Consider the following 72,089-nt stretch of genomic DNA (forward strand, 5'->3'; position numbering starts at 1 on the left):
AATTTGCAGGGACACACACACACACAGTGGGAATTTGCAGGGACACACACACACACACACACACACAGTGGGAATTTGCAGGAACACCCTCCCGGTGGGAACTTGCAGGGACACAGGAGCGCGAGCTCAGGGTGCCCAGGGCGCCGCGCGGCTAGCAGGCTGCAAAGGTCACATGCCCGTCCGCTGCCCCATTGTGGGTGCGTTGGCTCGGAAAGGGCAGCGATCATCTCTCTCGCAACGGGATCGTGGCACCCGCAGACAGCCCTGCTCCCCCCTTTGGAAAAGCAAAGCTTTGGGAGGAATTCGCAGTGTTTTCCTTGCCGATGAGCACCTGCTCATTGCGGTACAACTCCGCTGATTTATGAACTCCCCTGAGGGGCTAGTAAGCACCCTCCCATACCCATGTGATGGAAGCTCCTGGGAGACGTCTATTTCCTGACCCATTTCTCCCAGTCCTTAGCCCGTTCCTGGGCTTTTCTTTCATCGGCTGTAACACTAGAAGCCTGGAGTCTCTGTCTCTTTCCAGGATCTAAGTCCATCCCCCTCTGTCTCTGGCATGCACGCACATATGCCCTATAACTCACTGCTTCGGTTTTTTATGCACTACAATTGCTCTTAATGCATCTCCTCTTGGTTGATCTGGCCTAGGATCCAAAAAAGAGCCTCAGAGGCCCACGGGACTGTCCGGGTAAGATTACAACGAGCCCTTTTAGCCTGGTGCAGCATCCTCACTCGGGGGAAGCCAGCCAGCCCTGCCTGGCAGAAGCGCTGGGATATTTTTAGGGGGACTGCATGGGATTTCCCCATTGACCCATTTCTCCCGGGAAGACGGTGGCGAGAGTAACAGGATCTGCTTTTGGTTTTTTATGGAAACTTTTTAATTGTGTGTTTATTGCAGCAAATCCCTCCAGAGGAAAGCTCTCAAAGGCAGGCTCATAAGCCTCATCAGCTTTGCACTGCCTTTGAAGGAGAGCGGTCGGATGATCTGCATGGTGTGAGGAGCCATGAGACCAGACGACATTAACCCTAGGACGGGACTAGTGGTGGCTTTGGTCAGCGTCTTCCTTGTTTTTGGCTTCATGTTTACCGTATCTGGGATGAAAGGGGAGACCCTGGGAGACATCCCCCTCCTGGCAATAGGACCTGCTATTTGCTTGCCGGGCATCGCTGCCATTGCACTAACGAGGAAAACAGATGGCTGCACCAAATGGCCTGACAACAAGCGACCCTGCAGCAAGAAGGCGAAAGACAAGGAAGTGGTGGAGCTGCTGAGAACGCCCTCGGATCTGGAATCGGGCAAAAGCAGCTGCGATGAGCTAGCCAAGAAGGCATACCTAAAGGACAGGAAAGTGCCGAAGGGAGAGGACTCTGTGTCCATCTGCACCACCACCACAACCACCACCACCACGGGAGAATGCAAGAGCCTGATCAAAAGGGTGGACCAGGAAGAGATGCTGAGATACCTGGAGATCTGCTCCACGGAGATGCCAGGGAACGTGCTAGTGGGAGAGGGTCCCACTTACAGTGCCTTGGAAAAGAAGAGTTCTCCTCCCTGGGACAGTGTTGCCTGCCCTGACACAGAGGACAACATTTTTGTGGCTCCAAAAGACAGTATAATTGTCTGTTCCTACAATGAGAATAGCCCTTACGACAGATATTGTTGTTATATAAACCCTACTAGAGTCAGCTCGGACCATGAGACTATAGTTTGAATGATGCACATTTTATATATCTCTATGTATTTTTACAGACTCTACGTCTTTCAGCTCTTAATAGGGAAAAGTAGCTGATTGCACTGCATGGAACACTCCTCATACTATTACAAATGTAACCTGGTATGTGACTGATGCTCAAACCTTTTGTGCCTGAAATACTTTCTGTAAGTAAATAAGCATGTTTAAGGCTAAGAACTCCTTCTTCTTTGTGAAAATCAATTTTGATTTTTTTAAAAAATGTCAGTGCTGAATATTTTGTCTAGACACCCTCTCTCCCAAGACCCCAGCTCTTGGACAAGTTGGCAAGATGAAGGCATTGACTGTCTGCTAAAATCAAGGCAAGAATCAAAAGTCTGGAGCTCCCTGTGTAAAATAACATGCAATATGGATGAGTGGATCTTAGGAATAGTGTCACTTCCTTTATTTCTGAAGGAATTGACAGAAGCCAACATGCAGTTGAATTAGTTGGCTGTCTGATGTTAAGCTTTTAGAAAAGCTTTTCAGTTCAATCAGTCTTCAGGCAGGCAAAAACTGACTTCAGTTTTCCGCTCTTATTAGATTTTACATGACCTTGTTTTAGGAAATCAAAGAGCAACATTGTAGGCTATTACCCTGCAAGCCTCCTGAGTCGAGGAAGGGGACTAGGATAGAGAGAATTTTTGAAGGCAAATCTACCAGCAGTCATATCAAAGGTACAAGTGTTTGGCTATTTTGCTTCATTCTTATTTGTTAATGAATCCACCAAAGTCTTTCTAATATGTGTGGCACTTACAGCTGTACTTTATAACAAGATATTGATAAAATCATTGCAGAGACTTAGCAGCAGGGGTAACTGGATTTGGGAGATTATATATATATATATACATATAATCACTTGGAGATTTAGGGCCTGATCCAACTCCCACTGAAGTCAACAGACTCCTATTGGCTGTAACAGAAGCTGGATCAGGCTCTTTGCAGGGGAGGGATAGCTCAGTGGTTTGAGCATTGGCCTGCTAAACCCAGGTTGTGAGTTCAGTCTTTGAGGGGGCCATTTGGGATCTGGGGCAAAAATTGGGGATTGGTCCTGCTTTGAGCAGGGGGTTGGACTAGATGACCTCCTGAGGTCCCTTCCAACCCTGATATTCTATGAAGTGTCATCCTCACATACCTTTTCAAAAACTCCAGATGTTTATCTATGGATCTTGAATAATGATATTTTATTCAATATTATGAAAGCCATTTTTAAGGTGGGGGAGACTAGAGAAATATGGTTGGCATGATTTTTCCACAACCATGCGGTATGTTTTGTTAACTAGTTCACTGATCACAGATGCATAATACTGGAACCATGACCTGACTGATGTGAAAGCATAGTGGTTAACCCTTCAGAACCTGCAGACTGCACACACATATATAATACAAATTACATAAACGTACTACAGATTACACATATTCTAACGTGTATATTACCATATGAGATAGTATAGATATAATATATATATATATATATATACATGTAATCTATACAGCCAATATAAGGGTTAAACTTTTAGAAAAAAATGTTTGCTGAAGCATAAAATAATTTGTTAGCATTTCACAGGCAAAGCCTTGATTTCCATAACAAAATGCTCAACAACCGCTCTAAAAAGTCTAGCCCTGTTGGAAGTCTTAATAACAGTTCTTGCTTTAGTTATTTTTAATAAACCATAATTTGCACCAGACAGACTTATTGACCTACCAGTGTAAAAAGAAGCCATCCCTGGCTAACAGGACCCTGGGAATATTCTGCAGAAACTGCTCTGGAATTTTCCACTGAGAGATTGAAAGCTGAACAACTCCTCATTATGTCTGTGCAATTATTTGGAAAATGAAAGGAAACCTCAGGCATCCTGAGGGTCCATCCATTTGGAAACTGCTCTCAAATTGTTACAGACAACCAGCTCAAAGGAGATTGCCAAAGGGAGGTTTCGGAAGATTTCCCAGCATGGGCATTCTCTGCTTCTCTCTGGTGCACTAAACGTAACATTGTTTATTTTATTTACACATTTATGTACTGATTTTTCACAGATTGCCCATTGCTGTGGCATCTGGGTGCTATTCAAACAAATAAAACAAATGCAGGTTAGTCTCAGTCAAGTAAAGCCAGTTAATATTAATACACCATAGGTCTTGCTGCTGTGGTGTGTAGTTCAGGAACTCGTATTTGCAAAACTCGAGCTTTTGTCAGAGTAAATGAGTCCCACAGAGAGAGACCCTCAACTGAATATGTTCAACTTCCAGCCCTGGACAAAGACACTCCAGGGATTGTCTCCAAGAATAGCTCAAGAGATCTTAATCACCATAACAGAATATAGGGCCTGATCTTGCAAGGTGCTGAGCATCTCCTGGATGGTGCTGAAAGCCAGATCCTGCTCCCATTAAAGTCAATAGCTAAAATCCAACTGACTCGCATGGTGCAGAATATGGCATTCTGAGTGCCTTCAGCCCCCATCAGTGGTAGTTGAGGATGTTCAATATTGTGCAAGAGGTGCTTAGCACCACTTGAGATCAGGCCCACCAGCAGAAAGGCAACCTCTCAGATAACTGAGTCCTGAATTGTAGAGACTACAATGTAAACAACCCTTTGCATTGTGTTTGGTAGCAAATAAGTAGCCCATGCAGAACACCGATTAGGACAGTTCTGCAAATATGTATGAAGAAGAGGTTGAATGTTTTTTTTGCTTAGGTTTAAATGCTGTCTGCCAAACCACACATTTGAAACATATTAGAAAGGTCTCTCATAAGGCTAGGCAATAAATTCTAATGGCAAATGGCATGACAAAGATATAATATGCAATCAAGCAACTTTGAGTCATGAACTATATTCCATTCAGACTGTTAGACCTCAGGGTTTTGCTTTTTCATTAATGAAAGCAGATTTTTATGGCAATGAAAGTTACTCACAATTTTAAAAAATTGAATGTTAAAAATAGTGAAGATTATGGATGGAATCCTGGCTCCATTGAAGTCAATGGGTCCAGGATTTTACATGTTAAGTTTAAAGAGTATTTATAGGTCATTTAACATAAGCACAAATAGGAATTTGAAACCAAAGGAATATGGACAAACCTTCTCTGAAATCTCTCTACTTGAGAATCTTTCCTTTTCCCATGTTCAGTATTACTTTTAATTAACGGAATAGAGTGAAATCAGGGATAAATTGGCCATTTAAAAAAAAATGTCTCTAGGGTCTGATCCAAAACCCAAAACACTGACTGTGACCCTTTCCACTGACTTTGGTAAGCTTTGGTTCAAGCCCTTAGTGTCCATGAAAAGTGCCAAACTGATAATCCTGGAGATTAAAGCCCTCTGTTTACACACAAGACAAGCAGAGCATAGGCAAATTGTCTTTGTAGAGATCAGGTGATAAAGCACTCAAGACAGATTTTTAAGATTTATAAAATCTAATTTTTATTGTAGCATTTATTGTAACTTCTGCACTGATGGGTATTATTTTTTTCTGAAGTAATGTAAAAGTGATGCACAAATCAACTGTGTTCATTATATAGTCTGAAGTGTTGCTTTATTTAATTTTATTTTGTTTGTTTGCAGCATTTTTATCCACACAGATTACATTACAAAAAAAAAAACAAAACATGCAGTTTCTTTAACAGAAAACCAGGAAACCTTTTCAGCAGCCATAATTCTCTATTAATTTTCTAGTCTCTGCTCAAGTGTAATTGCATTTTCACCTCATCATTGTCTAGAAAGCAAACAAAGGAAACAAAAACACAATGTGTGGCCTGATCCTAGCAAGTGCTGAGCGCCCTTCGCTCTGAGTTGACTTCAGTGGTGACAGTGCTGAGTCCTGCTCAGGACTGGATCCATACAACTGATCTGAGTTTTATAGAAATATGATGTTGTCCCAATGGCACTTTTCCCTTTCCCTTGGTGATTTTTGTTTTTGTTTGTTAATGTAATTTCTTCTCCTTCCCTCATCCCACGCCTTTGTTTTGAGCAGTCTAATTTGGCTTATTACATTAAGGACCAGTTTCTGACACTTACTCATGTTGAGTGACACCTTAGTTTGTGAACAGCCCCAGTGATTTCTAGCTGACTACTCATAGAATAAGGGACTACTCAATGTCGGGGTGGCAGAATCTGTCCCTACATCATCAGCCTAATTGAGACGGTGATATAAATCATCACTCTGGTTGAGATGGTCACTCCTTGGAGCATGGGCTTTGTATTTTCCATGTGTGTGAAGCATCATATAATCATAGAAGATTAGGGATGGAAGAGACCTCAGGAGTCTAAGTCCAACCCCCTGCTCAAAGCAGGACCAATCCCCAACTAAATTATCCCAGCCAGGTCTTTGTCAAGCCTGACCTTAAAAACCTCTAAGGAAGGAGATTCCACCACCTCCCTAGGTAACCCATTCCAGTGCTTCACCACCCTCCTAGTGAAACAGCTTTTCCTAATATCCAACCTAAACCTCCCCCGCTGCAATTTGAGACCATTACTCCTTGTTCTGTCATTATTCACAGCGATGCTCCTATGGACATTTTAATCACAAATTATAACTAACAATCAAAATAAATAGATAAATTATGATCAGTAATTAAGTCACTTTAGGTCTCGTTTTCAAAATGGTCATAACCATGCCTCATTAGGGGCCGGATTTTATGAGGTACTGAGCACCATTTGTTAGGGTTGAGCACCTTCAGTAATCATTGAAGTCGCCTCCACGCCATGTTACTAAGCTTGAGCCACATCGTGTTGATAGAAACCATTGGCCTGAAATGATCCAGCTTTGTCCTCCCAGCTGTAAAGGGGTTTTCAAGTTGCTAATATCAGTGCTTTAAAAGAAGGGTTTTCTATCAAATGTAATAGGACTTTTTTTTAGAAAGTATTGTCTCAACTCCCCGCGTGGGGTTTTTGTCACATGCCTCATATTTCTAATCTGATTCTAATCTGCAGACACTGTACATGGAGTTCCCATGGGGACAGATATATGTTGTGTTGATGTTTGTTACTTGTCTTTCCCATGGGATTATGACACCAGGATGCTCTTGCATTCTGCATCCATTTTCAACGAGTGCAAAAATCCAGTCCAGGATTTATTTATGATATTCAGAGGCAATGTTTTTTCTAGTGATGCCTGAGGTTACCCTGAGTCTGTCAGCCCCGCAGAATGCAGAGGAGACAGAACTACATTTCCTTTACCAGCCAAGTGGATTCTAGCTCCCTTTGTTTTTAAATGCACAGAAGGTAACACAGTGAGGAGCAAGCTCTGAAGGTTATGGGTATTGGCCTGATTCTGCTGTCAGATGCACTCACAGACCTTATGCTTGCATAGAGTCCCATTGACTTCAGGGATGTTCCGTACAAGTGTAAGGATCTACACTGATGCATCTGTTTGTAAGACCAGGGTCATATGATGCAACACAGTGACATTCATTAGAGATGGGCTCAGATAACACTACCCCACCCCTTAGATCTGAACTCCCCCAAGATTTGGGGAAGTTTAAATACACATCCAGAATTCATCGCAACACTCCTGGTGCTTTAAAACCCCACCTGTCATTTAGGAAAGGAGAATCTCCTTGTAGGAATTCAAATGTTATTCAACAGCATATGCCTTGTTAGGCAGAATATCTCCTGCAAGACCTGTGGAATTTAAAGGCTGCAGGACTGTACTATTATAACCAGCGGTGAAATACTGGCCTCACTGAAGCCAATGGCAAGACTCCTGTTTTCTTCAATGGGGCCAAGATTTCACTCAAGATTTTCTAAAGTGCTTAGCGCCCAGCAATTCCTCGGAAAACCAATCCCCACATTGCCCCATTGAGAACACTGGGAGCTGCTGAAGGTTTTGGAAAACCTGGCCACTTGATTTAGGGGCCTGAATGGGAACTGAGCTCTTTGAAAATCTGGCCTTTAATGTACTGTCCAGGTGGGCCAAAACCTGGAGCAAGCATAAATAGAGGCAACATCCATCCACTAAGTGAAAGAAAGGGATACACGGCTTCATCATTTTTTCTATTTTCATTGTGTCGGTTTCATTGTGTTCCACTCCAGTCAGTGTATTTTTGTGTATACTTTCTATCTCTTTGCCAGATTCAGCAGCATCCGTATGCCTTTCTGGGCCGGGGCAAGGCCTTTCTTTTTGCCCTTAGGTAGAATTGGCTGGGGCAGGCCCCATTTTTCATCTATTCCCAGGGTGACAGGAAGGGTTAATACATCACAGATTGAATGTAAAATATGCATCTGATCCGCAGAAAGTGTGCCTCTTCCTTACTCCCATTTAAGTAAACTGAAATTGGGGGTGCTCAGCACCTCTAGGATCAGTCTCTAAGCCAACAACTGGTGCATCATGAAGCACCCGATGCAAAAACACACAAGAAACCAAATTCTTTTTAAAATTCAGGGGTGTAGACATTTTGTTTTTCAGAACTCATAAATACAGCAAATGGATTCCTATGCTTTAATTCAGTGTCAAAACTTAATCTGTAAAAAAAATCCCACCCCTTGATACACTTATGGAACAGCCTGCACTGATATGCCTTCTTCTAGAGCCTTGTGGCTTTACAAAGCATTTTGCTGCTCAGGGCTTTCAAGCCAACCAAACTCACACAGCTGTTTTGAATTGATTTATAACTCCGAGGAGAAAAAGTGCATTTGATTATTTGTTTTAAACCTAGGGATCAAAGCTCATGCCAGGGGTGTCAGTTCGGGCCAGTTGCTCAGGGAGAAGAAAGGGAAAACATAGGAGGCAAGCGTACTGGGATAGCTGGAAGGAAGGGAGCAGCTATTTACAAAACAACCAATGTAGGGCTGCCGGTCCTTAGCTCTGCCAGATGTAAAGGATGCCCTGCCCCCCGAAAGGCATGCTGAGAAAAGGTTCTGAGGCAAGGACTGATAGTGACCAGGAAGTTACTGGGGAGGGTGCGAGTGAGTGATCTGCATAGCACCTCAGGTCTGACCTTCTGGCAGTCCATGTAGGGAAAGCCCACTGACTCCTGTCTCAGGAGCTATCCACACAGAAATGGGGGTCCGTCCTGCATGATTGAAGCCAATGGGAGTATTACCATGGAATAGTATGAGAGCAGGATCGGACTTGTACTGCATAATCAGGTTCAGTCTGGCTCTGTAAAGTTTCCCAGAATGGTTGGAAGGCTCTTGACATTGGGTCCCTTCCTCCTGAGCAGCTGCTTCAGCCTCCTTAGTTTGAGAGCTGCAGATCTGCTGGGGAGGCGCTCTAGGCTAGGTCTACCTACATATCCCAGGGGCTAATCTTTGATTTCATAGTACCTCTAGAAAATATAAACACAACCTTAAATGTTAGGTAGTTGCTACCAAGTCTTCAGTGGAAGCTAGGTGCTCCATTTCAAGAAAAAAAGAAAGTTTTCCCAGTGTTAGGTTTGACTGAATAAACTCTGGGAACTACTAAACCTGGAAAATTGACTTACCAATAAAGTTACAACATTGGTGATTATTTTATAGTTTGATTGTTCCATCCAGTCTTTGGCAGTCAGACAGTTTAGTTAAATATTACATAATTTTGTAATTCTTTTTCAGCTTTGTATCATCCTATTGATTTCCGATGCCTGTGTGCATCATTACCTGTACATAGCCTGTATTGAAATGAAATTGTAATAAACAGTAACCAGAATATCAACACTTCATAAAAACAGAGTGGTATTCTTGTTGTCCACATATGCTGTTTTCCTATGACTGCAAACACTGAGGGCCCAATCCTGTGAAGGGCTGAGAGCCCCCAGTAACAATGGAGCACCTTCACCTCCCACTTGGGAGAGAGTGTGGAGGGTGCTGAGCACCTTGCAGGGGGTACTCCACCCCTCTCAGGATCAGGCCCTAACACTGGAAAGACTCACTATCCACTACTACTTTCAAATTTAAAGACGGAATAGATATTTTAAAAAAGAGGAGGAAAATATCACCAATCAACATAAGTGTAACATCTATTGTATCCCCTTTCTACACAAAAACTTCTGCACCAGCTGATTGTTCACAGATCTGTGTCATAGGAGAGCACTTAGCTCTTCAGAGCTTTACAGAGTCTCATATCCTGGTGATTGCTTGGTAATTTGAGTTCTGATTGGTCACACTGGTCCCAGGGCCTTTGAGAGAAATTTGGGGCTCTGGTACATGACATTCACTAAGGCCCCACCCCTCCCATTTCACCTCAGTTACAGATGTTTAGAGGGCCTCCCTGAGCTTGGGGCCTGGTACAATTGTCCTCCCTCTCATCAGCCCTACCTGCACTACTGCAGCCAGTGGGACATTAGCCATTGAGTTGAGTGGGAACTGGATCAAGTCCTATGGCTATACTATCTGGTGGTGTGAATCATCTTGCACAGGAGATGTTATCTCTTTGGTGAAAGCTGTAATTGAATTACCCTGAGTTTTTCTTGCAGTAACTTTACTCATGTGTTCAGCCCCATTTAACTCAATGGAAATAGAGCTAGGTTTGTGTGGTTTGCAATGAAAAAGCAACTTTTTAAGAAATACAAAAACTTTTATTTTTGTTTACATTTTTTTTTGTGGAAAATTTTCATTGTTACAACCAATCCTAAATAGAACTACTTCATGTGTGCATGAATCTACCCAAGTTTTTACGTGTTTGCAGGATCGGGGCCCTATGAGTTTATAGTATGATTTTCCGCAATTTTGTAAAATGCTGAATGTAACATTTTCAACCAGATCATCCCAAAGCAGAATAGATCCCACAAGGCATCATGCTGCTGCCTAATTCATTTTTAATTGGCTTGAGTGCTCAGCAGCTCCATTAGTTGCTCAGCACCCTGCAGGACTGGGTCCTATGTAACTTCCAATAAAAATGTGGTCTCATATAACATTGAATGTCACAACAGGGTCATGAGCAGCCAGGCCTAGTAGTTGGAGGCAGAGTCCACAGTCATGAGACAGGAGTCAAGAGTCAGGAGCTCGGAAGATCAAAAGCAAGAGACAAACTGGAGATCAGAACCACAAGTTGGGAACCAGAGACAGGACAGCTCAGGATATCAGGGGGTCAGAGGCAGGCGACAAACTGGAGGTCAGGAATCACAAGTCAAGCCGGGTCTGGATGCCAGGAAATCGAGCAGCAAGATCAGGAAGTGTGGGGTGAGGCGAGCCCACTTGTTCAGACAGCTGCCTGTTCCTGCTGCTGGTTTAAGCAGTGCCAGTCAACTACTCTGGGACTCCACCAATTGGGCCTCAGGGGCAGAGCCTTACACTGGGTGAGGCTTCATGGGTCCCAGATAAGTCATTGTTAGCAGGCTACCGGGGGGAGGGTTGGAGTGTGGAGTGTTGTTTGGGTTGGAGTGTTGGGAGGGTTGGAGTGTTGTTTCCATGAACTCTGTGAATGTGCATTTGAGACCTGTCAGTCATGATAATAAAACAGATCTTTTGAGGGTGGTGAGGGGAGCTAGGTGGCAATGCAGTTTTGGCCAGATCCATTAAACATTGTTATCAAGGTATGTCTGTAAACCCCGTGTACCTGCCAAATCATCTGAGAACACTGCAACTTGTATTTCGCATAGTACTGTACATTCATTTCACAATAGACAAATACCCACTTCACCAGACCCATTTGCATAAATGACACTAATCAAGATAGGTTTCAGAGTAGCAGCCGTGTTAGTCTGTATTCGCAAAACTAGCTCACGAAAGCTTATGCTCAAATAAATTGGTTAGTCTCTAAGGTGCCACAAGTACTCCTTTTCTTTTTGCTAATCAAGATGCCATCAGCACAATTGATACTAATCAAAGCCTTTCTAGACGTCTCACCAGACATTCAACGAGCTATGGAAAACTATCACTGCAGAGATGGTCCATCCAAGATAGCGGTGAGAGCCATTGACAAAGCAACAGAGGGATGCTTACAGTGGTGTTGTCCATGATCTTCTTCTTCTGCAAGTAAACAGCCCAATCCAAAGCCCTCTGAAGTCACCAGGACTCTTTCCATTAACTTCATTAGGCTTTGGACCAAACCCAAAGATATGCCCTCAATAGCCACGGCCGTCAGTTCAAGAATTTTCCTAAGCACTGTCACACAAACATTTTACAAAACTAAAATGCTCATACCACTGACTTATATTTAGAATAACCTGGACTCAGAAAATGTTCATTATAATGTCCTTTAATCCTAGCAGTCTACATTAGCATAACATAGATGAGCAAGAATTGCAACTTTTCTACAAATGACTATGCAATAGATAGAGTGAATGATAACAAATTCACATTTCCTAAAAGGCCTGTGATCTGTCCCTTTCTGTCATTTCTAAAACCAATTTTTAATATGTTTGAAAAATGACTGTTAATTCAGTGACTGTGTAATGCCAGATATATAATGCGTGATGCAATGGTGTAGATCAAAGTGTTTCAGGAACATACATGGTATTCAATTTGGTATGGCTGTTAGCTCCTCTTTTTTTATATTCAGTATGCGGAAAAGAAGAATGAGGGGGGATTTGATAGCTGCTTTCAACTACCTGAAAGGGGGTTCCAAAGAGGATGGATCTAGACTGTTCTCAGTGGTAGCAGATGACAGAACGAGGAGTAATGGTCTGAAGTTGCAGTGGGGGAGGTTTAGGTTGGATATTAGGAAAAACTTTTTCACTAGGAGGGTGGTGAAACACTGGAATGGGTTACCTAGGGAGGTGGTGGAATCTCCTTCCCTAGAAGTTTTTAAGGTCAGGCTTGACAAAGCCCTGGCTGGGATGATTTAATTGGGGATCGGTCCTGCTTTGAGCAGGGGGTTGGACTAGATGACCTCCTGAGGTCCCTTCCAACCCTGATATTCTATGATTCTATGATCACTGGGGGTTTGGCTGACCAGCAGAGGAACTCAATGTGCTAAAGGATGTTACAATGCTGTGGTTGACTTGGAGTTTGAGTTTATTGGTGGTTATATTATAACATTTGGAACATATGCAAATTTAACATTTAAAGTTTAGATAAATGGAAAAATACACTTTAAAAAATGGAATTTAGTCAGACTGTAGATTGTAATCTCATCCAGTAAAGCCAGTTGCTATTCCTATTGCATGTGCTTTCCAATTAAATAAGGGATTTCAGTATCAGCAATACCTTTTAACTTTAATCTCAGTGATCACACAGTACATATTTAATATAAAAATATGCTCATTACATGGGGGCATGAGCCAGTAAATTACCCAGTTAATCTAAATGGATGTACACTGGTTTAAGTCCACTTTCTGTAGGGTTTTGCACTGGTGTATCTAGACTGATTTGGAATAAATTTAGTTACACCAGTGAAACTTTTCTAAGGCCTAATAGCCCTGACCGAGAGAAAATCTGCTGCCATTTTAAATAAATCTGCCATCTGGAAAAAAGAAAAACTGCAGCGTCCCAAACAGCATACAGCACGCAGAGTTCGGCGTACTTTGCATTCAGAGAAAATAACCTCTGATGGAGCTTGAGTGAGAAGCCACTCACATAAACTCATCGCCACCAGCAAACATGGAGATTTATAGAGTTTCCTCTTCGGGCTTCTCTACACTTACAGTGCAGCAGCAACGCAGATGTGCCGTGGTAGCGCTTAGTGAAGACACGACCTATGACAATGGGAAAGCTTCTCCCATTGGCTTAGAGAGGTGGTAGCTATGTCAACGGGAGAAACTCTCCTGTCAACACAGCACTGTCTACACGAGGGGTTAGGTCGGTATAACTGTGTTGCTCGGGGTGTGGATTTTGACCCAAGTGTGTCAGACCAGCATTCCAGAGAGGGCCTACAGCAGCCTAAGACATGAACTGTTTAAACAGTCTTTCTCCTATTCAATAATCCCCAGCTCTTTTCATCCCTAGATCCCAAAGCACTTTACAAAGGAGGTTAGTATCATCCATGCTTTACAGATGGGGAAACCGAGGCACAGACAGGTGAACTGACTTACCCAAAGTCACTCCAATGGCTAATGACAAGAAGCCAGACCCCCTGAGTTCTTTTAGTCCAATGCTTTATCCACTAGGCCAGATTGTTCCCTCCTACTCTACCTGGCCTTCAGTTCTAGCAAAGTCCACATTTCAATCCCTCCTTTCAAAACGTTAAACAAATTAATCCCATGAGGTTTATCACCACCCTGGGCACTAAATAGCACAGCCTCCCCTTTCGCCTTCTCACCACGAGAGGCGTTAATATGCTGACATCTCCAGCCTGCTGCTTGTGCCAAGTCTGATAATGGGGGCTGTTTGCAGGGCTTTCCCCCCCAAAACCTAAGTGACAGCTGTACAGGTCTGATCCCGGTCTCTGGATAGCTGGTGACACAGAAGAATCCATTTAATTCCTTGGGTATCCACACATTTGTCGTCGCCAGTGATTTGTTTTACTTCTTTATTTTTGTTCCTGTCAGACTAAGGGAGAGAGCTACGATTAATGACTGTCTTTGCATCCAGATAGGCTGTGGGGGAGCAGCATCTATTTCTTGCTTTGCCTCTAGGCGTGGCATGGCAATGGAAGCTTTCAAAGATCTCAGGCCCTTCTGGATCACATGAGAAGTTTGGCAGGTAGATCTAAAAGACTGAAAACAAGGAGAAACTGGAACAACGAAACATCTACCCATGCCCTTTAAGCTGGGCTTGAGAGAGGATCATTGGGCAAGACTCCTGGAATCAAACTAAAAGTAGTTCCATCAGGGTCTTGAGAGGCTGTGGTAGTGATGGGCGCTCTCTTCTGGATGGCAGTATTCTGCTTTCCTTCTAGCCAGTATGTTACCATGTCTCCTTTCCCCTAAGGAGGAAAATAAGTCAAGATGTAATAATAATACCACCTTGCTCTTATATAGTGCTTTTCATTAGTAGATCTCAACATGCTTTATAAAGGAGGTCAGTATCATCACCTCATTCTACGGAAAGGGAAACTGAGGCACGGAGAGACAAAATGACTTGCCAAGATCCCCCAGCAGCCTATGGCAGAGCTAGAAATAGAACTCAGGTCCCCTGAGTCCCAGACAAGTGCTCTAGCCACTCCTACTGCGTCTATTAACGATGGAAAAAACACTTCATCTCTGATAAAGTTTCACTAATTTTAATTATGGGTCTGTCAACACTACAAATACAAATACAAATGAATCAGGCGATGCCATTATCACAATTTTTTCTCCTGACCCACTTACAAGACAACAACAATCTATAGTGTGGATTGGATCTAATTGTGTTTTTACCATATTCCATTACTGAGGTTTTTCAAAGCCTTAGCTAAAGTGCTAAGGTCAGGCCAGAGCTTTAATCTGGTTGTGAGACATGGTTACAACATAGTGAGGTCCTACCCACAGTACAAACTGTAATTGTGTTGTCATTGGGTCAGTGGGAAATTGTGCGGTAACTGGGTCCCCGGATTCAGTTGTACATGTGGTGTAGATAGGCATGCGACTGTTTCAGAGAGTGGCCATGGAAATAAATTGTTTTCACAAAGCAAAACTGTGTGACGCTTCGGCATTGACCTGCATGCTTCACATGGCAGGACAATGAGCCAGACAGATAGGGACCCAAAATGAAAAAATGGGTTCTAGATTTCACACCCTTCAAAGTCCAGGGCCAAGTTTTCTATCAGCCCCTTACAGAGCGAAAGATGCTGCCTGCAACATTCAGTGTGAGGTCTGGCTTCAGATTCCTCCCAAATGTTGTGATTATTCAAGGTCCATTTTCACCACAAAGAAAAAATCCCACCGAGAATGAAATTACTTCCCAAAATGTGGGCCATTAGGATTGACAGATTCCAAACACAAAGTTTGTGTTCATTTATTGTTTATCGCTATTTTAAAGTCTCGTGTTTGATTTTAAGCAGTCAAGCAGGGTGGCTTGCCAAGCCGTGAATCTGAGTGTGGATCCCATGTTTGGGCCCTCGTTCCCGGAGTTGGCTGGGCCTGGGAGCAGCTTATATCACCCTTGAGCAAACTCCTCCAAGTGATCCTCCCATGGAACTCCATCCAGGCCCCTTCAGCTGGAGGCACCGCTCAGACTCAGTAAAGCCCTTCTCTGAGAGAGGAGGGTATGAAGGGTTAAAACAACGGCGTTCAGGAAGACAGTTCACACTTTCCCCCTCTGAAAAGCTGAGCACAAATGCTGCCTATTTACCTTGACTTGCAAATTCCCACGACACACTAATATGTACTCTCCAATATGCTCCAACAGCTGGTATGTATTTGAACTGCATTGTATTTTAAGAGCTGGATGGGGGAGAAATTGCCATATTATTGTAACCATTTATCCACTGAAGACATAGCCAGCAATGAATAGCGACTAAACTTCCATCTGCCCCCCAGGCTGCGTCATTATTATTGAATTGACACCTACCTCTTTTCATTTCTTGGCTGTCACTACCATGTTATTTTAAATGCTCACAGATGAACCAAAAGGTCCTTGGTCTCTTTGTAGGCCATCTCAGGACACATATGTGACTGTCAACAAACACTTCACATCACATCCTGTATCCGATATTACTTTTCGGCTCTTTATAGCTGCCTGGCTGGAGTTGCTTGACAACTGACCCTTTTATCTCACATGGAAGAAATCCAGATGGAGTTTTAGCCAGTGGCCACTGAACAGCCACTGCCTTCTCCGTGTACTCACTTTTGAACAAAGACTAAAGCTAAGAGAAATTTCCACCCACCCACTGCCTCCAAGCCTATAAATAAATAAAGAGAGAGGGAAGGTGCCATTTCCTGTAACTGTATAAATACTTCTACTGAATTATTCTGGCAACATGATCTTTTCTTTAACCAAGGAAGGATTTATACTCATGCAAAATGCTTATTGTCTCATCCATTGCAGGAGACTGGGAGCCAGGACTCATGGGCTCTATTCCCATTTCTGCTACTAATTCTCTGTGGGACAAGATACTTAATTTACTTTTTTGTAAAAATGGGGATGATTCGTGAGCTGGGGGGGGATTTTTCCACTGAATGATTTTTTGACAGAAAAAGCAGTTTCCTTAACATCAACATTTTCCACAGCATTTTGATTCAGAAATCTCAGAACATTTAATTTAGATTGAAAAATGCTGAAATAAAATGTTTCCATAATTTCCAGATGAAAAATTTTCTGAACTATTTGTCCCACAAAAAGTTTTGATATTTTGACATTTCATCCTGATTTGGGACAGAAACAAATGTTATGTCCACACAGGATGGAAACTCTGGATTTCACTGAAGTTAATACTTTTAACCTATCACTGTGGGGTCCTCCGGGTTAGTTACCTACAGTATGTAAAGCTATTTGAAATCCTCAGATGAATATTTCAAAAGAAGCATGGAAAGAGGAGAGAATTAAGGTTATAAGAGAAGCTTTTTCATAGCACACTGTGTTAGAAGTGTTGATAAGACATCCAGAAGGAGAGGTGAAAGATAGGCAGAGATACATGACTGAAGAGAAGATGAAATGTGAGGGATGGAGGAAAAGATTTGGGAATCATCAGCATAAAAGTTTTAGCTGAGGCTATGGTATCAAATGAGTTCACTTCAGGAGAGTGCAAAGGGAGAAGAGGAAGGGAGCAGACTGGGAGGTTGACAGAAGGCTAATGAGGTTGCACACATAACTGAGAGCATGAGTTGAGGACGATGGGGGTGAACAGATGTCACTGAGGGCATAATTTGTTCTGCAGAGTCTTCAGACTAGTGATGGTGAGTGAGAAGGAAAGAACCCAGCCTGACTCTCAGACCCACAAGTTGAGTTTGCAATGCCAGCAGTTAGGATGGGGGAGGAAATACACTTTCAATTTGAAAATTGGTCAAATTTGATATGGAATCAGTAAGGCACAATGGACATATTAAACCCCATCATGACAATTTTGAGAGTCACTTTTCAGAGCGGAACAGCCCTTTAAAACATATTGAAAAATTGCCCTGTTTTAATACATTTGAAAAGCATTGTAGCCCCATCCAACAAACTATGTAACCTTCTTTCTCTTATGGATTAGAGGAACAAATATATGTCTAAAAAAAAAAGCCCAGTTTTGGCTCATTCAGCTTTTTCTGGCCCCTGGAGCTCAGATCAAATCAGATTTCAGATCCTGAGCTTTTAATTATCAGCTCGGCTAAAGATAAAGCTTGCTAACCAAACTCGGGACCCCGTCAGTCCCTGGGAGGAGCTGAAGAAGAACTCTTCCTGAAGATTTTCTCATGAAGATTTCTCCCTAATCATTCTGCTGGACGATAGGGTTTGCTTCCCCATGCAACACACTGCCCCCACCTCCACTGACTGGGGGTGCAGCTCCAATGGAGCCAGGCTGTCAAACTTTCTGCAGTCACTAGCAGTCTCCTAGACTCCACATTTAAAGGGAAGTTACACTGAGGAGGGTGGGCCATGGAACATATTATAGTTCTTCTATAGCTCCGCTGAGTGCAGGGAAGGAGGAACAATGAACATTCCCTGCTAATCCTGTGCTGCTCCGGGGCCTGATTGCAGCCTGCCCCATCTCCTAAGGAACTCTGGACCCTTGGAGACCCCTCTCTTGGGCCTGGAGGAAGAGGGGAGGCTGTCACAAGGTAGTGGAGCCCCCTTTTTCACAGGAGGGGAAAGCCATGCATGTACATTCCCCTCTTTGTGTGTGGATCTTGGCTGCACAATTGAGCCCTCAAGTCAAAAGCCTCCTGAGGTTGGGAGTTGCACCCACTTAAGCCAGGGTTGGACTCAGAACTCAGCCCTCCACAACTCATTAAAATGTGCTAAGTATTGCCCCAGCATTTGGCTGTTCTTTACCCTCACTGGTGGACTCCATCCTGGAAGCTGTGTTGACAGTGTCTCCAAACAAGCAGTACCGGGGCATTTTGGTTCCAACGACTCCAGCTACGACTGGCCCTATTGAAGAAAAGAAAGCCAACTATTCTGGGAGATGTTTTTAACTCACACTCAGAATGGCCCTTAGGCTTATGTAATCTCCGCGGTTGCACAGGGCCCAGCACCACACACAGCTCTGGTCCAGTGTCCCCAGTTCCCAATTTGCGGTCCAGTCTGGTTGCATTGCACCATAACAAGGTATAAATGCCAATACTGTCCTAACCATCCCCTGTATTTGACAAGTTGTGCTTCAGCTCCACTACTGACTTCCAGGTCTATGTAGGTGAATCACCAGAAGCCCAAGAGCCTCATAAGCAGGGGAGGGCTGGGATGGAGGGATCACAGGCAGGCAGGAGTTGCTATGGGTACATAGAAAGGTGTGGGGAGGAGGGCCTGGTCATAGGTGAGCAGAGAGCTAGATGGGTCTTTGATGGAGTGTCTGCCCTACACTGGCACGTAAGGGGTTAAAAGAGGCCGAGGGAGGCTGCGTGAGGAAGTGGCCAATAGGAGGGAGGCTGTGAGGAGCAGCCAATCCAGGCCCAGCAGGCCTATATAAGAAGGGCCAGGGAGCAGAGCAGGGCGCGTAACTATCTGGAGCTCAAGGAGGGAAGATTGTGTTCCTAGTTAGAGGAAGGAGTGCTAGTACCTGGATGGAGCAGTGCCTGAAGGCCCTGAGGGCAGAGCAGGTACTGGGGGCCAGGGGAAGAGGCCCAGGAAAGCATAGCAGTCATAAGGGGAGTTGAGGAGATGCAGCATGTGGTTGCCATTGACAGGGTCCCTGGGCTGGGACCCGGAGTAGTGGGTGGGCCTGAGTCCCCACTACTCGCCACTGGGGAAGTGGCTGGACTACTGACAGAGATACTTCCGCCCGGAAAGGGGAAACATGGATGGTGACGTGGCCAGAGAGCCGAGTCATGAAGAGGACTCTGCGGTACTTGGATTGAGGGGGATCTGCAAGCTGAGACAACAATGGGAGAGACATCATAAGGAGAGGGCATACTGGCTGGCGGAGCTAGTCCCTGTGAGGAGGTGCCACTGTGGTAAGTGGACCCATGACAGGGTCTCCACAGGATCTGTTCACACTAGGCCCCACAAAAAATACTTTAGGCTGGCCCTGCACACACTAAGCAGCTGGAAAAGCAAGAGCAGGAACCAAGCTCATATATTGCTGACAATAGCCAAGGAGCTTTCTATTCCTAGGTATCTCCATTGAATCTTAGCTTTGGGTCTGTGATGTCAGCCCATTCTGCTTTAAAATGAGAAGAGTTTGCTCTGCTGTTGAGATAACAAGGGCTAATGGTCTTGTTGGGGCCGCATGCCTCAGTGCTGAGCATCACAACATGTGTGCTGGTCTAATCCAGACTCCGTATTGCCAACCAGGCATGTGGATGAGTGGGAAAATCAGATGGTGACCCAGATCAGGGAGCAGAGAAAGCGTAAGTGTGGGGGCTGAGTCAAGGATGTGAGAAAATGCTCTTTTGGGATCACGAACAACTAACTGGGACTAGCAATGGCAACAGAATTACCATCCCCAGCCTGTATTAGCATCAGCTTTTTCTCTCCTTCTGTGAGGCACAAGTGTGGATCTGCTCCACCCAGTCTGGTTGGTGGGGCACTCTTTGCAAAAGCATTCATGTCAGAGGGATGGTGAGGGCCCTTTAAAACTCAGCAGTTGCCACTCAGCAGTAACTGCCTTGTCACAGGATCTTGGATTCTAAGGATAAGGTGATACTGCAGCTACCTGGGGCTATGAACGTTAAATGGGATGCTCAGCCCATGGCTGAAAATTCAGCTCACTCTTTACATAGACAAGATGCTATTACAAACATTTGCCAGATGGCAGCCTACCCACATACCTGAGTGGATTCCTGCTCGTATCTTTAGCTGGGTGTTGGGTTTGTGCGGAATCCTAAATGTCTTGCACACGGCCACCAGGTCTAGAGCCATACTTGCTATTTCACTAGCATGACGAATACCATTCTCTTTGGGTACCCCCGACACTACCATGTCTCAAAACAAAAATACAGCCTCATCAGCCTTCAACACGAGTCATTTTAAGCAGGCATTTGCTAGAAGGATGCTGGCCTTAGCTAAAAAATGCTATTTCCCTTTCACACACTGGGCTAGTTCTACTGGGCTAGTTCTGAGTTTAGCGCAAAGACCTCCAGAAACAAATCCAGGACAGGAAACACAGTACAATATTTTGAGTGGTTAATTTCTAGAGCTGTGCAAAACTTTGCACTTCCCTCTTACCCTTCCCCACATTCAAGGACTCTGGAGAAGGGGCACAGGGTCTCATGAAGGGTATCAGCTCTTCTAGCTTAAGGTGGGTGTCACCAGGAAATGGCAAGGAACCACAAATCCCTCAGGAGTCTTCCCCCATTCCTTCTGAAACTGGCTCCTACACTGAGCAGCAAGGGCAGAGATAGTCTATAGACTAGCTCTCTGGCTAGGGAATCCATTTGAGTACTCTAGAAACCAAATGATAGCTAAGATGCTTGGGATCCCTAATGTGTGCAACAGCTGCTGCAGCAAGAGGCGTTTCATCACTACCATTAACATTGAGGGGTTCAGAATCCATTGCCCCCAAAATCCTGGAGGATTTGGTGCAAGAGTAGTTTTAGTGGCAGCCACCCCTTGCAAACCTACAAAATGGGGGAAAGAACCCAGAGAGAGAGCCTCCAGCCCCATACAGAGTCGGAAGGAGGATAAGGCTACCACTCCCTGCTTGAGAAGACAGCAATGATAACATTTAGGAGAGGGAGTCTTGGGCAGAAGGTGTGGGGATGGGATGGGTTGCTGGCATTGGTTCATCTGAGAGTCACACATTTCTGTAAAGCGCAAGCCATCAAGTGAACCAGCCACAATTGGTCTGTTGCCAACATCTAAGACTGGACCCTGCAGGGCACAGAAATCAAACACAGAAGGATTTGTTCATCTCCACCCACTTCTCTCCTTTCATTGAGTTTAATGGAATACTATGAACATGTAGGGGGGGAAATGAACCGTCTTCATTAGGGCAGTGTTAGGACTCTCCCCTCTCAGAATGTAATTATTCTGGTCCTTAATGCGGTAATGAGCTATTCAGATCCCCTGGACTGGTTATTCTTATGCTTTGAGTCCTTCTTCTCCTAAGCCTCTTATGAAATCCCCACTTGCCCACAGCACAGGGAACTTACAGGCATCTCCTATCGTCTCCACCTTGTAGACATCATAGTTGTCTATGATTTCATCAAAGGTAGTGTAGAGTTTGTTTAAGAAGTCCACTACTTGGTAAGGTGTGCTGGTGCTGGATAGCTGAGTGAAGCCAACAATGTCACTGGTAAGGCACAACAAGAGAACAAACACTGTCCAGTCAGGTGTTTGGCTAAACACCATCCAGTCAGGTGTTCTGGTTAAACATGAACACAATGACACATCTTCCCATGCAGTACTATTTTCTCAGCTGGAGGTATTGACCCCACCACAACCACAACCCATCCCTGAATTTGTTTTTTCAGTTTGTTTTGAAGTCTCTCTTTCTGGCTGGGGATCTTCCTCTTTAAAACATTTGCTTAGGCTGAGAAGAGATCCCTTCAGTACCAAAGACCGGATAAAACTAAGTCAGCTTCACTTTCCAACGGAGCAGACAATTTTTCATCTACAACCAGACTTTGTGGATAAAAGGTCCTTGGTTTTAGACTATGCACACAAGAAAAAGTGGATGTAATATCCTACCTCTGTCATGGATTGAGCAGCTGGCTCTTTAAATTGTTGGACAGCGACTCACCTCTGTACCTTTTACCATGCTGTTCAATGGCGAAAGCCAAATAAAGTCTGTAAAAACATGTTTGATGTATGTATTGTTTTTCCACCTTAGGGACCAATCCTGATGTCTTTACTTGGGCACTAAATATTTCTTTTAACTGCTAGAGGTGATGTATTACCGAGTGTTAGACTTCCAGCCATGTGATAGTCTCACTTTCCACTTCATTCATTTTAACATAAAAAAGGGCAATTTTGTGACCTTTCATAGAAATTCACAAATTTGCCCTGAGGAAAATTTTGCCATTTTTCCACCAATGATCACAGCTTTGACAGAAATTATGTGCCTGGAACAAAGGTTTTATCCACTGCATTTTAACAGCACTCCTTTCCACAGGTGGAAATTCGCAAACGTCCATTATGGTCTCACTCAAATAAAAAGTTTAATGTTTGTGTTTCATGGACATTATTTGCCTCCTCTCTAAAAGTGACTTGACCACAATTGTTTTGTGCAGGTAAGTTATAGTCCTAAATCCACCCATTCCCACTTACCTGAAAAAGATGGTGGCAATTACGTAACTTTGGGCTTGTGACGGTTTTCCTTGCCTCAGATCATCTGCTACTTGCTTGGGTAACATACCTATTTTAGAGCACAAAGCGAGATTGTCAACTATTATTGTAGGGTGAGAAATGCATGAAAAGGATAAAATTAGCTTAATCTGATTTTCCCCACTCAGATATAGAAAGCAAAAGAAATGTTTATGAATGTAAAATGCTTTGACATTGGAAAAAACGTAGGGATAAAATCTGCCCTCACTTACAGCCTGGTAAATCCAGAGTAACTCTGTGGAAATCAATGAAGTTATAGCAGTTTGACACCAGTGTAACTTATGTCAGAACTTGCCCATATGTGCTGCTTGTTATGAATTCTAATTATTATTACAACTAGTGTTACTATTAGAGATAGGCTTGAATTGGAATCACACATCCTATCTGAATCCTAGTGTAGCTGGCCCATGGATCGATACAGGGCTAGAAGAAAGCTTGGGAGCTAAACATTCCAAAGTCAGGGGAAGTCTAGATGTAACCAGGCCCATCTCTGATTCTGTCTGTCTTTACCTCTCTTTTGTTTTCCTCTGTCTTTTCTTTCCTGCCTTCTGTCTCCTCTCCTCCTCTGTGTTTCATCTCTGGTCTTTTCTCTCTCCCTCATTTCTCTCTCCTTTTCCCTTTCTCTCCTTCCTGATTTCTCTCCCTTGTTGTCTCTGTCTTTCCTCTCATTCCCATCCTCTTGTGGAAATCTATAGTGCACAATCTACAAAAGAACCCAACTCCTCTATGAGCTCCCCAGGATCCTCCAGCATGCCTAGAACTGCACAAGATGACATTCTCAGCAACAGAAGAGGGTCTCAAAACGTTGAGGAAGCTGGAATATTAACTAGTCAATGTAAAAGTATTTATTTTCTTGGTCGGGGGGACTATGAAGAAATGATAAATATCTATTGAATCTTGCATGGAGGAACTATATTAAAGGATGACCTATAAAAAGGTAGTTTCTTCCATCGCTTGCCCCTAGGAAAGCTAAATTGCAATTACTACTGCTCAGAATATCCTATATTTTCTGTAATATGATTGACTTACTATATAATAAATGATCAGTCTTCTGCTTTTCATGCATTAAGTCCTGGGTTCGTTCTGCAACTACTACTTCCAGGTGTTTGCTGTATTTCTCCATCTAAGCGGGACAAACAGATTCCATAATATAATCCATTCACTAAGGTGTTCATGTTTATAAACAGCAGGGAGTTCAGCATTTTGCTGGTTCTGGTTTGGTAACATTTAGATGGGCACAGGTGAAAAGTTGGTCTAGATTATTTTTTTCTAGACCAAATTCTGTCCTTAGGTACATTCATGGCTCCCACAGGAAATCAGTAAGATCTCATGCTTCTGAAGGCAGAATTTGCCCCATTGCTTTCGAATTCTACATAATCATTGGGAGCCAAGTCCTGGATATCAGTGCACAGTACCAGTTGTGGAGATGTGCATTGAGACCCTCTCCAGGGACCACATAAGAATCCAAGTCTCAAGCCTCCACCAACAGATCACAGAGCTGCATTAGGCCATGCTGTGGCTTGTGCACCCCTACTCTGAGTGGCAATAGATGATGGAACCACAAGCCCCATTCCCACCACCAAAGCCTTGCACAATAGCACTCAAGATGCCTCTGGAGAGCTGTGCTCTTGATATATAGTAAACTCGGCTTCAACTGCAGCTGCACCTGGGAAGCCGTGCACCCGAGGAGGGAGGACAGGATTTCCACCACCTGCATTTTTAAGAAACAATTGTTATCACATTATTTTTTTTAATTCAGCCCTAAACAAAATTGAGAACTGAACTGAAGGAAAGGGGCTAGATTGGAACCTGGGACTCAAAGTTAACTGTAGCTTCCACAAAAACAACAAGGAGTCTGGCTAATTCTACTAGAGGTCAATGAGTGTTTGTTATTCGTCTTGGCAAACAATGGGCATGACATCAAAGGACAAGACCATTCCAAGTGATTAGAAGGGAGAGCTGGCAGCAGGTGGGTATGTTAAGTCCTGCCTGGCTTGTTTTCTGGTTTGATTAAGAATCTATTAAGCTTACCAGAGTCATCATCATGTCGACTGGACTAACTTTGTTCGGATTCATCTTGTACAATAACTTCTTGACTTGCTCAAATGTAGGCCTTTGGGTTGGGTTGGTTTTCCTGCACCTCCTGATTAGCTGAAACAGGGAAAGGGAGAAAGAAAGCAAATGGCCCTTAATAGTTGAAGGTACAGATAGGTTTTCCTTCGGGTTGTATATCTTGGACCATTTGTGAACTTGGGGCCAGATTATCAACTGGTGTAAAATGACATAGCTACGTTGAAGTCTCTGGAGCTACACTGATTTACACTGACTGATAATCTGTAATTCAATAGCGTTAGTAAATGAATGTGCTACTGGGAGAAACACTGGAATGTTCAAAAGCGATGCTTGGTTTCCTCTGTCAAATACTTTTGAAACTTTGGGCCCAATTCTTATTTACACTAGGCCACTTTACGCTGCCGGAGTGGTGGAAATTGGCTTTAGGGCTTATCTATTCACAGAAGTTGTACTGGTTTAACTTAACTTGGTTTAAAAACTGATTTTGTTAAATCAATGTAAAACTCAGTGTAGACAATCTTATTTCCGTTTAAGGGTAGCTTGGTTTTATTTAAGTTGGGAAGCTAAGCTATGACACTCTTAAAGTGAACTAAGAGTGCCTGCACAAAAACTTGAACCAGTTTAACTAAATTGGTTTAAAGACACATTTTTTAGTAAACCGGCGCAATTGTGCGTGCAGACCAGCACTTAGTGTCAACGAGACTCAGACCTTTAATCTCATTTAAAAAACAGACATTGCCCCAGACACATACTAGAATTTACTAACTGACTTTCAAATGCTAACAATAAAGCTTCACTGATATTAAATATGTAGATGGACTTGACACTTGATAACAAAATTAAAAGCCATACAATTCCAGTGACTGAATATTGAAAGATTACTGCCCTGAAACTTTTGGGGGACAAACTGAAATTTTCCATTTGGCAGAATAATGGCTCCTTCATAGGGCTGGTCACACTGAAAGCTTACATCAGCATAGCTCCATTTCTCAAGGGTGTGAAAAATACACACCTTTGAGAGATGTAACTATGCCGACCTAGTGTAGACAGGGCTCTGGTGTAGACAGGGCTAGGTTGATAAAAGAATTATTCCACTGAGCTAGCTACCACCTATTGGGGAGCTGGATTAACTACAGTGATGGGAAAACTCCTCCCGTTACGGGCGTGAGTGTGTACACTGAAGTACTGCAGCTGTGCCATGATAGCGTTGTAAGTGTAGACATACCTGTAGTGGCTATTAAAGCTAAAGAGCATTTTATGGTGCCATGCTTAAAAAGTACACTCTTAACTCTGCATTTCCTGGGCTTCTAAGTTAAAAATAATGTTTACATTCCTCAAAGGAATATTGCACTGAAACCACTGTCATGTGCCTGCAATCTGAAGTTCACCTCAATGAAGATTTTTGTGGGAGAGACTATATAACCTTATTTACCTCCACATAGTCTGTAGGGCATGGACAGGAATTCTCAGACTTTCCTGAAATTAATTCTGTCAGAGGCAGGCACGATGAATATTCCGCTGAATGAGAATCATCCTTGAGAAAACAATGTTGGGAGAACAGGAATGGGGACAGCAGTGAAAAGAAATCCATAATAACGATGTAAAGCACTGAATACACCAATCAAGGAAAGAGAGAATAGCTGGTAGTTTTCTCATCCATCATGTTGAAAATACACCCCTATTGTCATGTTTGGGACATATTCTTGCCTATCACTTCCTGTACAGACGCCTTCCTTTTATCTCTCCATTGGAAATGTTCCAGATTAGGGCTTTTATGTCTGAGTACAGAAGAGGCCTACATATCTCACTGTGCCACAGACAGCTGTCTCCAAGCTCTCACTCAGCTGACAAGATCTGAGCTCAGCCTATATCGAAGGGGAGCAACTCTTGAAATTATTGAAAACATCAGACACAGCAAGAGCCCCCTGTGAAGCTGAAGGACCACATTGGGCCACTGGCATGAACAGTTAACAGTAGAAGAACCATAATCATAAGTGCAGGTCACTAGAGTTATTTTTAAGCCAAATTGTTTTATGGAGCCAGAGTTGTTACACGGGTTTTTTTCAGGTCACCTTATGTTGATTTTGATGCACATAGAATCATAGACCTCAGGAGGTCATCTAGTCCAACCCCCTGCTCAAAGCAGGGCCCATACCCACCCCCAACTCGTCATCCCAATTCCCCCTCCCCCATTTCCCCCAGATCTCTAAATGGCCCCTTCAACGATTGAACTCACAACTCTAGGTTTAGCAGGCCAATGCTCAAACCACTGAGCTATCCCTCCCCATCATTTATGCAAACAGTTTTGCATAGATCATTTACCCTGAATCCATGTATAGACAACACCTTCCCCATAGATGGAGGTTCAACAGCGACCCCATCACTGTCCCCCCAGCTTTGGATCCTATCAAGGTGCTTTGTGGGTCTGGGGCTGTATTGTGGGAGGACTGGAAACTGAGCAGGCCACAGGATGGGTGGGCAGGCCAATGGTAAGGCTGGGAGTGACATACCTCATCCCCACTCCAGCCCCACAGAGCGTACCCAGAAAAAAAGAATAGAACAGAAGCTGTATTGTCTTTTCCACTGCATTTCTCTCGGGGATCCCAGGGGTTGGTGGGGCCAGGAGGAATCTTACATTGGTAGCGTGGCTCTACTGGAACTGGATTTAAACCAATGTAATCAAAATAAAGATCCAGCCCTGACTAAGCACTGAAGATTTTGATCCATGATGGGAATATATACCCTTGTGAACACAGTACTGTGAGCCCAATCCGGCTCCCACTGAAGTCAACTGGAGTTTTGAGAATAACTTCAATGGCAGCAGAATCAAAATTATGAGGAACTTCACAAATAGCTCTTCAACTCTTACCTGCACAGGGTCACTTCTTGTTGCGATCTCTAATAAAATGATGGAATAACTGCAATATTACAGACAAATAATTGGAGTGAATATATTGCAAACGGAGCCTTTTGAAGAACAGGATGACATTTTTGCACATCTCCCTCACTCCCTGCTTTTTTTTTCTTTTTTTCCCCCCAGTCACTAATCCATCCTTATTGGGACACATTCTCAGGAAAATCAATGGACCTTTTGGATGCCTAAGGACTGCAGGATTGGGCCCAGGGTGTTTTGGCCAGCAATACACACGGTCACATGCTGGGGTGGCTAAGCACCTTCTCATAGTGCCAAACACCAGGTCTATTACAGCATAGATGCCAAGCACTAGTGAACCCGGGCTAGATGGACAGCGCTCGCAGTCTCTTTTGGAGGAACTCTCCTGCTGGATTGCTTGGGAACTCTGGTGCTACGTTCCTCTATCTGATTTCACCGGTTGCCATGTATTTGCCAAGGAAGGGTTGTCTGCCCTGTAGCACAGACAGACTTTGCAGGCACTTCGGGTTGGCAGGTTGAGCTGTAACAGGGATCTCAGTAACCTTTTAAGTTCAGTGCAGTGTTCAGTTGCCGAAGGCATGAACAATGTACCCCCCGGCACTCCGTTTTAAGGAAAGGTCTTGGCAAGATGTGGCTCCAAGAGGCAAGCTCAGTCACAAATTTACAGCTACGTAGCCTAAACCTGTGCACTTTGCCCGCTGCAAGCTGAAAGCATATCAAACTAAGGCAGCATTACTGGGAAACGTGATGCTGTTTGGATGGGAGGCAGTGACGAAACAAAAGGCATGAGACATGGCTGAGAAACAGCGGCTTGCGTGGAGCACCATAACTCAAGGAGCACTGGCGCTCAAGCACTCAATCGCTCTGTAGTCAGGCCCAGCACAGAAATAGAACAGCACAGCTGGGTTCAATCTTCAGACAGCTAAGCCATTTGGGGCCAGATTTGTAAAGGTATTTAGGCACTTAAAAATGCAGTGAGGCAGCAGGTGGGATTTTCAAAAGCACCTAACTCCCACTGAAGTTAAAAATCTGGCTTGAAATGGCTAATGGTCATTAGCAGCGTCCTGGCAGGTCTCAGCGTAATACATGTATGATTCTGCAGAAGACAGTAATACACATGAATCCAAGACATAAACTAACAAACCTCTCTGCAGAATATTTCCTTTTTGGTGGGTGTTTAGTGATAACAGGGGGAAGAATTTATTGAAATCATTTGATGTTAGCGTGCTTCCCCACACTGGCCCTGCAAAAGATAAGTTAGGCCAGGTGGACCAAATCAGCTAATTAGGCTGCAGACAGGGGATCTTGAGTTGGAGGCAGCTAATTAGAGAGACGCTCATCTGTGAGGGACAGGTGGGGCTTCTACAAAAGACAGGAAATTGAGAGCAGAGGAGACAGAAGGGTGAAGTCTATAGTTACTCCCTGGGAGAAATGGTTGGGGGGCTTCAGAGACAAGTTGCCTACAATTACTTGCTGGGAGGAGGGAGTGAAGAGACTGGCAAATCTCAAAGAGTGGGGAAGGCCCTAGCAAACCCCTAGCAGGTGTGGGATTGGCTCAGGGAAAGGCAGCAAGGGAACAGACCTCGGCTGCTGTGTAGAGGGTGTCTGAGTTGGAACCTGGAGTAGAGGGTGGGCCCAGGTTCTCCTGCTCGCTGCTGTGGGAGTGGCACTGTGCGGCAGTGAAGCAGAGGACTGGTCTGGGGAGCAAGCACCTTAATGCATGTCCCCCCCACACACACAGCCCCCTGGAATGGGAAACCACAATAGCGACCTGGCTGGAGGGCTGAGTCACGAAAAGGATGCTATTGTTCCTGTAGTGAGAGAGGGGCTGCATAGGAGAAACTGACTGGGTGTAAGTGCTGGAAGGGGTGTTGGCCTGACTGAACTAATCCCCAAAATCGCCAAGAGGCAGCGTCATCCAGCAGTGAGTAGCACAATCCTGTCGCCGTTAACAATGAATTCATAAAAATGTCCCCAAACAGCCATCAGAAGGTATTGCAAGGTATTTACATGCCAGATATGCTAAACATTCGTATGCCCCTTCATGCTTCAGCCACCATTCCAGAGGACATGCTTCCATGCTGATGACGCTTGTTAAAAAAATGTGTTAATTAAATTTGTGACTGAACTCCTTGGGGCAGAATTGTATGTCCCCTGCTCTGTTTTACCCGCATTCTGCCATGTATTTCGTGTTATAGCAGACTCAGATGGAAACCCAGCACATGTTGTTCATTTTAAGAACACTTTCACTGCAGCTTTCACAAAACGCAAAGAGTGAGATTTCTAAAGATAACTACAGCACTCGACCCAAGGTTTAAGAATCTGAAGTGCCTTCCAAAATCTGAGAGGGACGAGGTGTGGAGCATGCTTTCAGATATCTTAAAAGAGCAACATTCTGATGTGGAAACTACAGAAGTCAAACCACCAAAGAAGAAAATCAACCTCCTGTTGGTGGCATCTGACTCAGATAATGAACACGCGTCAGTCTGCACTGCTTTGGATCATTATCAGCATGGACGCATGTCCCCTGGAATGGTGGTTGAAGCATGAATGGACATATGAATCTTTAGTGCATCTGGTGCATAAATATCTTGTGATGCTGGCTACAACAGTGCCATGTGAACACCTGTTCTCACTTTCAGGTGACATTGTAAACAAGAAGCAGGCAGCATTATCTCCTGCAAATGTAAACAGACTTGTTTGTCTGAGCAATTGGCTGAACAAGAAGTAGGACTGAGTGGACTTGTAGGCTCTAAAATTGTACATTGTTTTGTTTTTTGAATGCAGTTATGAAACAAAAAATCTACATTTGTAAATTGTATTTTCATGATAAAGGGATTGCACTACAGTACTTGTATGAGGTGAATTGAAAAAATACTATTTTGGGGGGTTTTGCAGTGCAAATACTTGTAATCAAAAATAAATATAAAGTGAGCACTGTACACTTCAGCACTGTAATTGAAATCAATATATTTGAAAATGTAGAAAATATAAAAACATTTAAACGGTATTCTATTTAACAGTGCGATTAATCGCACTATAAATGTTTTTAATTGTGCAATATTGTGGATAGCTTTCTTCCACTGAGGGAGTGCATTTGGCTGTTTTGTCTCTTAAAAATTCCTTGTTGCTCAAATGCTCTGGCTGGGTCAGAAGAGATGGAAATACAAAAGCAGACCTCTGCACACCACAGCCTTTATTCCTTCACTACCCCTAATTATTTATTATTCCAGTAGCCCCTAGAAGGCCCAACGAAGATCAGGGCCCCATTGTGCTAAGCACTGTACAAAGACTAGGTAAGAGACCATCTCTGCCACAGAGCTCTCACAGTCCAAAAAGACTAAATAGTACTGTCATTTACTCATGGGATACAGAGGGAATAAATGACTTGCCCAAGGCTACACAGGAATTCTGTGATAGAACAAGGGAGTAAACCTAGGTTTCCAGATTCCTAATCCAGTGCCTGAACCACAGAACCGTTCTTCTCCTTGCAACCCTCCTAGTAAACCCCTGTACATGTTTGAATAGGAGGAGGGGTAGACTAGAACCTGGCATGATAGCATCCTCTGGGCAGATGAGCAATTGTGAAGTATTGCCCTCTGGGTTCTCTCAGAAAGAAAGGCACAGAGTTTACTCAAGAGCATTCTTTTCCTCGAAGTAGCTGTTTTTTCTCTCCATATAAAATATAGCCATCCAGTGTATTCAGCAAAACCACTCTGTTCTCATTGCATATGGAAATATACTATGGATGAGTTTTGCTGACCCATTGGAAAACTGCTCCATTTTAAGTCTTAGAATATTGCCATTAGCTAAGTAGTAATTTTTTTTCAACAGGGAAAACACAAGGGAGGAAGTGATTTAAAAAAAAAAAAAAACACCATAGACCCAGGGCTAGTTTTTTATATCCATTTACCTGGATTCAAATCCAGAATAGCTCCATAAAAACAAATGGAGTTACTCTGGATTTACACCAGCATTACGGAGCTGAGATTTTGGCTCCCAATCTTGGAAGGGTAGATCCTGGCATCTAAATTATTCTCTAAATAAGAATCAATTTTTAATCATAATCCACCAAATTCACCCTGCTATAGCTTTGGAATTTAGCTAAACTATTTATTTGGTCACCTGAGAGAGAAAGAGACTGGAAGTTTATCGTCACCTGTACACATCTGCCATGGAAGTGGGGACATAGTCTGACAATGAATGGGCCTCAGGAGCCAAGTAGATCTGCATCAAACGCTGCTGATATGTGCTAGCACCCTCACAAGAATCCTCTTTTCGGTAGGACTGTAATCCATAGTCTTGATGGAAGAAAGAAGGAAACAGGTACTCAGTAAGGGTTATGTTCACTCCTGAAACTCTTCCATTATTAAGTAGCAATATTAATGGTTTAAAGGCGTTTGCTCTGTATGGGGAGATGAGACTTGGTTTAAAAAATAGCACTATGTTGCTCTGATTTGTACCCAAGTATAGTTGTGTATACTGGAATGGTAGCTTGAATATTGGGAGAGAGTGTCTGGTGAAGTATGACTGCTTCTTGGTACCCCTGTGGTGGTGGTTCTGGCCCAGCGTATCCAGCCACAGTAGGCTCATGGCAGTGCAAGACAGAGCCAGCATACTTGCTTCTTTTCTGCACCTCCCTGCTGCTAGTGTGGGGGTGTGCCCAAAGAAAGGGGGGTGTGGTTGGGACACCCCGCAGCTGTGATGATCTCCAGCTGTGGTTTCAGTGTCTTGGAGTACATAGATGCCAGGGTAAGTCAGAGCAGCTCTCAGGCTCCTCCAATTTACACTGGGGCCTGGACCTACACACAGAGGCCACAATATTGTGGGAGTGTAAAGGGGAAGTTTCCACCAGCTTTGTACCCCCCCCTTCCAACGTGCTTTGTATGAAGCTCGTCTGGACTCCCAGATCTGAGCCAGTGTCCAGGTGCTGAGCTGTGTTCAGAGAACAGCATGATAAAAATTCTCTGACTTCTATTTCCTAGATCCAGACAGCACTGAAATTTGGTGTGTGGAGGCAGGGGTTCAGGTGTGGGGTTTTGGTTCAGACCAGTCTCTAATTGGGACACTCCAAGGATCTCATTCTTTAGACTGGAAGCCCATCTTTTCACCTAGCTGTGAAAGGGCACTGTGTTTATTGTCTGAAAGGAGGATTTGACTTATGTCAAAGAATGGCATCAGGCAAAGAATTCATAGGTAATGACATGGATACTGCTAGGTCTGATTGACGCCATCATTTGTGTCATATAATTGGTAAAAGGTAACGCATGTTAAATTGTAGGATAGACAGGATAATGTAATGGGATGTTTGCTCTGGCATAGTTTCCTTTTAATGAAGGCTGCTGCAGTTAGCATTTCCACCTGAAAACGTTGGCTCACAGTCCTGCTGGAGCAGTGAAGGCTGTGAAATCAACTTGCATTAGTAGTTGGCCATGTTTCAGATTTCCATCTCTCTTCATTACCTGAAATTTTACAGACCCAGCGGTCGTCAATCACACAGTTATTAGACTTTAAGCATCCATGATAGATTTTATGCTGGTGAAGATAACCCATTCCATGGGCAATGTCTCCAGCAAAGGAAAACCTGAAAGGCACACAATCATTATGAAGAGGTTAGTATTCCACTGAACCAGACACTCAGGAAGGGATTCATCCAAAGACTATTGAAATCAGTGGAAAGACTCCCACTGACTTAAATGGCCTTTGAATCAGTCCTCAGGGACTCAATCCTGCAAAGTGCTGAGGACTCCCGTGAGTTGCTGAATGCCCTCAGTTCCCATGCAGTTGAATGGGAGTGGAGGGTCCTGGGCCCCTTGTAGGAATGCACAGAGTCTTGTGGGAGTTCTCAGCGGTTTGCAGGATTGAGCCGTGTGTGCAGATATTTACGAGATGAGCAAAGTACTCAACTTTCTTAGTCTGTGTGGTGTGTCGACTTGGACCATTTTTTGTTGATGCCTAGAAGCAAGGCAAACATAAGGCAGAGAGAGAAGGGATAAGGGACAATTTGCAATTATACATGATGAAGTAGTTCATATGGGAGTTCCTTTGAAATCCTGAGCCAGTTTTGTGTACATCTGCTTTTATGGGTAACGCTAATGATGGACTTCTAGTTGTACTAATCTTTTCATGGTTGGCCTACCATGAATGTGGCCGTGCTGCTCTTTTACTCATCTTAAACCAGAACATCAAAGTGTACTAAGTACAGATGGCCAGTGTGGGGCCGGTGGGGGGGAAGGCGGCTGAAGAGGAGCCAAGGTTTAAAATGGTGTTGCAGCATACTAGAGATGGGATTAAAAGGTTTGGGTGTTACATGGGGAGTGCTAAATTCAGGGGTGTCAGGATGTCCATGGGACAGGCCAAATCAGAAACTTGGATCCTCTTAACCAATGGGTCTCTCTCTTTCTCCTTGTGTCTCAGAAGCATGGTATCCTCTGGTATACATCACAGCACTGTTGCGTCTACCAATGACTTTGTTTGAAGAGGGATGTTAATTGTAGATAAAGTGTCACCTGGTGATGCTACGTGTATCTTATTTCACAGGTCTGGTTTTTTTTGTTTTGTTTTTTACCTGAAGCCCCAGTTGAGAGGAATGTCTTCATTGAGCAGCACATCACTCAGGCTACCTTTCGGACAGTATTCTGTCACAATGGCAACGTTTGGCATCTCTGTACAACCTCCGATGAATTTGCAGAGGTTGGGATGATCGAGTTCTCTGTGAAAATGAACAGGAATCACATCCTTTCTAAGTCTTCCCTCTACACCTTTTGGAACTGGAAAGTTTAGGGCTTTTGCCACTGGGTTGAGAGGAAAAGCTAAATACGCAAAGAAACGTGTTCAGACAGGTTCAAAGAAATGTTTTCGACAGTGTTTGGGAGAGAAAAACATGGAAACAAGTAACGATGGGGCAGGTTCCATTACACTGGTGTAAATGTGGAATGGCACCCAATGTGCAGGTTTCGTTGTTTACCTGACTTGCTTTACTTCCTTGCGTATGGATTTGGACAAGGTGAATGTCATCTTCCTTATTTTCTTGATGGCGACTGTTCTACCATCACTGCAACAAGACAAAGACTTTTCTAAGTGCTGGAATCCCACATGGTGAGTATGCAGTATTCTCTATATAGGAGCTTTGGCTCTCTGGGAAAGGTGCACAGATGTGGATTTTGTCAAAATCTGGATGGGAACCTGGGTCTGAATCATGAAATTCAGACCCAGGTTCCCATCCAGATTTTGACAAAATCCTGGAACTGTGGGGATGCAGGGAATGAAAACCCAAAGATCACTACAAATTGTGCAGCTCAGGTCAATTTATCTCTGTGTGTATTAGGATGTTCCCCAATCAAAGAAGTGAAGTCTTCTGTTTTCTGCAGGGGAGCACCAGACTAGTATGGAGTAGATGAGAGTGGTGTGGGCATGGGAAATAACCAGTGGGGGCAGAGAAAGCTGCAAACCCCTAATAAAAGGGCAGGACAAAATAGATGATTCCTTGGATCCCTCCCTTTCCCTCCCTCCACCTGGAGCAACTTTGAATGCAGCCAGCTGGAGAGTAGCTCATGTGTACAGGGCTGCAGTTTTAAGGCAACAGCCTGCCAGTCCAAGGTCTCCTCTGTGCTTCCATGTGGCACTCAGCTAAGTTGTATAAGCATAACAGTGTAGCCACACAAAGCCATCGGTGGATTCTTGCCTCCGGCCAGAGCACGGCCTTCCAGTGAGTGAGAGTACAGGGGAAGGGGAGCCATTGTGGAAAGGGGATGACCCACCTTAGTAGGAGGAGCAAAAAACAAGAAGGAAAGTAAAAGGAAATAAGGAGAGAGAACAAAAGAAGAATGGGTGGGGCAAGAAAGGAGAAAGAGAAGCTCTGCTGGACAAAGGGGAGATGGCAGCAACTTTCCTGGGACATGAGGGGACTTTGTGGAGGGGGTTGAAGTGTCCATCAATCTGTTAGGAGCCATGGATACATCTATGTGTACAAGTAGGTCACTACCAGCTAGGGGTGTATTCCAAACCAGTGATCTAGAGAGGAAATGAGCCATTCCTAGTCTTGTGAGCTGGTTTAAGGGCATAGATTATAATGGGCTGTTGTACAGTACATAATTTTCTGTGCCAAAGAGCTTATTTGTGTTTTACATTCATATTAGAGATGGGCCTGATTCAAAACCTAGCTCCAAATAAGCTTGAATGCTGTGAATGTTCGGAAGCAGAGCCAAGTTTGCAGCTCAGTCCCATGAGCATTGAAATCTCAGCAGGAGAAGGAAAAGGGGCATCCAAATATAGAAAACATCTGAGAATCTTTCAGCCTGAGTGTGCTAGGAAGGCCAAGTTAGTCCCCTAGCATTCCTGGCCCTGGCCCAAGCAGAGGAAAACTAGCCTTCACATTATTTCTAGGTGATAATACAGCAAGAACTGAAAGTCTCCCTCTTGCACGGGTGTAACTACAATACACAACATAACACAAAGACTGACTGATAGATAAGCCTACTATATCCCTGTCTGGGTGAAGTGCTGTTTCCTGGACGAGTTGACAGCTGCTGTGCAAGAACTCAGGGCAGTGATACAGCTGGCATTGGAGTCACTGGGTGCATGGGCCACGCTAACGATGCTGCCCATTGCAGTCCGTAGCAAGCGATCTAGTAAAAAAAGCCATTGAGATGCACATTATAGGCGGGTGCCCATGTAGAAGACTCCTGAATCATATAAACATAGGAAGCTCTGCTGCCCATGGCACCAGAGCGCAGGCTCATTTATGCTTGCAGTAGGGATGCTTTACTTTAGGATTCAGCTGTTAAAATGGAACCTCGTGACTGTGGCTGACAGCCACAGCCAGTGGCCTCTCCCACTAACATCAGTAGCTGAAGTCAGTTTTGAAAGCAAAGGCAAACTGTCAGCCCTCAATGGAACAATTTCAAACACAGTGAGTGTCATTTTATGCAAGGGACAAAGCCAATAAGGGAAGAGACAATACAAAAAACTCCCAAACCTATGATGTTACAAATCTATTTAGGACTCTTTGAAGAATTTAAATTTATTATTGTGGGAAGTGATTCTGACATTAAAGGGAATTCAAAGCAAAGCAACAATCCAGCTGGTTGAAAAATCTAGAATATCAACATTTTTTATGTCTTTTTTTTGGGAGGGGGGAGGAAGGTGATGCCTTTTGTCCAGCTCAAAGCAACGAAACTACATAGGGGGCAGATTAGACTGACTCATGGAAAAATGTACACAGATTGGATCCTATGTTGATGAGAGCTGTAGAGATAGTTAGAGAGAGGGATTATAAGTAGATATGAATTCTGCCCTACAATACCTGAGTCTAGAAATGGAAGAGACCTGTTAGGTTTCCAGTTAATTTGCATGCCAATGCAGGAATGTTCTCTAGTGTGTCTTTACTAGCATTCTGCCAAGTTTCATTTTAAATGTGCCCGTGCAATGGGTGATTATTCCACTGCCTGATAGATCTGTCACAAAATTTTTCCTGGTATTCAACCTAAATATTCCCTTCCTTGATTTCATTCTGTTACTGTAACAGCCTTCTTGCCGTGATGTTTACACTCCAAGTCTCTCTGTTAGACATATGGCCTCACTTAGACATCATTCTACCCTTCTCTCAATATATCTCTAACGCTTCAAATATTTCCAAAAAAAGTCAGTCTATCCTGCCACCTAGTTGCTTTTGTTTTTCTTCTCTGAACTCTGTCTAGTGCTAATCTTTCTAGTCAAGGGTTACACAGAAATTAACTCAGTATCCCAGCTGAGGTCACCTCAGAGCTATAGAGAGAGACACTTTTATGCAGAAGCATAATGCCATAGAACAGGGACATAACAACTCAGAACTGCATTGGCATTTTGTTGCTATATCCCATTGCAAACTTAGGCCATCTCACTTTAATCGGCTATCCATTATTAGCTCTAGATCTCTTTCAGCTTGATTTCCCTCCAGGCTTCTTTCTCCCACTGAATACCTGTTTCCATTTCTGCATTCTTCCAGGCTGATTCTAATTTTGTTGTTTTCTGCCCATGCTTCTAATCACTCTGTCCCTTTGCATTGTTTCTCTGCCTTCTGTGGAGTTCATAACTCCTCCCAGTTTAGTACCAGTTGTGAATTTCATTGACATGCTGTTTTACTATACTCATTTTAAAATATTAGTTCTCTGAACACTTACTGTCTGTCTCAATAAATTTTATTTTGTGTGTCTCTCCCCCCCGCAACTATCTTGGCTGCTTTTAGTAAATTAGACTCCTTATTAACCTGATATCTGTTCCTTAAGACCATGAAGGTATCTCATTACACTACTTAGAAATGAACACAGAGCTCCAAGTATCTGTACTAAATTAATGCAATAGAGTCTTATCCCATTTACTTGTACTGAACATGATATTATATATTTAAAGCAGATGGGACCTTTTCGGCAATACCTTATGGAGGCAGAACTACAATTATAAAGGCAGATCCTCAGCTAGTGTAAATCAATGTAGTTCCAATGACTTCAGTGGAACTACATTAATCTATACCAGCCAGTGATCTGGCCCATATATTTCTCTAGAATATGATAGCAATAAATGACACGGTAAATACAGCAAATGTACATACTGTATGATAAACTGTACAGTAATGCTCCGATGTTAAAATGTCCAGGTGGAAAACGAATATAATTACAGTTTTGCACATTAGATAAATTGAAGAAAATTCAAGTCATGATGAATTACTTCAGCTACGGATAACACACAATGGGACAAATTAAGCTCTCGGTTACATCTATGCAAATCCAACGTAGCTCCATTGAAGTCACTTAAAAAGAGCATGCTGGATCAAAAAGCAACTCGGGCCACCACCATCTCTTGTTCCCCTTTTCACATAAATCCCATCTGGAAATATGTAGTTTTGATCCGTTCCTTTGTCTTTTATTTGTAAATCACCATAAATTATAGGAAAAAAGCCCCCAAACCGTGTGTGTGGAGGGGAGGGTGGGGGGGGGAAACCCTGACCTTTACGCTATGTCTACACGACTACTTATGTTGGTATAATTTATGTCACTCGGGGGGTGAATAAGCCACCCTCCCACCCCCGAGTGACATACATTACACCGACCTAAGCAACAGTGTGGACAGCGCTGTGTCGGCAGGAGAGCTCTGTCTCCTGTCCGTGTAGAGCAGCTACACTAGAAGCGCTGTAGGAGTCAGTGCAGCTGCACCCTGTAAGCTCTCGAGTGTAGCCAAAGCCAAAGGGTTCAAGTTAAAATAACACCCTTAAAGGAAAACTCCAGTGATCAGCTCACAGATGCTGTGGTGACAGGCACCTATCAAAGATAGATCCTCCTCCTTCAGGTCAGACCCTTATGAAATATGGATATATTTCCACGTGTGCTTCATTTACACAACAGGATAAGAGCATCAAAATTACATCATTTACTAACCTTGTTTGATGCGGGAGAAGTCTATAATCCAGCTTTCATCCCAAAACATCTTTTGCTTCTGGTATTGAAACCACTGCAGAAAGCATAACAGGCCAAATTCATTCCTGGGGCAACTCTATTGGCTTCAGTGGAGTTGCACTAGGGATGAGGGTAGCCAATCAATGATTAGTTGTATGGATATTTTCAAATAGAAAATCTACAGGTGTCTGAACAAGAATCACCATTTTAGCCTCCATCCTCTCTCAACGTCTTACTGACTGACTCAGAAGTAACGGATCTGGATCAAACACCAAAATACAAACATCAGTAATTCTGAAGACTAAAGAACATGACATTTTGTAGTAGACAGTCTGCTAGTTTCAGTCCATGTTTGCATTTTTGTGCACTGCACTTAGAACCCAGCTCTTAACCAGCGATGTGGTGAACGTCACTTCACATCTTGGAAACATCCAATGTGTAAACAAATGTCATTCTCCCCTCCCTCCCACTCCCCCCCACCCCCAGATAAGCAGCAGTTACTGGTTATACAGTATGTGACAATCAACATCAGGCCCCAGAGCAGCAAATTAGATGGTACATTATTACACAAAGTACTGTATCTTGCATAACATTAGATGGGACACTGTCACTATTTTATAAATAAGATGTACGTCTAATAACTGATGTACCAAAAAGCTGTCAAGTACAATAAACCCATTTTATACAAGCACATGCTTGTCTGTAGATCAGGTTAGCTATGATAAAATAACAAGACAATTTAAACACAAATATTAGATGGTCAGCATTTTGCTATCCATCTAATATTACCTTCAACAGCACGCATTGGATGGATGACAAGTAACAAAAACCCAATTAACACAAGAGTTCTTGTGACATCTTGGGAAGTGGTGGCAGAATTTTGGGAGAGCTCTGGGGCTGATTCCAAGCCCAGAAAATCAATGGGAGTCTTTCCACTGATTTCAATCAGCCTACGCTTTCAGGAAAAGGAGATGTATTTTCATGTGCAAGGACCATAATCAAACAAAGATGATAGGACTGATTCAATACCCACTGAATTAAATGGGATCCTTTCATTGACTTTAATGGGGCTGGATCAGACCATATGAGAGAGAGGATCATTGGAGGATTATGATCTTGCTGTATGCTGAAAACTGGATACAAGTGATCTTTCCAGCTCTGTTTGTAAAAACAAGTTTATACATGGACTAAGCAACAAGCAGCAGAGAATGCTAAGTAGCATCTACCTGTAGAAGCTAGGTAGATGCTACTTAGCATGCACTCCAGCATAAGAGGAAAAACAACATAATCCCTGCAAATCAAAGAATATCTGAGACAATAGGTAAATTAGGTTTATTCTGGAGACTCACAGCTAATACATGCATAAGTGAGAAGGGGGCTAGCTGTTTACCTAACTGGTATGATGACTTTAAAGTTATCCATGGAAATCTGGTTGAAGGAGCTTGATTGAACTCCAGCCTGTCTTGCAAAGAAGTGGGAAATGGAAGGTGAAGTCGCCTGATGTGTATTATGTTGGAAGATCCTCAATAAAAATGTTTGAGTAACAAACCGACATTGAATCAACATGTGGGGTCAGATCCTCCTGGTGGACCTGAGCAATGCCTATTTGCACCACCAGGAGAACTGGCCCACTGTAATGGGCTTAGGAAACCTCAAGATGCTCATCTAGTTGCAATAGTTCAAGGGTCCAATGCTGTACTCCACATACCGACCCTCTCACTGTGATAAGAGTTTTGTCCAAGGAAGGCATGCAGGATCAAGTCTACTTTATGTTAATATATTTGATACTGCAAATGTAAAGAGGCTTAACAGCTGTGTAACTGATACTTTTCTATTATTTAATTAATTCATTACATTGGGGTGTTTTATCTTAGAAAGTAAAATATTCCACTGCCCACCAGAGACTCTGGACACATTTACACGGAACAACAATTTTCTTCCATGAAAATGCCCTTCAGAAAAGTAGTCACAACTCTCCAGTTCCCATCCAGAGTCTCTCAATGCTCTTCCCAGCAATTTCTCTCTTGCCCCTAGAAAAAGCTGGCAAGAACAAAGAGGTCTTGCATTGTAACTGGAAAGGTAACAGATCTGGGCTGTGGCAATCTGAAGCAGGAAGCTAATTCCACAGTTTTATCTAATTATATGGCCTTCAGCATGGTAGTATCTAAGTGTCTCCCAGGGCTGTGACTTTAGATTTATTCTCACAAGAGCTCTATGAAATAGGTACCTATTATCCCTATTTTACAAGTAGGGAACTGAGGCACACAGAGACTGTGACTTGCCCAAGTTCGCATAGGAAGTGTATGATAGGAGGAACTGAATCCCAACCCAGTGCCTTAACCATAAGATCATCCTTCTTCCTCTGAGCAAGAGCATTCTGTCTTCATTCCCTTGCAATTAACCAGGAGGTGTTAGATTGAGTGCTCCAGATATCTCAACCACAGCAGTGTGACATGAGGAGAGAAGTGATCCTTGCCATAACAAAGAGCCAATGCTCTTATGGGTTAAAACCAAGCAAGTTATTCATAATGTACACAATCAATACCATGACTATACATCTGAAAATATTTCCCTGGGAACAGCTTTCCATAATGTTCAGAAATTAATTTATGTACCTTCAGATACAAAGGAATCTATATGAATGCAAACAATAGAAGGGCCTATTCTGCAGAAATACAGTAAAAGAGTAAGTAAAAATAATACATCCTCTTTTCTTTATCCAGCACTCTCCATCCCAAAGGATCACAAAGCATTTTCCTTATATTGATCTATCCTTGTGAGCCATTCTCCAGCAATGTGGGCCTGCTCTAAACTATACCAGGACTGGTGTAGAATGGGCCCCAGAATCAAGATGCAAGTTTTCCTCCCATTTCTCTTCTTCCCCCTTGGATCTACCCAGGGGGTTCTGTGTCTAGCAGAGAACCTATTCTTATGCTTGTAAAAAGCTGTGTTGTAAACAATAAAATCATGAAGAAACCATGATGGAAATAAAAGAAGAGAAAGAAGATTTCATTTGACACTTACCACTATTGTCAGAATGAAGCCAGCACAGACTAAACATATTGGTAAGGCAATTGCTATCCTCGCATCAGCTGTCAGTGGGCATTCCCCACAGTCAGCTGGACATGTGGAACAGCCTTCACCATCTTCACAAACACCGTCTCCGCAGACTGGGCAAAAAGGGATGTAGAGAGCAAAATACTTGAAAATAGCTCTATCCACTCTTAGGACTCAATTCAGTAACAAATACATATGGCTCCTGAGCTGGGGATCCCCATGAGAGGCCACAAAATATCTGAAGGAACAGGTTTTGAGGAATTCTAGGATCTTTGTGCTGCAGTTGAAAGATGTGGATTTTAAATGTAATCTAGGGACCCAAAAAATACACTGACCTTAGACTAACCGTGGACATCAGTGCTTTTGCCATGTTGTTGCAGATGGGTTGCTTGGTTGTTACCTTTTGTCTGTTTATTTCTCGTTGCCTGTCTTGCCTGTTTAGACTGTATGTTCTTGAAGACAGGGACTGTCCCTTACTCTGTATACTCAGCCTAACCCTTGGGAGACCTAGGGGTCAGGAGAACAGAAAGCCATCTTTTCCCCCTTTCCTTTCAATCAGCAGGACTGGTATTCACTAGTGTGAATAACTTCAGGCAAAATGAACAAACCAACCCATGCTAGGAGGTGTTTCAAACAAATGCTCATGAAAATTAGAACCGATATCAGATGTAATGTAATCTATATGGAAGTGTCTCTGTTTGAGAAGCCAAACATCAGCAAATGCTCACAAAGTTGAAAAGTATCCCTGAAAGACATGATTTTTACAGATGAGATGTTCAAAGAGATGAGAGATAGGTAATAGCTGTCTGTTTTGTTTTGTAGGCAATAAGGCCAATGGCAAATGGTAACTTCATTAAAAAAATCACTGTTTTCTCATTTCATTTACTAAAACATGATCCCAGTGGGAATTTCTTTAGATACTTTAGAGTGAAAGTCAATGGCAAAACTTCCATTAATTCCAGTGGGGTCTGTATTTCACTCACGGATCTTCACTACTAGAATGCTGTACCTCAGCCACGTCTACACTACCCGCCGGATCGGCGGGTTGTGATCGATCTATTGGGGATCGATTTATCGCGTCTAGCGTGGACACAAAGTAAGTGATTCTAAGTCAATCTAAGATACGTCGACTTCAGCTACGCTATTCTCGTAGCTGAAGTTGCATATCTTAGATCGATCCCCCCCACAGTGTAGACCAGGCCTCAGATTCTCGAGCAAGAAAAAACTTAGTGCCACTGAGATGAGCGAAAGCACAGATCTCCTAACTACCAAAATGTTTTGGAAAAAAATTGGTAATAATTCTGCCTGCTTCAGGTCTATTCCATTGTAATCTGCATTCCAGTACCATGCCCATCACAGAGGTCTCTGAATGCCTAACAATGATATTAAAATGAACACAAGAGTACTACATTGGGCAGTGTTTTTGAGGTTTATATGAACAGTAGCACCAGGCTCAAGGATCACTTGTGTTTGCAAGTTAGCTGTCATGCCTCAGGCTAGCCTGCTTCATGTCTGATGATGAATGTCCATATACTATAAAGAAACCATGTGGTAGAACAGTTTTGCATCCCTATGACACCCCAATAAGCCTTGTAGTGCCTGAAGCTGCTGGTTCTGGCATTTGATTTCAGCTGTTTGACCAAGTGCAGCCTTTTACGGTTCTCATTTCCTACACAGGCAACGAGAAGCTGGAGAAACTTTAGAGATTTCAAATGGTTTGAAAAAGAATTGTAGAAACATTTGATGGGATATATTCACTTGTAAAGGGGCTATGAGTGCTTTTTCTAGCCTATCAATACAATTGGAAGGGCTGTGTAATTCCTGTTTAACATACGAGAAGTCTTTATTTCATACCATACCTACTGCAGGGAGCACAGTGGTTTTGGCTTCCAGAGCAACTTGCATTTTCCCAACCCTGATGTGTGCGATGAGAGAGGTCACACCCACATGAACCAAAACTACCTGCCAAACAAACAGCCATTGCTTTAAATTTCATACATTGGACTTTTTTTCAATACCAATAATCTAATCTCTTTTCCCCTAGATTTATTTTCACCTTCTTCCTATTCGCAGGCAATAGAGGTCTTATAATCTTCCCGTCAGCCCATGTGGTAACATGATCAATTGTCTCCAAACCTCATGAGATATTGTTACCAGAATGGATGCTAAATGGCCGCTCAAGACCTCTGTCTCTCAATGAGGGAATCTGTAACTCCACCCAACCCTACTGCAGCACATACAATTCTGTTGAATAGGTCAGCCTCTGGGAGAGGCAAAGTCTATGTTCTTCCAAGGCTTTTGGGGGGCAGATAGCCTCAGCTATTTCCATAAATGTTTTTGATACATGTTGGCAACCCTCACGGAGCTGTCATGAAGTGAGTGAAGTGAGACAAGCCGAAGTATAATCCAGTCCTCTGGAAACAAGATGCTAGGTGCACTCAGTTCCCAGTAACATCAGTTGGGAGCTGAAAGCACTCAGCACCTCGCAGTATCAGGCCTTTATCCTGCAGCCTTTATATGCACATAACGCTGAATGAAATAAGTGGGTGGATTTCCTATATAAGGACTGCAGGATCTGGCCTGCTAGTAAAAAGGTCTAGAGCATAGTATGCCGTAAATGTACTATACCTTGGCAGTCCAGTTTGCCTGACTCATTTTGCCAGCTGTAGATAAGGTGTGAGTAAATATCTGGCCATCATCCGGAATCCACGGACCACATATTCCACCTTTCCCCTTTACCAAACAGAGCAGTTATTTCAATAGATAATAAAACAAGGAAAATTCCAGGCCTTAATACTCTTAAATTTAGTACTCTTTGGGGGCCTTGTGCTTTATTCCAATAACTAGCAACGTATTATTCATTATGACAATGCTCAATCATAAATGACACTATTGTGTGCTAAAATAAAACACAAACAAATAGAAGGGAGCACCTGGACTGATAGTCCGGTTTAAAATTCCACAAAACTCTCACTCACTTAAAGTCCATGAGCCATATTCTGTCCTCATCTCATTTAGGCACCTAAATCTGGAGTAACTCTATTGAAGTTAATGGAGTTATTCTGTATTTATTTCACTGTAACTAAAAGTAGAATTTCATCCACAATTTTTTATTCTCTACATGGTAGATTCACTGCAGCTCTGCTTTTGACAACTATGGGGTATGGTGTTTCTTTCATGAAAGTTCCTATTTCCAGAGCATTTCTCATTAAGATTGAATAGACTTTAATTTCCCAGCAGCTGCAGCACTGCGAATTATAATGGCTGTCTGAAGATCATGGGTTTTTAAATGGCATAATCCTGATTGCTAAATTTCAGATATGTATTCACGCATTTCTATTCACGCACTTTAAAATACAGTACACAAAAAAGAAATGGATTGCTCATGCTAGCTGAGGTAAAACCGACCTGAAAAGATGACACCATATTGAAAGCTCCTGCTTAATGGAAAGAGCTTTATTTGTAACTATCCATTCAGTAGCACGAACCCACTTTGCTGCAGCAATTTTGCTCTATGGGGGCTATTTTATAGAGGCTTGCCTTGTCTAAGCAGGAAAGCTCAAAAATATTTCCAACTTTAAAAGCGAGAGGCAGGGTGGTGCCTTTGCGCTAGAATCACTCACTGATCTCACCCTCCCCACAAGGATCTGGGGGTAGAACACCTCCACAACAGCGTACCCTCTCTCTTCCCACAGAGGGTGGTGTGCGGACACAGGAGTGCTCCTGAGGGACGTGGCAGCCAGTGGGCAGACTGAGGGAGGACTGGGCATGCTGGCAGGATGCATATTGTGCTGTGCTGTGCCAGTGGAGATTCCAGCCAAAAGATTACACAGCCACAGGCTGGATGATATTTCTGTAGCCCCCTTCCTTCAAGGGGAAGTTCTGAGGTCAGCCGGGGAACCCCTAACAGAGTGGCTCCAATGGAGCTGTGCTGGCAAGGAGCAGGGCCGCAGCTGCTGTGAAGACACAAGATGCAGCTGGGTGAGATGAACGTGATTCATGGGCTAGACATGTGCTTTCCCCTGTGAAGCCTTCTCTCCTGCTGAAAGAATACATTAAAAATGTCATGAGTGGAATCTTGTAGAACTTCCTGTCCTTTCAGGTCCTATGGGTACTATCTGGCCCTCCGTAAATACAAACAGACTAAACTGTTCTAACACGTCATTCCGGTGCCACCATTTTAAATATGTTAAGTACACAAAGTGAAGAGGAACAGACTGTCCCCCTCTACAATTTAGCACAAACACCCTCCTTGACTTCCGTGAGCTAGGATTTCACCCAGTATGTTTGAGTACAAGTACTCTAACAGAGTCCAGAAGAAATGGATGGATTCTGCTTCCAGTGCAAAGTCAGCCATCAGGAGCTTATTGTCTGGCCTTTGAATTCTTTTCTACCTTGATCAAATATGATAAAACCAGTTCATATACGGCCCAACTCTGCAAGTCACTGAGCAGCTCCCATTGATTTTAATGGAAACAGCTGGATGTTCAGAACTTCTGGAAATCAGGCTCTTTGTTTGGTCTCTAGCAGCCTGCTCCAAAGCCTGCTGAAATGAATGGGAGTCCTTCTGTTGGCTTTAATGAACTTTGGATCAGGCTCTAATATGGACTTAGGGGCCTAATTTTAGGCCCCCATTTTTCATTATTTTGACCCTGGCTATTAAAGTGTCTCATCTAGCATGCAGAACAGACACACCAATTGTACTAACCATGAAGGCCAAAGGGCAGGAGTGGATGTTAGCGTGATGGACACAGCAGTTCTCTCCATTTGCATCTTTCCAGTTGGAAGGGCACTCTTGTTCTTCACAGAACTTCTTGGCTGCTGCAGCATTGCTAACCATTTTTTTAAAATGCAAAGATAATTTTATATTCATTTCTCATTCCTAAAAAATTTTAACGGGCATGTAATGAAGTCCTGTTCTTTACACTGCACAGATATACACAGCAGGAGACACATTGCTATTTCTTTATATTGTTTTGCTGTGTGTGGAAATAACCCCACAGCGATGGATCTCTGCTATCAACTGGGCCATCGTCTGGTCCAGAAAAGGTCTGGCAGCTGTTAATCCTCCAGCAGTTGCCATCACCTCAACCTGGCCCTCCACCCTGACAACACCACCAGATGGGGTATCTTGGCCGCACAACCCTGGCTCAGATCTTAATGCCACTTCTGATGATGTCCATCTTACTTATAGTCTCTGCACCATCTCAAATGAGTGATTGTCTGTCTGAACTTCAGGGCATTCCATTGTAAACATTCTTTACTTCAAAACAACGTAACTGATTGTTTTCAAGTGTGGCTTACTTTGTAGATATGACTGAGACTTAAAATCTAAAGACTTTATATAGTGTACTGTTACTGGATTCAAAGCTCTATTTAAAAAAACAGTTTTTATCCTATTACAAATTGTGTTAACTGACAAGTAATTAGTAGTGTTATAAAAGGAGAATACATTTTAAAGAGACAGAGTTAAGGTTCACCTAGGGTAAATTTTTCAAGAGTGTCTTAAGGGCAGATTTACAAAGGGGTTTAGGCACCTAAAGATGCAGTTAGGTGGCTAGTAGGATTCATAAAAGTGCTGAAGCACCTAACTCACATTGACTTCCCCTAGCTCCTAACTTGGAGTTAGGCGCCTGACCTGCTTAGGCACTTATGAAAATCCCACTAGCCACCTATCTGTGTTTTCAGGCACCTAAATACTTTTGAAAATCTGGCCCTTGCGCATTTTTTAACATTTTACCCCTAAACTCTAAGATCTCCATTCAGCGAAGCGCTTAAGTACTTGTCTCATTTTGGGCCCAATCCAAAGCCCTGGGAATTCTATAGAATGACTCCTGTTGACTCCAATGGCCTTGGGATCAGGTACTTTAAGCAAGGCAGCATCCCATTGATGCTAATCGGACTACTACCCTATTTAAAAAGAGGCGTCTTGTTGAACTGGTGCCTAAGGGTCCTGTCTTTGAGTGTTTGATACCTGTGTGTATTATTAATGCATTCAGAGTGAGATTTTCAAGCGTTCCTAAATGATATAGGAGCACAAGTCCCATTGGAAAGACTGTAGCAATAATCCTATTTCCAGCTATTGAAGAAAGTTTATTTTATGGCTATATCATCACAATGCTATAATTTACTGCTATGACATTATAGCTATGAATATTTTGGGGAAAATGAAGAAAAGTTTTACCATTATTATTACAGATCATTTCTAAAGTTTATGCAAAAGCCCTCAGTACCCACATGAACAAAATACAACTTCATGATTAAAGCCGCCTATGCTGTCAAAATTCCTCCCCACCTAACAATCTTGAATATCAGCTTTAAATATTAAAGAACATGTAAAAACTATTCTCTCTGAAGAACTACTCTCACAAATCGGATCTTGTAAAAATGAACACGTAGGAGGGCACGGGAACATTTTCTGTGTAATCTGAATTTTTGCATTTACCATCTTTTTTAACCCACCAAATACCTAAAAACAACATAGAAAATGGTGAAATGAGGTTAAGGCCCCAATCCTACATTGCTCTGCATGGATCATAGTACATGATTGGGGCCTAAATATGCATCTCAGTGATCCAATGTCACAAGCTGCTTAGCTTTAATACTTGTCATTACAATGGCATCATGTTAATCCCTCGATTTTGCCTTATTATACAAAGTTACATTTGTAGAAGTTTCTGTAAGTGTGTTGATCTAGATACATTAGGAAAATTCTGGCCCCATTGAAGTCAATCGGAAATTTGTCATTGACTTCAATAGGCACAGGCCTGGGTCCATACTGTAGTTAATGTGTGTGTTGTGCATTAACAATTATTATTGGTATTATTATTCATATTGAGACCTATAGGCCACAACCAAGCTGGGTCCCAGTGTGCTAGACACTGAACAAACATATCCATGCCCCAGTGATCTCAGTATGTAAAAGGTAAGACGTAATAGTGGGATGAAACAAGCAGTCTGGGTTGAGGATGGGAGAGATGAATAACAAATATAATAGCCTATGCACCACCCAACTATTCAGCAGCAGTGATTATTATTATTAATACAAATTATTGTTTGTAGTACCATAGCATGTTTGAGCCCCAGTCATGGACCAAGGCCCCATTGTGCTAGGCACTGTACAAACACAGAACAAAAAGGTCGTCCCTGCTCCAGAGAACTTGCAATATAAATACAAGACAAGAAACAGCAGATGGACACAGAGAACGCAAAGAGGGAGTACAAGTAAACAATGAGACAATATTGGTCAACGTGATCGGCAGTGGTCTCAGTACACCAGTGGCCTACCCATTCCCAGGAGCTTAATCCTTTGACACCTTGTCTACACACAAACCTGCACCAGGAGGTGGTACCTGTAAGAGAGGATTCCGTTTTGCACAGCATAGTGGTAAAAGTGATCTGAAGCAAAGACTGCATAAGTTACATTGAAGAATTCCCCACTCACAGCCTTCTCTGGAGGTCTCTGGACCCAGGCCATCTCAAGACCTAGAAATAACACACAGTTTTGGGTCAACATGTTTGGTTTAACCTACTACAGCTACATGCAACTGGACAGATTGTTCTGGAGTAGAAATCCAATTGAAATGTAAATGTTTTTACAAATATTCTTCCGGTCATTACTGCTGGCCAAAGGATTTCACCATGTATAGTGTACAGGTAGTTCCAAAATAACACCTATTGGAGAAGAATGTTTTTTTTTTTAAAAAAAATCCCTACAGTGTGCAAGCTAACTAATCAGAGCACTTGGAAATTTAGGACCAAACCCTATTCACTTTGCTCAGGTGGGCCTGATCCTCTTCTGACTTGGATCAATTTCACTCCAGTGTAACGCAGCTGACTGCAGTGCAGTTATTCCTGATTTACACTGTTTTCCTGCTAGTAACAGTTAAGAACATAAGAACAGCCATACTGGGTCAGACCAAAGGTCCATCTAGCCCAGTATCCTGTCTTCTGACAGTGGCCAATGCCAGATGCCCATCCCCTGTTGCCCATTCCCAGCTTCTGGCAAACAGAGACTAGGGACACCATCCCTGCCCATCCTGGCTAATACCCATTGATGGACCTATCCTCCATGAACTTATCTTGTTCTTTTTTGAACCCTGTTATAGTCCTGGCCTTCACAACATCCTCTGACAATGAGTTCCACAGGTTGACTGCGTGTTGTGTGAAGAAGTACTTCCTTTTGTTTGTTTTAAATCTGCTGCCTATTAATTTCATTTGGTGACCCCTAGTTCTTGTGTTATGAGGAGTAAATAACACTTCCTTATTTACTTTCTCCACACCAGTCGTGATTTTATAGACCTCTATCATATCTCTCCTTAGTCTCTTTTCCAAGCTGGAAAGTCCCAGTCTTATTAATCTCTTGGTTATGTCAAGCCATAAATACAGTCCTCCTTTCTCAGAGGGTATATCACTGAACAAAGCATAGGAATCAGTACACACAGAGCCAATTCCTGAAAACCCTTAATCACATGAGTAGTCCTTACTTAAGCAAGTAGTCTTCTTAAACACGATTACTCATGTGAGTAAGTGTTACTATTCAGTAGTGATTTCCTTTTCCTTATAATTAGATGTGATTAGAACTTCTCTTCTATTACACTGGAGTTTTCCTTTATCAGAATATTCTTCATTTGGATACCGTATGGTAATCTAAACGATTTGTTTCTGCACATAATTCCCTTTTCAGATATAAAAGGGTTAATTATAAAAGAAACAATCCTTTTGGGTCAACAGCATTAGAAGAACAATCATAACAAATCATTAAAAGGTAAAATAATTGTTTAGGTTGAGAGTATTTCATGGCAGCTAGGTGAGCAGTCAAATAAATTTCTTAGAGCAAAAGGCTTTATTTCCTTGAAAAGGATTCACAACAGCAGCAAATCCCTTTATTTAAGTCTATTCACTAATAGATACATATGCACACCAAAGAAATTGTGGATAACAGAGATGTGAAATACACCGGGGTAGAGAACATCCAATTTATAGTCAATACTCTTTGAACTTCACCATTTGATCTGAACTTTGAGGCAATGTTAACATTATTATGTTACATTCTGAGCCTGAGCCTTCAGTCTGTACCCAGACTTCAATGGAAGTTTTACCAGTTTATAGCTTGTAGTATTGGGTCCTGTTATTTCTCTTTGCAGCAGTACGTCAGAAGTTGTTGCATTTCATCCTAACCTTTTCCAGCATTTATATAACTGCTTATTTGCATTCATCATTTCGATTCTTATTTCTGATTACTCCTAAACGCTTTAAAAAAACACTTTGAGTTTCAAACAAGTAGCCTTTACATTTCTGATTCTTTTGCACTAGAAACTCATCTTTCAAAGTATTATTTGTAGGTGTATAAAGATCTAAGATTCATTATTTGTGTCTATTGAATAGAGGTGTGGGGGGAATTAAAGCATGAAAATACATATGGGGAGGCTCCACTTTTTGACTTAGTGTTTAAATAAATCCCATCCAATCTGAAACAGGCATGGTAAAATTGAAGCAAGTACTAAATACTATCTGGCTGCAATGCAGGGCTGATTGTTTGTTTTGTTTAGGCTGTTTGTTTATTTTTTTTCTAATGTCAAACAAAATTCCTTGCTTGAAGACAATGATTTCATTCTTTTTTAATCATTCTAATTATGTTCCCTTTGGAACAGATGCGCTCCAGACAAATATTTATTCTGAAGTACATGTGTGCTGGCCACTTTCCTTGACTTAATTCATCTGGAAAGAGATGTTGCTGCTGACTGAAATATTTTCCACTAGGATTGAGACCTGAGATGTATTAGGAATTATTCTCATTACTTAAATTTTCACATTCTCATCCATTTCCTTAGCAGGCAGAGATGATCTTCCCTGAGCAACTATGGAACCCACTCACCTCCACAGTCAAGCATGTTATACTCATCCGGTTTTTCCAGGGGCCAGCAATCATAGTCGCTGTTATCCAGGTCGTGCCACCCGTCCACTAATATCACCTGCCATGGAAAAAAACATACCAATAATCCTGTAAAACAGAGGAATTTTTGTCTACAAAGTCTGGTCTCTTAAAATAGAAAGTCTCTCCAACTTTCTGGACCAAAGATCACAGCCAGGAATAACCTAAATGCTCAGAAACTAGATTACGGGTTCATTATACTCCCACATGACCCCCCAGAAATTATTTCTAAAACAATAAGAGAAACTCAGCTAATCCAGTTGTGCTCTGGGTTTAAACAGAACTCAGCTTGTGTGCTTTTTAAATGTCATTCTCCAGCCAAATCTTCTCTTCCTTTTCTTTTTAATTTTAAATCATTTTAATATAAAATAGCCTTAATAAAATAAATATAAACATGTTTTATAACATGTAAAAGTTATACTGAATTTTTTTAGAATTTCTTTTTTCTTAATAGTATTTTATTAATGCATACTATGTTCTATTAATAAAAGTAGAATATATTAATCACAACTGATGGGACACAAAGTATATAGCAGAAAAACAGCAGGATATATTATAAGATATATTATACTTTGTAAACAAGAATAGAATAGTCCGCTTTTTTCTAGGTATTAGTAAAAGAATATGATAGAACATGTTCTTCTAATGTATTCTGCTATTCTATATATTGGAAGAATAGAATAAAATACAATATGATATATTCTTCTTATGTATTCTATTATATTTTGCATATTAGTAAAACAGTAAATAGAATACAATATAGTCTTCTAATGTGTTCTCTAATGATTGTTCCATACATTTAGTGGAATAGAATGCAACATATTCTCCTAATTAGTTTCCTATATATTAGCAGAATAGAATATTTTCTTCCAATAGATTCTGCCATTTGTCTTCTGCATACGAGTGGAGGAGAGTAGAACCAACTGTTCCTATCTATATTAGTGAAATAGAATATATTAGGAACAATCCGTAATTCAGAAGTAGTAATGGCAACCACTGCAATACAATATCATTAATTCTTGGCTACGCACCATATAGGAGAAGGATCTATGCAGTTTACCTACCAGTAAACTGAGGAGGCTTCGGAGCCCAGGGGCAGGTGTTTTGGCAGCTCCCATGGTCCCAAATAGGCATCGAGCCCAGTTAGCTTCAGGGCTGCTGCTGCTGCAGCTCAGCTGGATTCTCCCCTCCCCACAGGTTGCCAGCCAGCCAGGGTTGATCACAGCTCTAGCGGCTGCAGTTATTTGTCCTCCTTCCTTTCCCCTTCCCTTTGTGCAGTGGGAATCTCCCCACTATCCCGAGCAAAGCACCTGTGAGGAGGCACCAGATTGTCATCTCAGCCACAGAGCCGCTCCCCTCCAAGTACCCAGGCGCTGCGGGAAGGGAACAGCGCCGGGAAGGAACAGGAGTGTGAAGACTTTAGCCCCTCGCCCAGGTGGCTCCTGACCCTCAGGTCTTCTCTTGTTCCCTGTTGGGAAATTTCCCCGAAGGCCTGCTAAGAGAGTTGCAGAAGAATGCAGGCTCGGTGTGGGGTAAAATGGATTCATAGATTCTAAGCACAGAAGGGAGCATTTTGATCTAGTCTCACCTCCTGTATAACCCCGGCCATAGAGTTCCACCCGGTTACCCCTGCATTCAGCACGATAACTTGTGTTGGATCGCGAACACACTGCCTCTGCACATGCAGTATTGCTGTCTATTGGTTTGGTAGGCCGAAGGCTGTATTAAAGCTCATTTCTGCTGTACTCAGTTTCACTCTGTGTTTCACTTTAAATTCTGTTTGCAAGCCCAATAGCTCAGAATGAAATCTGGTCATCTAAGGTTTGAAAATTCTTAAAAGAAAATTTTTGTGAGCAATCTCAGAATTCAAATCCATACTTGAAGGTGAAAAGAAAAAAGGGCCTTGAGAGAAATCTCAACAACATACTTCACACATCGTTCTATTTATCTTTTAAAAAAAACAGAGAGACAGAGAGATGTGTACACAGTAGGATTGTTTATCCAATGTGTTTTGCTCCTTATTCTGGTTGTAAATAATCTGTAAAGAGACTGATTTTTGTTAACTTGTTCAAGTTGTTTGACTCAAAGCTGTTTGATTATCATTAGCAGAGCCAGCTCCTCTGCTGGTGTGAATCAGCAGAGAACCATTGACTTCATTTAGTGACACCAGTCACTACTATACTGTAATGCAGTTAAGGTGACCAGATGTCCCAATTTTACAGGTACAGTCCCGATATTTGGGGCTTTTTCTTATATAGACTCCTATTACCCCCCACCCTCTGTCCCGATTTTTCACACTTGCTATGTGGTCACCCTAAATGTAGTCATTCAGCTTGGTCCCTTTAAAGGGCCTCTGAATGATTCAATGGAAAAAGATACTTAGAGTGACTTCAATGGAATTACACCGATTCACACCAGCTGACCTCTATGTTGACATATTTATGTCTATGGGTTGTTTGCAAACTGCTTGCTGTGTCTTTGGGTATTAACTATTCATTATTTGTGGAATGCAGCTGGTCACTTAGGTCATATGGCACTGCTTCAGTTTCCTAATTGGATGGCTAACTTTTCGAATCAAACAGAAGGTAATTAAAGAGATTTCAAGATTGAAGTCTGAGTAAGTCCTTGTAAATCTTTGTGTGGACACATTCACATCAGTATTCATGGGACTCAGAATATTCTTGTGAACAAAGCGACATGCATACAAATGTTTGCAAAAAAACAATAAAAAGGGTTATCAACATTGCTGAAGGAAGTTTGTGATGTATTTTAACACACACATTGTGCTTCCTTAGAAGATTTATCTTAGAGGATTCAGTTGAAATAAGACATGCTATACTGGTACATTCAAATTTTGGAATATTTGTAATTCTACAGGTATCAACATTTGGTCTGCAGTTTGCAATGTTGCAGTCACATGTAAAAGAGAGGGTAAGTACTCCCGCCTAGTGGCTTTAGACCAGAACAACAGCATACAGAAAAGTACAGTTTGACTTGGGTATAGATTAGAGCTTCCTGTTGCTTCAGATGCCAGGCAAATGGAATGATTAGAACTTCAGCTGCAGGCAAGTGATAAGCGCTATGCATCAGCTGGACTGTGTGGATTCAGGAAGGCTGTGTTTAGGAATTGCACAGCACCCATTTGAGAGAGATAGTGTGGTCCAGTGCAGAGGGCTGGAGACCAAAGGTAACATTTTAGTCACTTAAGTGATTTAGGAATGTACAGTCCATTTTCCAGATTTAGGAGCCTGTCAAATTGGAAGTCAATGGGACTTAGGGTCCTAGGTGCCTAAGTCCCTTTGGAAAATGGGATTTAGGATTCCAAATCCCTTAAGTATTTTTGAAATTTGTACCCTGGGACACTATTCCTGGCTCAGCCTCTGAGGTTGTGCAAGTCAATCCAGCTCTCTGTGCCTCTGTTTCCCCTCCAATCCTTTATCTGTCCTGTCGATCTAGACTGCAGATTGCTCAGGTCAAGGACCTTCTCTCACTATGGGCAATGCCTGGCAGAATGGTATTCTTGGCTGGGACCTCTAGATGATGTTGAAACACAAAAAATAGTGTCAGCTAGAGCCACAAATGTGATTAGATTTCTTACATGTTTCTTGGCAGATACATTTTTTAAAGACTTAATAGATTGGGGTAAATTACATATTAAATGGATAAATGAGGTCTTGCTCCTGGGGGAGGGACATTGGGGGACTCAAGTGCTCTCCCCCCCCAGATTGGCCTGCCGGGGATGGGGAAGGAGAAGGGCTCTACCTTCTATCCCTGCACTCCTCCCCCGCCCCCCATCTTTGGCTAAATTGGCTGCTCTCCCTGGCAGCCGGGCAGGGAGCAGGACGGAGCCACATCTGCCTGAGACAGCCTGGCTGGGAGGCAGCGGTGGCCCGCTCCCTGCCTGGGCTCAGCTGTGGAGAAAGGGGACTCCAGCTCACTCGGCTCCTGTCCCCACAGCAGGGCCCGGGCAGGGGGCAGCCTGCTGCCACCCCAGCTGCCAGGGACAGGGGCCGAGCGAGCCAGAAACATGCTGGGGAGGGGGAGAGGGGACTCTGGCTCGCTCACCCCTATCCCTGGCAACTGAGGTGGCAGCGAGTCACCCCCGATCCAGGTCCTGTTGCCTGGTGCCCCGCTCCCTCCCCCCAGCAGCTGAGCCCAGGCTGCCTCCTAGCCAGGCTCTCTCACCTCAGCCTGCAGGAGGTGCTGAGCAGCTCACAGGATTAGGCACCAAGCGCACTGTGGGATAGCAGCCATGCTCATAAACCGCATTAAAGCACTGTTGGGCCCAGATCCACAAGAGGACTTTAATCCCCACTTTTAAGTCCAAAATGTAGGTGCCACTGAGATCATCAAAACACCTGTTCAGTTGCCATGTAACTCTGGAGGCACCTAAATTTTGCCATAAAGGTCCCCTCCATGTCTGTAATTCCATTGCTGGGCATGCACACGACACGTCAGTCAAGGCATCTATCTCAGTCCTAAGCCCCAGTGCCCATCTTCCCCTGGTGTGAGGAACGCGCCACCCCATCTATCTCACCTGCGGGGCCTGACCGGCCGGCGTTCTCAAAACATGCCGAACTCCACACAAAGCAGCAGCAGCAGCTGCCCTCCCTTATAACCTCTAGCCCGACAATTAGCGCACTCACCGTGAACATGGGAAACCCTGACAATTCCTCCCTCCTCCTTATGAGGAGAAGGAATCTGAACATGGGTTTTTCACCTCTCAGGGGAGTGCCCTAACCACGGGACTACAAAAACATATTCACTCTCTCTGCCCCACCCCATATTATTTCAGTATTTATAGGCAGTGGAACAGCTTTAACACATGAGATTGCAAGAGGCCTATATCAGACTACCCCAGAGCAGAGTGGTTTGGGCACTCACCTGAGAGGCGGAAAACCCATGCTGAAATCCCTTCTCTTTAGGTAGAGGATGGAAATGAACTGGGGTTTCCCACATCATTGGTGAGTGACCTAACCACTAGGCAAAAGTTATAAGGGAGAAGGAGGCATGTGTCACTACCTCTCCCCCACATCCTCTTATTTATTTTGTGCAGAGTTAGGCGTGAGCTGCCACCGTTCATGCAAGAAACAGCCCGACTCCAGGAGAGCATTCCCAGCTGTGGATCCCAACCAGAGATAGGTGCTTCCCTCCTGCGTGGACTCAGGTGCCTAACTCCCTGAGGCTACGTCTACACTACCGCGGTAAGTCGACCTACACTACGCAACTCCAGCTACGTGAATAACGTAGCTGGAGTTGACATACCTTAGGTCGAGTTACCACAGGGTCTACACAGCGGCGGGTTGATGGGAGAAAATCTCCCATCGACTTACCTTACTCTTCTCGTCGGGGGTAGAGTACAGGGGTCGACTGGAGAGCGATCTGCTGTCCATTCTTCACTAGTCGTGCTGAATTGACCGCCGGTGGATCGATCTCAGAGTGTCGATCCCGGCTGTAGTGTAGACCTGCCCTGAGAGGGGCAAGGTCTAGGAAACACCCTTCTCAACAACCTCTGTTTTTGGCTAGGCTCAGACAGCTCCTGTCCCAGCATGTGGCTTCAGTGGATCCCATTCTTTGGCCCTTATCTCTCTCCATGCATTGTATAGGGAGCCTGGGCACCTAATTCAGGCTTTGTGGATTTGGCTGGGTGCCTAAAGGTTAGGCATTGTGATACTCCGTCCTAAATCTGCAACGCCAAGGTGCTTGTGTGGATTTGGGCTTTGAACACTTAAACTTGCAGCTTATTTATTTCTCTCTCTCAAATGTGTGTATATGGGGGGAAGGCAGTTGCCCTGGGGAAGCTCAAAGGAAAGAAGCTACCATACCTTAAGAATGAGAAATAAAAACAAACCCACAAACGCTCCCAGTTGTTCCAAGAGATCTGAAATCTTGGTTTTAGCTGATGAATGTTTGATGACAGTTTAACTCAACTGTAGCAGAAGGAACTAAGTACTTAATCAAGCTTGCAAATAGTACATGTTTTACACAAAGGAATAAAGCTGACAGGCAGTAAGCCAACATGACAGCTCAAAATAAGGGCTTGTGAAGAGATAATTAAGGAAATTCAAGATTGTGGGAAACCTGAACTAAGCAAAACAAAGCAAGGAAGGTAAATATGCAGTATGGCACCCAGGATATCATATACATAAATATAATGTGTAGTTATAGACTTCAGAATGATTCAAACTTGGACCTGCATTGGTATGCTGCACCAACAATTAACAACAACAACAACAATAACAATAATAATATCTAGCTCTGATCCAGCATTTTTTTTGTTCATTGATCTCAAAGTGCTTCACAAAGAAGGTAAGTATCATTATCCTCATTTTACAGATGGAGAACTGAGACACGGGGAGGTGAAACAACTTGCCCAAGGTCACCCATAAATCCAATGGCAGAGCTAGTCCTAACAGATTTGTGCCCCACTGTGCCAGGCACTGTACAACACATGGTAAGAGACAGTCCCAGCCCTGAAAAGCTTGCAGTCTAAATACACAAGACAAACTTAAGGGTAGGAGAATAAGATCCCACAGGGTGTCTGTGGCAGAGCCACAAACAGAGCCTTGATCTTCCAAAACCCACTCAAGTGTCTTAACCACAAGACTATTCTTCCTCTTCACCTCCAGTTTGGTAGAACAAATTCAATCCTAGGTGCTGGTGGCGGGAGGATATTTCAGTCTAACAGTTCTTTGCTCATGTACATATGTGACACATGACCGGAAACAGTTAGCGTCTTGCAGGATGAATGAGTCAAATTCAACCCTTAAGACATGTAAGGAGATAACGTTTGTGGTTTTGTGTATTTACATATATATGGGTAGTGGTCAACAATGTAATCAAAAGTCCCTGTCTGTGCTGTATTCTGTTAATTCAGAGATCGAAAGAACATCCTAGCATTTAAATGAACTGTAAACACAGGATATCGCTGTATTCATCTGTCTTTGAAAGGTATAGCCAATCATCTGCGAATGGTGGAAAAACAGGCAATTGCCTCATGTTAATTGGTGTAGCTAATTACCAGTGATGGACCTACTTTAAAGTCATCCTGATTGCCCATTGTAAGCTGAGGGACGCGGGCCGCTCAAAGAAGGCCTGAAATTGTATAAAAGATCCTTGGGTCCTGATCCTGTCATCTCAGATCTGCTTGAGGCTTCATACACAGGAAGCTTAAGCCATAAGGCCTGAGATCCCAGTCCTAAACTGGAATGTCCTGAAATGATATTGGACATTGGACTATAACCTATGGACTAAATTCTAATAGAACTCTTTGCAGCTAAAAAGCTCACCATCTCTGCTATGAATCTGAGCCTCAAGAATTGAACTCACGTCTGTGTGAATATTGATCTTTTAACCATACTCTCTCTTTTCTTTTTAAATAAATTTTAGGTTAGCTAATAAGAATCAGCGGTAAGTGTCTATTTGGGTAATATCTGGAATATTTAGTAACCTGGGAGGTAATGTGTCTGATCCTTCGGGATTGGTAGAACTTTTTTATATGATGAATAAGATGTTCAGTAATCTTCATCATACCTGATTTAGCTATCTGGGTGGAGGCCTGAGGCTGGGTTACTTTAAGGGAACTGTGTTGTTGACTTCTGAGTAACCAGTGAGGTAATAAAGAAGCTGTTTTGTGCTGGCTTGGTAAATCTAAGTACTGGAATATCCACCAGCTTTGGGGATTGTCTGCCCCATTCTTTACAGTTCACCCTAATTGAGTGACCTCAGCTGGCTCCCCTGGGATTCGGGTCACAACATAAAATAAATATGTGGCCTAAATCTATTCCCTCACCTACATCACAAAACTGTGACCACAGCTGGTACTCTCTGGCATCCTTGTAGGCAGTCTTAGCCAGGCACTGAATTTGCCAAGGATACTGACCTACTTTCTCACTGTTCCAGCTGGTTTCTCATATTAGTGAGGCATTGTGTGGAAGTTGGTCCTGATACTACAGTAGGGGACTTTAGTCTCCAGGATGGTCTATCCATTCCTTTGACACAGCATTTAACTCACTAAAAAAAATTAGAAAAAAACCACACCAAACCCTGAATATTAATTTATAGTGTGAGACGCTGAGTAGGAAGAAGGAATGTCCTTAGGAAGAAACTTCTTCTGTAGGGAACACACACTGAAATTCTCTGCCTGTGTAGGGATTACCAGATTACTCTCTGGCATGGAAGGAATAGATTCCAAGATTTTCATGGTTTAACAGGAAATAGCTGTGATTTTTGTCATTTTGGAGCTCTTTACATGTTGATAGTTGGAGTTCTGGTAACCGTTAAACTAATCTGACTGAGAATACTGACAGCCTAACACCCGGGCTCCGTGGGAGGCTAATTGATAGCAAGACTGCTCATGATCAGGGGTGGCAGTGTGGCAGAAGGCATGGGGTGTCATGAAAAGGAGAAAGGGGCTGTGTTCTTACTAATCTGGTTTAAGATGTGTCTGCACCATGGTGTTGGTGCTGCAAAGACTGAGGCAGAAAAGTGGGTGAATACTCAGTGAGGGGCCCTGTACTGAGCTGCTGCTGCTGAGCTGCTGAGGTCTTTCAGCTCCCATTGAGGCCAATGAGCGCTTTACTGTTGACTTCAAAGGGAGCAGAGTGAGTCTTTTGAAAATCCTCAGTGGCTGTGGTACATTCTAGTAATAATCCAGTGTTGATTTTAAATCCACCTGCTTATCCAAATCCCTGATTTAAGAGCAGCATCTAGGCTCAAATGTGTAACAGCTAATCATTGGCTCAGCGGCTGTTTCTGGAATTGTATAGCATATGAAAAATTCCCAGCAGAAAAATCAACAATCATTTGAATTAAAAATTGGAACCCAGATCTCTGACAAGACTCGATGTTAAACAATTAACATTCCTTCTGTGTCTTTTTGTACTAGCACTAAGTACCTAAATGATTAAACATGAACACAAGGGTCACACTGGGCTCTGGAAATCCCAATCCATTCGCAGAATCATAGAATCATAGAATATAAGGGTTGGAAGGGACCCCAGAAGGTCATCTAGTCCAACCCCCTGCTCAAAGCAGGACCAATTCCCAGTTAAATCATCCCAGCCAGGGCTTTGTCAATATGTGAGAGTCTATATGTGAAGTACATCTAACCAGTATCTCATAACAAAGGCAGAGAATTTGTTTTGGTAAATTGTAGGAAAATCACCGATGTGTGTCAAGACCGATTCTCCTCCGGGTAAGAGCTGAGAAACAAAAACAAAGGAAATCAGCCATTGCCACCAGCTAATTAAACAACATGTGCACAAACCTCTTAGGACACAAAAAGCCAATCTTGTTCTTAAAAATGGTAAATTTTATTAAAACCAAAAAGAAAGAAAATACATCTGGAAATTTAGGTATTTGCTAGATTTAAAAAAAAAACCACTTACAAGGATTAATCATCAAGAATAAGTTTATTGAGGTCCAGTTTAAAGGTTACAAGCAAAACAAAAGCATTTGCGGTTAGTGCAGAGGAATCCACAAACCGTAAGGAAATAAAAAGAAATAAACCTAATCGCGTCTTCCTAGACATTTCCTGATCTACTTATGTAGACCAGTCAGCCTCACCTCAGTCCCTGGAAAAATCATGGAGCAGGTCCTCAAAGAATCAATCCTGAAGCACTTGCATGAGAGGAAAGTGATCAGGAACAGCCAGCATGGATTCACCAAGGGAAGGTCATGCCTGACTAATCTAATCGCCTTTTATGATGAGATTACTGGTTCTGTGGATGAAGGGAAAGCAGTGGATGTATTGTTTCTTGACTTTAGCAAAGCTTTTGACACGGTCTCCCACAGTATTCTTGTCAGTAAGTTAAGGAAGTATGGGCTGGATGAATGCACTATAAGGTGGGTAGAAAGCTGGCTAGATTGTCGGGCTCAACGGGTAGTGATCAATGGCTCCGTGTCTAGTTGGCAGCCGGTGTCAAGTGGAGTGCCCCAGGGGTCGGTCCTGGGGCCGGTTTTGTTCAATATCTTCATAAATGATCTGCAGGATGGTGCAGATTGCACTCTCAGCAAATTTGTGGATGATACTAAACTGGGAGGAGTGGTAGATACGCTGGAAGGGAGGGATAGGATACAGAAGGACCTAGACAAATTGGAGGATTGGGCCAAAAGAAATCTGATGAGGTTCAATAAGGATAAGTGCAGGGTCCTGCACTTAGGACGGAAGAACCCAATGCACAGCTACAGACTAGGGACCGAATGGCTAGGCAGCAGTTCTGTGGAAAAGGACCTAGGGGTGACAGTGGATGAGAAGCTGGATATGAGTCAGCAGTGTGCCCTTGTTGCCAAGAAGGCCAATGGCATTTTGGGATGTATAAGTAGGGGCATAGCGAGCAGATCGAGGGACGTGATCGTTCCCCTCTATTCGACATTGGTGAGGCCTCATCTGGAGTACTGTGTCCAGTTTTGGGCCCCACACTACAAGAAGGATGTGGATAAATTGGAGAGAGTCCAGCGAAGGGCAACAAAAATGATTAGGGGTCTAGAACACATGACTTATGAGGAGAGGCTGAGGGAACTGGGATTGTTTAGCCTGCAGAAGAGAAGAATGAGGGGGGATTTGATAGCTGCTTTCAACTACCTGAAAGGGGGTTCCAAAGAGGATGGCTCTAGACTGTTCTCAATGGTAGCAGATGACAGAACGAGGCGTAATGGTCTCAAGTTGCAGTGGGGGAGGTTTAGATTGGATATTAGGAAAAACTTTTTCACTATGAGGGTGGTGAAACACTGGAATGCGTTACTTAGGGAGGTGGTAGAATCTCCTTCCTTAGAGGTTTTTAAGGTCAGGCTTGACAAAGCCCTGGCTGGGATGATTTAACTGGGAATTGGTCCTGCTTCGAGCAGGGGGTTGGACTAGATGACCTTCTGGGGTCCCTTCCAACCCTGATATTCTATGATTCTATGATTCTATGTATCTGGGGGTTTCAAATGAGTAGTTTCTAGGTATGATTCAGATGATTTTTCATACCTGGCCCAAAGCTTCTTACAGCATAGTTGCAGCTCTGTCTGCCTCTCCCCGAGAACAACAACAGAGACAGAAAAAAGGGGAGTCTTGTTTCAATATTAAAGTTCTAGCCTTTCCATTGGCTCTTTTGGCCAGGTGCCCTCTCCCTTCCTTTTACCTATGCATCGTAGGGAGACTTTTTAACCCTTTACAGGTAAAGCAAGTAGAGAACAGCTACTAAGAGGGATTTTGTAGCTAATTGGCTGGCTGGGTGTCCATAAAATGGAGCTACCCCCATCTCTTCCATTTATCACGGTGTGTTTAGTGGGGAAAAGGTCAAAAAAATCACAAATGGCTTGGAAAAGATACTTCTAGATGCTATACATTTCAGATCTTGATCCAAACATTCCCAAAGGTTGGCTGGTGTTTGGGTTCAAGGTGTTAGTTTAAATAAACCTATTTATGGGTTTAACTTTAGGAAAAGGAGTTCTCCCATTCCTACAAAGTTCAGGTAAGAAATATCCAACCTTCGTCTTCAAATCCCTGCACTCTTTTAAATGGTCTTTAGCCTTGTCTAAAATCCATCACACGGGTCTCAGCAGATTTGGCAATTTCTGCTGGAGGGTCTGCTGCCTTCAAATCTTGTTATGACTTGGGTTTGAGAAGGATGTGAAGGCAGAAAAAGATGAACATTGAGGGTCATACATGGATGAGAAGAATAAAGTTTCCAAACTAGAGAAGAGTCTGAACCAAATCCTCAGAGTTAAATCCCAAATTCATGCCTCTTTAATGGAAAAAAACAAAATCCTACTTCCAAACTCTACAATTCAGCGGTTTGAAATTTGGATGTGACTGTGAACATTCCCAACGGTGAGGGTGTTTAGATTTGACCCAGTCTGGAGATGAACTCCTTACTTCGACCTGGAACCCAGATCTGGGGTTCAGATCAAGGTTTTGGTTTTGGCTCATCTTTAATATTATTATTATTATAATAATTTGTCTGATGCCCCAAAGTGTTATGCACTTCACAGAGCAAATAAAAGGCACAATCCTTATCCCAAAGACCATATCACCTAAAAATGGACAGGAAATGGCAGATAATAGGTCAGAGAGTAAGGAAATGGGAGGACAGTGTTACATGGTTATCTTGGTAAGATGTGCAAGTTGCCTGGTCACTGAATAATTCTAACTATGTTATTTAATTTTTTTTAATGGGGACAGCAGATGAGAGATCAAAGGGAAATGGTGAAAAGAGGGAGGGGTGAGATCACACTAGTGAAAGGTCCGGAGGGTCTGCTTTATCTTGCATCAGAGGATAACATCTGTTAACAAGCCAGGCTGGCTGCAGCACTTCAGGCTCCAGCCTCACCTCCTGTGCTCCCCTTATGCCCGTTCCATTAGTTCTGGATTCCTCTATGCAAGGGGATTCCTCAGCTGTTGCCCTAAGGGGGCTCAGTAAGGTCAGAGTATTGCCTGAGAGGGGACTGAGTAAAACTGAGTAAGGATTTCAGGACTGACCTAAGATATTGTCAATGAGAATCTCACTGGAGTGACTTTACCTTTGGCAAAATAAAGACTCGTAGCATCTTTGAATCATGGATCTAAAAACATAGGGCCTGATTCACTACTGCGTTACCCCAGTTTTATGCCAGTGTAACTCCACGAATGGCAATGAAGTTACCCCCACCTCGAACAAAGGTGGTGAATCAAACCCGTCGTGAGAACATACTCTCCTGAGCCTTTCATTGTCGTCTTGTTTCAGAATCTCTAACTCAACCATCCACCAAATGTTCTCATGTGTAGCAGCAGCCACACCCTCTAAATCAGTAGTTCTTAAACCGTGGATTGGAACCCCAAAGTGGGTGCCGACCAGTGTTCCCTCTAATTTTTCCCACCGGTGTGTGGAATGAATTTTGTTATGTGCGCCAATATGGAGGTGAGGTGTGACACATCACCTTCATATTGGTGCATATAACAAAATTCACGTGATGGGGTGAGGCCGAGGGGTTTGGAGTGTGGGAGGGGGCTCAGGGCTGGGGTGCAGGGGTGTGAAGGCTCCGGCTGGGGGTGTGGGCTCTGGGGTGGGGCCGGGGATGAAGGGCTCAGGGCTGGGGCAGAGGGTTGAGTGCAGGGGGTGAGGGCTCCATCTGGGGGTGCAGGCTCTGGGGTGGGGCTGGGGATGAGGGGTTTGGGGTGCAGGAGGGAGCTCTGGGGCTATGACAGGGAGAGAGGACTCCCCCAGCTCTCTCTTCCTGCAGCAGCACCTGGGCTGGGGGTGAGAGGTGCCTCTTCCCACTGCGGGAGCTCTGGGACTAGGGCTGCAGGATAGGTGCCACACCCCCAGCCCTCAGCAGGTCCGGGCCAGGAGAGGGCCGCCCAGGCCACTCTGGCTGTGCCCGGGTCCGGGCCGGGCCGCGCCGCTCTGGCCGCAGCTCGTTCCAGGCCACTCCAGGGTCGGGCAGCGCTGCGTTGCCCCGGCTGCGCCTGGGGCTGGCCCGGGCCGTGCCACCCTGGCTGCGGCAAGTCAGGGCCGCAGGCTGACTGAGTTGGGGCTGGGGCAGGGGCGCCCCTCAAGCAGCAGGTTGGGGGCCGAGCTAGGTGGGGGGAGGGGGGTGCCTGCATGGTGCTAAGTTTACAGGGAACTTAGGTCGCTTCCCTGTTTTAATGGGGTTGCCAGGGCTAGCGTTAGACTTGCTGGGGCCTGGGGCTGAAGCTGAAGCCTGAGTCCCACTGCTTGGGGCTCAGGTTACAGGCCCTCTGCACAGGGCTGAAGCCCTTGGGCTTCGGCTTTGGCCTGGGCTTGGGTGGGCACAGGCTTTGTTCCCCTCTCCTGGGATCATGTAGTAATTTTTGTTGTCAGATGGAGGTCACAGCGCAATGAAGTTTGAGAACCCCTGCTCTAAATGCTTTTGCGTGATCTTGGAGTAGGCAAATGAGATGGGTGATCTGGCATAGGGCATAGTCATTGCAGATCAGTGATTGCATGCCTTGCATGTTTTCCACTAGTTATTACATAACCTTTCCCTGTGAGGCCACAATGCTAGATTTCCCTCAAACCTTATCTTCAGAAGGATTTCACTGTGGGCTAAGGGCACTCAGCACCTCCCAGGCCACCATCAGAACCTTGCATGATTGGTCCATATAGTGCTTGGATTCAAGGCACATCATAAGACTGGGATTTTCAAAGGAGCCTAAGGGAATTAGGTATCCAAATAGCACTGGCAATTCAATGAGAGTTGAGCATCTAACACCATTAGATTTCTTTGACTACCCCAAGCCAAATCATTAAGGACTTGATTCTGCAACTCCTTGTGCAGAACTCCCATGGAAGAGAAAACAGAGAGAAAACGTAGAATGAAGTCGAAAGTTTTCAGGAACATTTAAGTGTATTTTGCAATTGCATTTGTTGGTTAATGCTCTTAAAGGTGACCGGCAAAGGATTTTTTAAAATTATGGGCCTCTGAAACCATTCTCCCATTAGTTTCATCAGTTTTATTACAGTCATCAAATGCATTGGACTGAGTGGAATTTCTCGGGCCTCAAATCTACAAAAGTGAGTGGCGAATCAGGCCCGTTTGAGTGTGTACCTCTTTTTGTTTCTTTATAATGAGATGAAAGGCATTGTTGCTTTCTGCTTGTGTTTTACCTTAGAAATATCAGGCATATCCAGTCTGATCTTTCCAGGTTTTGCTGGAGGCCTTTTGGCGTGGTCTCAGAGATGTGCATTGTGAATTTACAATGTAATTGAAGGGATGGGACTGTTGAAGCTTAAAAAACAAACACATTCTTTCACCTAAGGGTCTATTAGGCTTTGCAGTTCAATAGGTGTTAACAAAACCAAAGAATAAACAAATCAGCCACATCCTCAACTGAAGTAAATCAGCATCGCTCCTCTGAAGTCAATGGAACTACTCCGATTTATATGAGGTGCAGATCTGGCTATAATCATAGTAACACTGAAGGAGAAGTAGAGCTTCCAGGACCCTGGGACAGATGAAGAGTGGAATCTTCTATTGAGCTCTCAGTGGACAACACTGTGCAAATCTAAATGACCACTGTAGATATGCCAGTGATGAATGCTAGAGGAATAGCTAAAATAGACAGATTATCGAGAAAAGAGATCTGGGAACAGTGTAGACATCCGTCTTATCTGCTATTTACGCAGCATAGTTCTACAGGTTTCAGTGGTATATTACAATCAGGAACAGACAAGAGTCCAGATCATCAGCTGGTGTAAATAGGCATAGCTCCACTCAAGTCAATGGAGCTACACTTATTTGCACCAGATGGTTCCAACTCCCTCCCTTCATCGCGTGGACAATGAAGGTTCTGTACTTGCGAGCTGCTCTGCACGGATGGAGCTCTGCACTTGTCAAGAGCCTCATCCATTTCAAGGCGGTTCTATGGGGCCTTAAGAGCCTGTCTGCACTGAGCAGCTTGTAGGATCATGACCTAATTCTGCTCCCATGGGCAGATAACACAAGACACAATGTGGCAGCACAGAGAATGGGAAGGAGAAGGATGGCAAACCACTTGATCCGGAGCTGAAATGTTAACGTGTAGGTATGTAAAATAAAGTTTCCACGAAAGGGAAGCTGCTAGTGGGATTTAGCTAGTAGGCCAGGCCAGCTGGTTGGTTCAACTATTATACTGTCAGTAGAAGAGCTGTTCCTTTAAGAAACTTACCACTACTTACATAGTTTTGTTGTCAGGGTGGGTCCTCATTCTATATAGGGAGCATTTCTGTACCTGTATAGTACTCTCCTGTTGAATGCTTGTAAGTCTGAACTGTAGATCTTTACAGGTAAAGGTATTCCCTGTTTATTCAGAATGGAAAGCAAGTTTATCTTTACATCCTTTCTTAAATCTGGTTTTAAGAAGGATGTTTTTGTATTTAATATTATTATTAGTCACCTATACCATGCTACAAACATGGATTGCTTGACAGACACAGAGAAAATCAAGCCTGTGAAATTATTCCATGCATGGATTTGACCCAGCGTTCATGGCCCAAAGATCTCACAGACAAATATTAGGTGACAACTGTTAAATAAGCTCAGTTCAGTCCATGACATACTTTAACACAGACAATTCCTTTGGAACAATTCTGTAATTCGATTACACTGGTTCTTTAATTATTTTATTTTTCTAATGTGGATTTTGGAGCACTTTGATTAATGAGTTATAAGATCTATATATTGAAATTTAAGTATAAGCATATGTGTTGGATACACTTTTGGCCCAGCAAAATGGGGAATTTAGATCTGCATAACTTTAATCTGTGTCATGCTGTTATAATGGTTAAAGTACCCTGCAGAATATATTTAAGCAGCACTATATATTTTGTGTCTTAAGGGTCATTGCTTCTCCCTTTTAGTGCATTGCCTTGGCTTAATTTGGGGGTTTGCTGCTTTTTTAGAACATGTGTTGTGATCCTCCAAGTCTGGTATGTCAGATTATGCTGACTCATGGACTTTACTCCAACCAGTGGCGTGTGTGATATATGGGGAATATAACATGAACCTGTAATAGGAGGGTTTTATACATGAAAATTTAGATACCACTGCTCTTTACTGCTTGCTACAACGTAGTAAGTAATTTTTGCTGTTAAATGCATACCATGGGCCTGATTTAGAATTGAGGGGGGGAGGATGGGGAGTAACATCATTGCAGCCAGTGAAATTACACCAAAGTGAGAGCAGAATCAGGCAATACGCTTCTCTGACACCCTCATTTTATACTTGAATGACATCAGTGGAATTACTTCTGATTTACACCAGTATAACTGAAAAGAGAATCAGGCCCCTTAACTTTAGGGTGCTTAATGTCTCTCAATGAATACAGCCCCCCCAAAGAGGTTCTGCATTCAATATATTGTGCCTTTTCTAAAGGTGGGGGGAGAGAGAAATTCAGCATGGCATGCCTCCCTGCCTACACTGCAGAGACAATTTACTTCTGTAACTCTTTTATGTTGTCCTAGCACTATTGCACTGTTGTGAATGCCTACGAACTCTTAACCTGATACAAACAGCTCCATCTTCAGGGTGCTGGAGCAGCCTCAAGGGTGAGGCATGGGCAGAGGTAGCTTTCTACCACCTTTCCAGCTCCCCTGGTCCTCAGGTCAGCCACTGGGTTAATTTAGAACAGCATCAGAGCTGATTTAAATAACGTTGGCCCATGAAAGCTTTCTACAGGTCATTACGCTGCCTGGGGACTGCTCACTCTGGTCGTACCATTTCCCCTATGCCCCCAGCCTCTCCACCTTAGCTAGTGCTTTAGCACAAATGCTCTTCTCTGTAACTCTGACGGTTGTGGAATGATTTCCCCTTTCGATTAAGAGTGTTGTGTAAAGAAAGGTGCGCTCTGCTGATGTCGCTGTTAAAGTACTGTTCAGCCACTGAGGTCACAGCAGCTGATTGCATTCTTTTCCTCTGCAGGTGAGGCAGAATGGTATGAACCCAGTCTTGGATACTGAAGAAGCACTCGGAGGGCTTCCCTAGAATGAGTGACCTTGAGCTGAAGGAAGTAGTGCCGCTGAAGATGAAGGAGGGAAGTAAGACAAACATTACTGGAGGCTAAATTCTTCCGATCCTGACAATCTACTCATATAAGCAGGATGTTCTGCAGTTGTCTGCAGTGCACAGGAACAATGTAACTTAGCTGGCATGCTGCCCTTGCTTTTAGGGAAATCTGCTTTGGCAGATCTGGCTGTAGGTGCCAGATGTGGAGTGAGGGATAATTCCATGTCTCGGTGGATTAAGCTAGTTAGCTCCGATTGGCCAAATTCATCCCTGATGTAACTCCCTTCACTTCAGTGGCATTACCTCAGGGATGAATTTGGTTCGATGTATCCATTTAAATCCATACTTTGCCCTAATGTGTCTTTTCCCCTCTGTATACTGTATGCCTCATTCTGGCTTCAGACACTGAATGGGTTTTCTAGTGACCCAAAGTAGCACTGGACTTCTCTCAGAAAAGAAAATGCATCTGGCATTTCACTGAAAACCAAGACTCAAAGCTTCCTTGAGTATGCTACATTCATTCCTATGGCAGGCACATTTGCCTTCTGTCAAATGCCATTTGTTTGTCTACAGTTTCTTTTCCTATCAGATCTAGCACCCCAGAGGAGACCACACACTCTATTAGCTGGACAATAATTTTGATGGCAGAAGCAATGGCTCAGAGGCGGACTGCTAATACTTAGTGTGGATGATTAGTAAGATTGGGCTAGAGATGGTAAGGTACAGCCTACACTGAAGGGGTTCCACTTGCTTTTAGGGGCTGTTTCAAATTCTGCTGAAATCAGTGGAAGGATTCCCAGTGATTTCAATGAGCACTGGATCAGGCCCTTACCCCTGTCAGTAGGAGGTTGTGATTTGATAACTCAACTCTTAAGAGGGGATTTTTATTTTCCATCAGATCACAATGGTACTGTCCTATAATCCACTCTTTCCACTGCCCTGTGATGTCTTTCTCTCTTCAGTGATTATTGAGCCCAATGTCAACATTAATGCTCTCCTTTGAGGATATGCTTTGTCAGTGGTGAGCCTTACTTGAGCTGTTTCTTTCCTCCTGTAATGGGGTGGTCACCCCGCTCCTGCCGGAAGGGGATAAAGAAGCTCCGGAGACGGCTGCAGCGAGGAAAGCTGGGCTAATTGGGAAAGCAGCCACAACTGTAGCCAGTGCAATCAGAGCCCAGCTGACCCTTATAAGAAGGCGGTGGGCCAGAAGGACCCAGTCTCTCTCTGGCTCTAGAGAGGGAAGGACTAGGCTGCTGGGGAAGCTCAGGAGGGCATCTAGGGTGGAGCAGTGCTGGGGAAGGGCAGAGGGAGCTCCAACCTAGCAAAACCCCAGGCTGAGTTAAGGGCTCACAAAAGGTACTGGTGCAGCCCAGAGATAGGCATCTGGTCCAACCCCCCTTGCTGATGATGAGTGGTTTATAGACTGCAGTCTGCCCCAGGGAGTGGGGGCTAGATGGTGACTGGCAGTAGCTGCTGAGGTAAGGTGGGGATAGAGGGTTGGGGGTTCCCCTGGGTGGGGAGACCCTGATTGTGGGTTGTTTCAGGGGGGCAGAACCCAGATGTAGAGCGGGCACTGGGGTTTGGGAGGGACATGTCTCGCCCACCCCTGGCCTCCATTGGCCTCCAGAGGGTGCTCTGTGCTGAAAGAGCTGATTCCCTAGATGACCAGTAGGAGGCGCCGTGCCGGTGAGGCATGCCCTGTCACACCTCCTTCAACCAAATATCACTTAATGTGTCCAAAAAGTTAAATGTTGTTTGTTCATTTGAATTTTGTTTACACTTTCAAACTGCTAACAGGTCCTAAAAGTCCTTTTTAAGTCACTGACCTGTTCAGACTGTAAACTCTTTGAGATGGGAATGTTGGGGGAGGCTTTCAAAGGCACAAATGGGAATCTATTGACAATGAGGGTCAGTCACCTAACTCCCATTTGTGCCTTTAAGATCTCCCCCCTCTTCTAGCTATGTGTTTGCAGTGCCAACACACTGGGACTGCAGTCCTGATGGAGACCCCAGGGCTTTACTGCAGTACTTATTAAAAAACATTCCGGGGAGTAATCCTGTCCTGGCAGAGAGATGGACTACTTTACCTAACAGGTCATTTCCATCTCTATGGGCAGTGATTTCTATCTCTTCCATCAGCAGTGCCATGATACTCTCACCACACCGCTTCTATTCACTAGTAAAGATGAGGGCAAGGACACTTGAGACACACAAGTAACTGCACCCTTTCCTATCAGTACACCAGCACTCCACTGCCAGTGGCTAAACTAAAGTTCACTTTCTCCATCTTAAGGAGTCTTCCCTCTCGCTGCCCATGGTACCACATCCTCAGTGGCTAGCAGGGGAACCAGGTCCATCCTGTACTCCAGGTTCTGGCTCAAGCACCC

The 72,089-nt window shown here is 43.5% G+C and overlaps 2 protein-coding genes across 3 annotated transcripts; one reads left to right on the forward strand and one right to left on the reverse strand.

Moving 5' to 3' along the window:
• Positions 1–65: 65 nt before the first annotated feature.
• TMEM215 (transmembrane protein 215) lies at positions 66–9,350 on the forward strand. Its single transcript, XM_075128835.1, has one exon. It carries the CDS (start codon positions 1,005–1,007, stop codon positions 1,710–1,712), a length of 708 nt encoding a protein of 235 aa, XP_074984936.1. The 5' UTR covers positions 66–1,004; the 3' UTR covers positions 1,713–9,350.
• Positions 9,351–10,258: 908 nt separating this feature from the next.
• LOC125637219 (atrial natriuretic peptide receptor 2-like) lies at positions 10,259–53,600 on the reverse strand. 2 transcript variants are annotated; one of them, XM_048851427.2, is made up of 23 exons: positions 53,298–53,600; positions 52,177–52,273; positions 49,652–49,784; positions 47,008–47,131; positions 44,928–45,032; positions 44,159–44,261; positions 42,267–42,412; positions 39,225–39,297; positions 36,293–36,440; positions 34,781–34,867; positions 34,382–34,525; positions 33,276–33,397; positions 31,973–32,114; positions 27,790–27,838; positions 26,353–26,454; positions 24,879–24,998; positions 23,877–23,970; positions 22,791–22,878; positions 21,674–21,813; positions 20,351–20,503; positions 18,417–18,515; positions 15,795–15,886; positions 10,259–14,448 (listed from the first exon to the last, which is right to left on the reverse strand). In XM_048851427.2, the coding sequence occupies exons 1-23, from the start codon at positions 53,349–53,351 to the stop codon at positions 14,287–14,289; spliced, it is 2,577 nt and encodes an 858-aa protein (XP_048707384.2). In that variant the 5' UTR covers positions 53,352–53,600; the 3' UTR covers positions 10,259–14,286. The 2 variants fall into 2 exon arrangements, with proteins under 2 accessions (XP_048707384.2, XP_048707385.2); XM_048851428.2 differs by lacking the exon at positions 15,795–15,886.
• Positions 53,601–72,089: the final 18,489 nt, after the last annotated feature.

Source organism: Caretta caretta, chromosome 5 (genome assembly GCF_965140235.1).
Source record: "Caretta caretta isolate rCarCar2 chromosome 5, rCarCar1.hap1, whole genome shotgun sequence".
Classification (NCBI taxonomy): domain Eukaryota; kingdom Metazoa; phylum Chordata; order Testudines; family Cheloniidae; genus Caretta; species Caretta caretta.

Excerpts from the sequence above, each read along its gene's own strand:
- TMEM215 (XM_075128835.1), top strand. The coding sequence starts at position 1,005 with ATGAGACCAGACGACATTAACCCTAGGACGGGACTAGTGGTGGCTTTG.
- LOC125637219 (XM_048851427.2), bottom strand. The coding sequence starts at position 53,351 with ATGGGAGCTGCCAAAACACCTGCCCCTGGGCTCCGAAGCCTCCTCAGT. Across the intron at positions 39,298-42,266 it reads GCTTCATTCTGACAATAGTG|TGGTTTCAATACCAGAAGCA; the intron begins GTAAGTGTCAAA and ends TGCTTTCTGCAG. Across the intron at positions 14,449-15,794 it reads GTGGGAATTTGCAAGTCAAG|GGGAAAGGAGACATGGTAAC; the intron begins GTAAATAGGCAG and ends TTTCCTCCTTAG.